This window comes from Haliotis rufescens, unplaced genomic scaffold (genome assembly GCF_023055435.1).
Source record: "Haliotis rufescens isolate VD_foot unplaced genomic scaffold, xgHalRufe1.0.p SCAF_16, whole genome shotgun sequence".
Taxonomy (NCBI): domain Eukaryota; kingdom Metazoa; phylum Mollusca; class Gastropoda; order Lepetellida; family Haliotidae; genus Haliotis; species Haliotis rufescens.
In genome coordinates, this window is record NW_025963846.1 from 25,358,633 (window position 1) to 25,430,721 (window position 72,089).

Consider the following 72,089-nt stretch of genomic DNA (forward strand, 5'->3'; position numbering starts at 1 on the left):
CAACTCATCCAGTGGATTGAGTTGCTCAATAGAGCTTACTGATACTGTGTCTGCAAGTCCTGCTGAGTCCTTATTCTGTTTCATTAAGTCCCTAATTTCCGCCAAAAGATAGAGAACCCTTCCCTGGAATCCTGTGAAAAATAAATAAATACATAACAATAAAAGATAGTTTGTTGTAGACATAGATTGTAACAGGTAAAGATTCCTTTCGTGTAACTCAGAAAGTAACACGACCCGTGAGGATTCCGGGGTAGAATAGGTCTTCAGCAACCCATGCTTGCCGGAAAAGGCGACCATGCTTGTCGTTAAAGGCGACTAACGGGATCGGGTGGTCAGGCTCGCTGACTTGGTTGATACATGTCATCGATCCCAATTGCATGGATCGATGTTCATGCTGTTAATCACTGGATTGTCTGGTACAGACTCGATTATTTACACACCGCCGTCATATAGCTGGAATATTGCTGAGTGCGGCGTTAAACAACAAGCAAACAAAACAAACAGAAAGTAGCACAATATTTGAAGCAAATTGCAAAGCCCTAAACACCCTAATTAGTATACGTTAATCTGAGCGAGTATGTCTGTAGGCGCATGGTGTTAACATCAAAGATGCCTTGACAACAGTTCTGAAAATGTATGATTAAACAATCAATCAACTTAAACATAAACACATCCCATTTAGGGTGCTAACAGAACAAACTGGAAATGATAATACCTATGGGTAAATTAAATCTTACTTTCTTCGGACATGGGAAAAATTGCTTTTGGTTTTCTCCTTTCTCCACCTCTTCTCGGGGATGGTTTCAGCTTGGGAGAGGGCGATCTTCTCACCACATGTGGTGAGGGAGGACGTCTCCCTGAGATGTGGTGTGGTGGTGAGGGAGAACGTCTCCTCGGGATGTGGTGTGGTGGTGAGGGAGAACGTCTCCCTGAGATGTGGTGTGGTGGTGAGGGAGAATGTCTCCTCGAGATGTGGTGTGGTGGTGAGGGAGGACGTCTCCTCGGGATGTGGTGGTGAGGGAGAATGTCTCCTCGAGATGTGGCGTGGTGGTAAGAGAGAATGTCTCCTCGAGATGTGGCGTGATGGTGAGGAAGAATGTCTCCCTGAGATGTGGCGTGATGGTGAGGGAGAATGTCTCCCCGAGATGTGGTGTGGTGGTGAGGGAGAATGTCTCCTCGAGATGTGGTGTGGTGGTGAGGGAGAATGTCTCCTCGAGATGTGGCGTGATGGTGAGGGAGGACGTCTCCTCGAGATGTGGCTTGATGGTGAGGGAGAATGTCTCCCAGAGATGTGGTGTGGTGGTGAGGGAGAACGTCTCCTCGAGATGTGGTGTGGTGGTGAGGGACGACATCTCCTCGAGATGTGGCGTGATGGTGAGGGAGAATGTCTCCTAGAGATGTGGTGTGGTGGTGAGGGAAAACGTCTCCTCGGGATGTGGTGTGGTGGTGAGGGAGAATGTCTCCTCGAGATGTGGCGTGGTGGTAAGAGAGAATGTCTCCTCGAGATGTGGCGTGATGGTGAGGAAGAATGTCTCCCTGAGATGTGGCGTGATGGTGAGGGAGAATGTCTCCCCGAGATGTGGTGTGGTGGTGAGGGAGAATGTCTCCTCGAGATGTGGTGTGGTGGTGAGGGAGAATGTCTCCTCGAGATGTGGCGTGATGGTGAGGGAGGACGTCTCCTCGAGATGTGGCGTGATGGTGAGGGAGAATGTCTCCTCGAGATGTGTGGTGGTGAGGGAGGACATCTCCTCGAGATGTGGCGTGATGGTGAGGGAGAATGTCTCCCTGGGATGTGGTGTGGTGGTGAGGGAGAATGTCTCCCCGAGATGTGGTGTGGTGGTGAGGGAGAACGTCTCCTTGAGATGTGGTGTGATGGTGAGGGAGAATGTCTCCTCGAGATGTGGTGTGGTGGTGAGGGAGAATGTCTCCTCGAGATGTGGTGTGGTGGTGAGAGAGAACGTCTCCTCGAGATGTGGTGTGGTGGTGAGGGAGAATGTCTCCTCGAGATGTGGTGTGGTGGTGAGGGAGAACGTCTCCTTGAGATGTGGTGTGGTGGTGAGGGAGAATGTCTCCTCGAGATGTGGTGAGGGAGAATGTCTCCTTGAGATGTGGCGTGATGGTGAGGGAGGAAGAATGTCTCCTTGAGTTGTGGCGTGATGGTGAGGGAGAATGTCTCCCTGAGCTGTGGTGTGGTGGTGATGGGGAAAGTGGAAGGCTTGACAAACATTCCCAACGATATGTACTGGGTGGCCTTTCTTCATCAGAACTTCTGGGTGATGGTTGATCAGTGAAAGGGGGTATATTTCCTGTAAACAAAATTAAAATTCTTTATCAGATCATTACTGATGTCAATGGTGGAAATACATAATCTTGTAAATTTGCAAAATACAAATGTTTAGTATATAAAACCCACAAAGTAAACTTATGTTAAATACCATACATGACATGCTAGTTTGAAATACGCAAGCACAATAAGGCATTTTTGCAGACACGTGTTCATATACGAGCTTCGTCCTATAAATACTACTTAGAAACAAACATTTTAAGTCCACTATACCTTATGATACTCTAACTGTTGAGCAATTTGGCAAGGACTATAGGACTCATGCCAATTTCTAATGCTGAAGTACTAATCTAATCCATACTGCAAACCAAATCCTGTCTGCAAATTATTATATGTTCATAATTTGATTACAGATAAAAAAACTGCTTCAATAAAATATATATTTCTTAGCCCTACCTGAACTACAACTTGGCTTTGCGTGTTTTGACACCGTCGATTTGTTGACAGCCACAGCTGCTGCTCCAGCGTTGAAACAGGAGTCTTCATCTGGATCTACTTCCAAATAAATAAAAGGAATTCCACTAAAATTTCATTGTAATCCCTAAATAAACCAAGTATGTGAATCAAGATATGCGTAATATGGCAGCAGCATTATAAATTTAGTTTTTGTTTTTTGTTTGTTGTTTAACGCCGCACTCAGCAATATTTCAGCTAAATGACGGCGGTCTGTAAAATAATCGAGTCTGGACCAGACAATCCAGTGATTGACATCATGAGCATCGATCTAAGCAATTGGGATCGATGACATGTACCAACCGAATCAGCGAGCCTGACCACCCGATCCCGTTAGTTGCCTTTTACGACAAGCATAGTCGCCTTTTCCGGCAAGCATGGGTTGCTGAAGACCTATTCTACCCCGGAGTTATTTAAAGCAATATTTGTACTATAAGCAGGCAAAAGATGAAAAAGTTCTGTTTGTGTACAGAAGCAACATTATTATTAAACTGCAAATGTTAAGTAATTTCAATTGATAGTAAAAAATATTATGCATTTCATACTTCTTTAATGTCGACTTAAACTGAAGATCAATAATAAAAACAAATACCTTAAAAATGCTAAAATTTATAATGAGTGTAAAGATGCAAATCAACAAATAATTAGTCTCTTCACTGAGATCTGTATATGCATACATGTACCTGTGACAAAATCCAACATCACTTTTTTCTTGGGCAATCTTTTTACAGGTGGTAGACCTAGCTGCTCATCGTCTGAAGAGGTCTCCACTGTAGTTGTGAAATCAAAGTCTTGGCATTCCCTCTTTGAGTCTATGTAAAAAGCACACATCCAATACTTCAAAAACAAAAATAACAATAACATATAACAGCTGCAATGTATGATGTGTGATACATTGATTCATGAAGATGGAAGATATAATGTTTGATTACATTATACGTATTGACATACTTCAGCCAGTCACTTGACTGCAGGGCGATATGTATCATACCATTGCCTTCCTGTATAGTGCATCCCTAATGATTTATCAATAATTACACATATATATGCTTACCAGATGAACATTTGACCTTCACTAGGTTGAATGTAAGCCATTTCCCTGTCGGACATCGCATCTCCTTCACAGTGTTGGGCCAGCGCACATCCTTCTCCTGTATCCACACAGACGGCATAGTCTCCTCCATCTCCTCGTCTGCCTCCATCCATACTGCTCTTGCCCATGCCTTCATCTAGAATAATCTAGTAATAAAAACAAAATATTTACCTTAGTCCCGTGTTGTCACACACAGTGTACATGGTCCTACCACTAGGGAATAGAAAAGATCCAGTTTATAAATGGCACTGCTACTATAAGGATTCCATGTGCAAATACCTGAGTATTTAAACAAAAAGAATAAATATATAATACTAACTTGGGAAATCACATCTATACTGTCAATATCTTGTAATAGAATATTAATATGTGACATATAAATGTATTCAGTTTTGCTTCATCATCTGTTACTGCTACATATTTACTGTTGACATGGTTAATACTATGAACATTTTCATTATGTTCGACATACAAATACATAATTATGTTCATGCAATTAATATGATTAATTAATTAACTGTTAGTATATTAAATGATGAAATACCATTTATGATCTCTCAACTCCATGCAAAGAAGGTGACTTCTGTTGTCTAATGGCAAACAGACCACTTTCCTCTCAATGTCCTCTCTTGTGACAAGTCTTTCATGGCCGTATCTTCCATTGTACAGGTCCTTTAAGACACCGATATTCAGAAGTTTGGAATCACACGGTCTCCCAAAATAGCTTTCTATTCTGCGGTTACTCAATATTTTGCAAACATATACACCGTTTTCTCTCTTCTCCTTGACAAATGCGTATGACTGGTCTTTCAAGAGCAAACAACCATTCTTCTTCTAGGTAGTTATGTATGATGACAAGGATCTCTTGTAGGGCTGGCAGTTGGACTTTTCAAATTCAGTGAGTCTCCTGGCTATTTGAACGACTGGGTTTTGAGCTTTCTTGGCCATCTTTTTAAGCTTTTGCAAATAATTTTCAAACTGGAATGCATTGAGTTCATTGAGTGATACTCCATAATGCTCGACATTATCTGGCATATACATCAATGCAAAAACAATGTACGATGTGAAGGTTACACCATAGATCTCCTTTCCCGACTGAACAAAATGGACCATCAATTCTCTTGCATACTGCAAGTAGACTTTCCTGGTGTCACCTTTCGAATCCAAAGACCCGTGAAGATCGGGGGTAGAATAGGTCTTCAGCAACCCATGCTTGCCGTAAAAGGTGACTATGTTTGTCGTAAAAGGCGACTAACGGGATCGGGTGGTCAGGCTCGTTGACTTGGTTGATGCATCTCATCGAACCCAATTGCGTGGATCGATGCTCATGATATTAATCACTGGATTGCCTGGTCCAGACTCGATTATTTACAGACCGACGTCATATAGCTGGAATTTGTGCGGCGTAAAACAACCAACCAACCGACTTTCGAATCCAAAAGAATTGACATGGCAGTAGTTAATGTTAGGAAGTGATGATACATTCTGTTGGTCAACACGTTGCGTAAAACAACTGGTCCAGTATACAGTAAGAATTGTCGTAACTCTGTTGCCTTCCATCAGTCCAGCATTTCAAGAGGTCGTGGTTGTCTTCCAAATTCTCTTGGCATCTTTCCATTTAGTGACATTAAATTATCTGAGATGATATCTATTTGCTGATAAGACAACTTGCACTCTCTGGGGCCTTGTTTCAAGAACATCAAAATCCTCTTCACAACACCAAGACACACAAGATGCATGTAGTCCAAGGGGAAGGAACTGATGCATGGTATGCCTAGGTCAATCAAAGGAGACCTTCCAACTTGATGATCGTTGTACAGCATATTACTGAATCCTTCTTCTGTCCTCAGCTCAAGCATGTTGCCTTCTTGAACATCAAAGACTACACGGCGTTCCCATGTTCCTCTTACAACACACCGCTCACAACCATAGTATGCATTATGTCCCTTAATACATATCAAAAAGACCTTAGCTGGAGCATCACATATGAAAGAATTTACCTTTACTGAAAAATGACATCCGTCCACATCAATGCCATTGTCTCTTATCCCTCGAAGTTCAACTAAAAAGTTCACAAATATTCACTCACAGGATTTAGTTTTGCTTTTCCACAAAATGCTGCAACAATAAATGGATCAAAGTTGTTCACACTGCATATAATTGGCCACAACTGCACATTTGATGACTTGAACAGAGGAACTCCGTCAATGTTGAAATTGAGTAAGATTTCATTGGTTCTTTCAAAGACATGTTGATGTTGCACTATGACCTTTAAAATACCTGAATCCATCCCAAAATAGAGGTAGTCACCTCTACATTTATCTGTGATTTCAACATTCCTGGGTGTTTTTAAAAGAGTGCGTGCGTCTTTAGGGAGACGTAGACCTTGCTTCCTGACCCGTGAAGATCCGGGATAGAATAGGTCTTCAGCAACCCACGCTTGCCGTAAAAGGCGACTATGCTTGTCGTAAAAGGCGACTAACGGGATCAGGTGGTCAGGCTCGCTGACTTGGTTGACGCATGTCATCAATCCCAGTTGCGGTGGATCGATGCTCATGATATTAATCACTGGATCGTCTGGTCCAGACTCGATTATTTACAGACCGCTGTCATATAGCTGGAATATTGCTGAGTGCGGCGTAAACTGACGTCCAAAAGAAACTTTACCAGAGTTTGAGATCACTCTTGCTCAAAAACAACAAAACATACATGCATGAAGTAAAGTGTATTGAGAGGATCAATATTTCAACATAATCAACACTGAAAATGACAATCATACCGCGACCGAGAATGACGTCAGAGCCCCCCAAAGTTGGGTTTGGTACAAAACTCGAGCTTTCAGAATCATGGACAATAGGCAGAGTACATAAACAATCGCTCACGTTCAATAACAAGTCATTAGTAGCGTGTGTGACCACCAAATGCCTCAATACACGCAAAAACTCTTCGACGCACAGAAAAAGTCAGCCGTCTGATGAGGTCACGTGGGACTGGACGCCATTCTTCTTGGAGGGCCAAGATCAGTTCTTGCCGGTTGGCTGGAGAGTGTGGTCGGTGTGGAAGAAGACGATCCATCAAGTCCCAGAGGTGTTCTATTGGGGAAATGTCGGGTGAGCGTGCAGGCCACGGCAGGCCGTTGACATTGTTGGCTGCGAGGAAGTTAGTGACAATTCTGGCTGTATGGGCTCTAGCGTTGTCATGCTGATAAATGATTTGGTTTGGTTTGGTTTGTTGTTTAAAGCCGCACTCAGCAATATTCCAGCTATATGACGGCGGTCTGGAGCACACAATCCAGTGATTAATATCATGAGCATCGATCCACGCAGTTGGGATGACATGTATTAACCAAGTCAGCGAGCCTGACCACCAGATCCCGTTAGTCGCCTTTTACGACAAGCATAGTCGCCTTTTATGAAGACCTATTCTACCCCGGAATCTTCACGGGTCGCTGATAAATGACACCACGTGGCTGCTGTTGGAGAAATGGTAGGACAACTGGACGAAGAATGTTATCCATGTAACGCTGAGCTGTCAAGTTTCCGTCAACGATGACCAGCGGTGTCCTCTCCTGCCCACAGATCCTTCCCCACACCATGACACTCCCTCCACCATATGGTACGGCCTCCTGTCATCATGGGGCGTGGTCACCCTGGGTCTGCCTGTTCTTGGCATGTCAGCGGTCCGCCCTGTCTGTCTGTAACGTTGAATCAAGTTGGTAACAGCAACACGGGAGCAACCGAAGGTTTGTGCAATATGGGCGTGGGTAGCTCCCGACTGTACCATACCCAAGGCTCGTTCACGTTGTTCGACTGTGAGTCGTGGCATTTCTTTTGTGTTTTTTTTATCGCTGTGGATGTCTGACTTGCCGTTGCAATCGTTTTATACCCTTACCCGGACGTGCATTTGCAGTTGTCCGTGGTGCACGTGTTTTTGCACTTTTTCGCGTGTTATCTCGCAAACATGTAACAGACGATTAACATTTTCTGCATACACTATTGTTGTATTTAGGTTATGTGTTTTAGATAGACTTCATCGAAAAAAAATTTATACTTTGTACTTTTATACTTTTATATTTTCAGTTTGTAAAGTTTCTTTTGGACGTCAGTTTATATCCAGAAGTTCATTTAGTGATGAATGTGTGCATTTATTATAATCAGCCCAACCAGCAAGCTGTCCCGCAAAGTTATTTTCTACTCCATCTCCCGATTCATTCTTGCACTCAACAGATGTGTCACTATCCCGGCACAAAATGTTGCATGTTTTCTTTCTCAAACTGACACTGTCAGCATTCTCTGAGTCATTCAGAATGGGATCAGCTTGAACCTCATGATGTTCATCTACTTCCTCACTACTACCAGTAGGTAAAGCAAGGGCATCCACCTCTGCATTCGCAAACGCCTCAGAAATACCATCTGTTTGGAAAAAGTATTCAACAATTTGACAATGCAAAAAACTGGAAGTGTATCAATCAATGTTAACTGCATGCAACACAATATATAATATATTAACATTGAAATGAACAGAAATGTTATGAAAATTACAAAAGTTAGTGTACATTTCAAGGCATTTCAATGGTTAAATAGCTTTAGTTGATAATGATGGAGCATAGTAGTAAGTACATATGGCATACAGTATGTTTCAGGGATTGACTTAGGCCGCGATTCCGCATAGTCGTCATAGATATCGCATCAACATTTAGTCAGCGCGATTGAAAATCTTGTACATCTTTCAATAGTTTTATCTGCATTGACACTCATTTTACACCTACAAACATAAAAAATGTACTGCTTGAATAAAATTATCTACCAGGGATAATGGGCGTTCTTTTTTCAATTGATCTTACCTTCACTAACCCCGCTAGGTGCGCTGACCTAGACGGTCCAACCTCAAATTGAGGGTGCAAGTGGTATGCGCGATACGATACGATACGATACATTTTTAGTCCACTAGTCCTTATAATGATAACATGTAGCAAAACCCTTTAAAATGTCAAATTTCTACTAGTCCTTATGATACCTTAACTATTGGCCAGTTTGGCAAGGACTGCGGGACTAGTGCCAATTTCTAACGCTGCTTCTGCGGGAAGTAAATGAATTAATTGTTGCTAATTGGACAAAATGGTGAGCAATAATTATTGTATATATATTGATAATATGGACTTTTCAATTAATTAGAAGTGACAATTAATTATACAATAACTATTGAGATTTTATTTGATACGGTAAGAGACACAGTCTGTGATACAGTACACTCAACAGACGGAAATAAGAGTGAAATTGACGAACGCATTGGACAGGCCTCAAAGTTTAAATTTTCGCCAAGTAGCCGTATGTATTTTTTTCCAGGTAGCCAGTGGTAAAATCAAGAAGTCAAGCCAATATTGTAGATAGCCAAAAGCATTTGAAATTATCTTTAATCAAATAACTATTATAATAACACTAGTGTTGGAATTGTATATCAGTGGAAACTACTTGATTTTTGTTATTTGTGACTAAAACAATGATGCAATTTATGTTACTTGATTATTTAGGTATACTTTGCTTATCCAATAAGTGCTTATCCAATTAGCACTATCAACTAAAATAAAATAATAATTACATTAATATTTATGTTTTTCCCTAATTGTCGACTATAGGAGGTTAATACGCGAGTACAACTATTAGCAGACATGTTTTCCACAATCAACTGTTATTTATTTTTGTGTATTCAAGTGTGAAGCAATAGAATTTAGTCGCCACAAGATATTTTTCAAGGTAGTCAATTGGCTTGCTCTGAAATTTAGAAGTGGACAAATTGATATTTAGGTCGAATTGGCAGAGCTCCAAATAAGCTTTTGGTGTTGTGGGTATTTTACCCATGCATTTTAAAATCATTGGGTATCAATAATTCTATCCGGGTATTCAAATTTCTGTTACCCACTAGTTTTTACACATGTGGTATTTAAGTTAACTATTTAAAAACACTATTCATCTAGGCCCTGCAAACTGGTTTCGTGTGGGTTCGAGAGCTTTATAGGACTAAAAAATACCACGATACTTCCATAAGAAAGTGTGATGGCAAATGATCATGATGTAACTGTCATCGTGGAGTTTGGCAAGGTTGACGGAATGCCCGTTTATAATTTCAAAATAAGTTGCTGATTTGCTAATCGAATATGCAGGGTTACTTCACAATATTTTGATGATACGCACAAGTTTTATTTTTGTAGCTTATCTGTAATGTTCGTTGCGTATTTGATACGCATGGATTTTATTTTACTGCATATTTCTGCATTTCTGATGCGTATTTTACGCAGATACGCAGCTTATCTGGAGCTCTGTGACCATTTTGGTCGCAACTTTGAGGCCTGTTGGAACGTAAAAATAAAAACTTTTTTTTCCAACAAACTGAAACAGTCGCAATTTCATGTCTTATAACTTTGAATATTTTATATTACGACTTAATTCTTTCAACACCAGACAACCAGAAGTATTTACTCCTGGACACCGAGTTCCCAGAGACTCTTGTGTGATAGATGAAGCCAACATTTATCAAAGAAAATATCTGCTTGTAAAATATATTTGCTACTACATGTTATACACCATTTGAAAGGTCTGATCCTATGGTTAATAAATATGAAAGTTGTGTTTTTCACATTATTTAAAATAATGCATTTACAACTTAATTAAGTTCGTTGTAAATATAAAAAGTAAGCTAACACGTTGTTAACATCCAGATTAAGGAAGCGAAAACTTGACGATTTTCAGCAAATATTAGATTTAATAACATCCACTTACCTATTTCTGTTTTATTTTCATTGTTTACGTAATTGGAAAATCATTTTAAAAAGAATTATAAATAGTATCTGTCACCACCCATTTCCCCATAACAGCGGCTGTCCGCTCAGTAATATGAAGAAATACACCCGTTTTCGAGACTTCGTATGAATAACAGGTTCGTCGAAGAATGGCATATGACACATCGCTGGAAAGCTTACTCGGTCATCTACACGCTGGGATCGCGGACCGTCTATATACACGATATCGTGCAAATAGTGGACCAATGCCGTGCAATATACACGACTGGAAAACTCCCTTCTCCGCCGTGAGACGCGAACGCTGATTGGTCTGTTAATTTCCTACACACAAACCTGGTTCTCGGTCTCAGTTGTGCTACGCTACATTGTACATTACTCCCCAAAACTTTAACTCTACACCATAGTGCGGGTATCGTTTCTAAAAAGATATATCAAAGATAATAAAAATTCTTTACTTGTTGATAAAACTGTAATTTCATCTAAACATCTGTGAAGATATAAAGGTTTGCTAAGGTAGATAAACCAGGTATCACAGTTAGTTAAATGTTTTGCAGTCGTACAGACATGTTGTGAATCGAACATAGAGATCATAAATATTTTGAGTAAACATACTTTACCTTATGAGATACTAGTTTTACGAACCAGAATATTTATTGTTTAGTTTTGTTGAACCAATTAAAATCAAAACATAATTTCCCCTCTTAAAATACTACGAACCTTCTGGTAAAACAAAATTTACGAACTTTCTGTAAAAGAGCAAGCAATCTGAAGCAAGCATTTATTTTCCGCGTTTATATTGTTAAGGTTGTGGCTATTTATACTGAAAAGATCAGGGAGTTAACTCCCTTGGAAAGTGTTTACGTGCGCTTCAGTCGTGTACCTGACTGATGCAATCGGGTTGTCAAAGCAACCTGAAACATTTTGTATTGCATACTGTCTGTCTGAAAGTATCATGTCAATTTGCTGCATGACTTGCCAATCCATTCAATAATTGGAATCCATTTTTAAAAATTAGTAATTTTCCAAACCCATGCACAACGTTCAAACGCGTATATAGAGGATATAATGAAATTCCCACAAGCGAAAAGATATGTATATATGCTTCTGCTGTGTTCGTAACTTACAATGTATTGATAAATAATGAACGTATCGTCGAAGTATTACATGGCATAAGTGTTCTTTATGTTTTTTGAATTAATTGTTTTCATATATATTAAAAATGTCGCACAAGCATTACTTAATTTGGAAGATAGAAGTTTCAATGTTAGAGTTCGTTTCATAATTGGCAGAAATTTCCGTTCTAAATTTGATAGTCGAACGCATATTCGGTTTGGTTGTTATACGCAATGATGTGATCTTTGTTTCATATGTTAACGATCGAAAGGTGCTGAAGATGACCGCACTTCTGTTGCGTAAAACCCTTTTTTCGTTGACCCAAACGTCCAAAATCCCTTAGATTACATTTTGCTAATCTTGACAAGGTATGACTTGTTGAAAATAGCGTGCACGTTTCTAAGCATGTGCGCTACTAGATATTTTGCTCACGTATAATGTCACTGCGAGTATATTACGCATACCTTCCTCAATGGTATATACTGTTCACAATAAAGTGGGAGCACGGGTGGCCCAGTCGTCTAAGGCGCCGCGATTCGCTGTGCAGAGTTGCGGCCCTTGAGCACGCCAGAAACCTATGATTGTGGGTTCGAATCCCGCTTCGCCCCGATTATGTTTCTAGGTTTGTCAGCACCATACCCGTGCTCGTGGGTTTCACCGAAGTGGTAAACGTCTGAGACCTGCATCACTTCGGGCTTTCCTCCCACATTAAGCTGACACGCCGCGATATAACTGGAATACTGTTAAAAGCGGCGTTAAACCCAACTCACTCACTCACTCACAATGAAGTAGATCATTATTGTTATAGGGAGGATCAAGATGGAGAAAGTCGACAAGTACGTATTATGAGGTACCGAGTTGCATCATAATGTAAACAGAGTATAAATTGATTCAAGCTAACTAAACTGAAATAAATACTTAACGTGCCATCGTACATTTAATATAAGTCTATTGTTCCGCTTAAACCCATGAAACACACTATAAAGTAACCTGTGAATACGTATAGTGTGTAAAAAAACCATTTGAGTTTTGAAATCCACACAAATTCAGAGTTTTTGGATCAACAGGCCAAATTTTGATACGATAATGTAAATCAAGAATTCAGCATGAATTCAAATGTTGAAACTAAATACTTCAAACAATCAAACTAGTGTAAGCGATTCTTGGATTTGATATACATGTATGTATCTACGTATGAAATAAAACTATAAATGCATTGAATATGTGTGACTGTGTATCATATGTCAAACTTGAAATCTTGGAGGCCAAGATCAGTTCTTGCCGGTTGGCTGGAGAGTGTGGTCGGTGTGGAAGAAGACGATCCATCAAGTCCCAGAGATGTTCTATTTGGGGAAATGTCGGGTGAGCGTGCAGGCCACGGCAGGCCGCTGACGTTGTTGGCTGCGAGGAAGTTAGTGACAATTCTGGCTGTATGGGCTCTAGCGTTGTCATGCTGATAATGTGTCAAACTTGAAATCTTACTTAACCTAACATTTGGGAGGGAATCCTGCGTTTTCTCATATCGGTTGCAGGATTAACATCTTTAAACCTTGTTCTAAAACTTATGCTTTGACGACAGTTAATACTTTGAATTGTTTTGATATTTTGCCAATAAATGTAATTGTTGGCATTTTAGATCTGATTTTAATGAGATTGTAAAACATTCTAGATAAATCCTTTTGCTAAACTGTTTTTACACGGTATGTAAACAAAGAAATTATTTTAAAATATAACAGTGTCTGATATTAAGCTTGAATGTCAAGGGATCTATGTCCTTGTTAAAAATGATAACTAGGGGGTCCCAGGATTTTGGTACATGGCAGTAAACCTCAGAGATTCCCCTCAATTTCAAACACTGTGTAATGTTCACAGGTTAGCCAAATCATCTAAAAGGTGCCTCAGTTCACAGTGCTGAGTTGCATCCCTTATGCATGCCAGGATCTTAGGCTGGGACGGGTAATATGGGTACTCGGGTCGGGTGGGTCCTGACTAGGACCCGGTTGCCCATAGGACTACCCGGACCCGTGGTTAGTCACGTGATATATTGTTTAATGACAAAAATTATCAAAAAATCTATGGTTACACTATAAGTCACTAATGTTCCCATTTCTTTCTGACAATGCACCCATTTCTTCTGACTTTTATATGTTTGATACGATAAAACTTCAGTGTATGCATGACCCTATCGCTTTAAACGTGTAACTAAATACATTTTGCCAGGGCTAAGGTAAAACTTTCCCATATCGGACAGTTTGTACCTATCTCTACATATCTAGAGCGGGTACCCGGGTAGGGTCGGGTAATGTGGTGGGTACCCGGGTAGTAAATTTGGACTTGTCCCAGCCCTACCAGGATCCTATAGTTGTTGGTTTGAATCCGAGATTCCTCCTGCCGTATTCGACGTAATAAGCGCCCGGGGCGCTCTCAAAATTAGAAATAAGGGCTTTTATTTTAATATAATTTTGATGAGAAAAAAAAACAGAGTTGAAAGATTGTAAATTTCGTAGTTTATGCTGACAGCCTGAACTGATACAAAAGAAAAGAATGTGCGTATCATACACGACAGATATATTTTTCATAATTTAATCGCCCATAATTAAGGGTGCATATGACACACGAGTGCGTATTATACACGAATAAATAAGTGTACATTGATCAATCAGAGGTGCTAATTTGAATTGTTCACTAGCCAATATATCAGCAAATATCGCCGTGGGCGCTTATTACGTCGAATACGGTAATTATGATCCTTAGGTTATCAGCACATAGCATTCCTGTGAGTGGTAAATGTCAAAATCTAAACCACTTTGGACTATACTCCCACATGACTCTTACCAGACGTGATATGACTGAAATATTGTTCAAAGTATTAAACCAAACTCACGAATTAATAACATGCTGTTTCATTCGCCCAAAGGCTGATACGGGGGTGGGGTTTCAGAGTGAAAGCATTACTCCATGTCATCATGGTAAGATATAGAATTCATGAAGCCTGGTCATTAATATTGTGACTTCAGAATGTACCTTATATTTTAGGTGAATAGAGTTGAAATGGGGCTTAACATTGCATCCAAGAAACATTTTACTGCCTCAGACAGCCATTCCTTGCTTTATATCGTTAACCCGAGCGCAGGGCGGGATAACCGCTAGTAACATCTTTTACGACTCGGCTACAGGGTCAAACCACCGACCATACACTCTCCAGGCAGACAGATGCTGTATCTACACCACAGAGGTGATCTTACAGAGTCATTTGAACATTATGCTATACAGATCTTGACCTAAATACTGACGAAAGACAACTGAGATGGATTGTACAGATTTATTATTAATATCATATGGACATATTTATGCAAGTTTTCTTACAATTGCATATTATTCAATATTTACAAAATTCACATATGTACATATTACAAAGTATAATACCATTAAAAATATCTTTGCTAAAAGAACATTAATAAGCACATCCAAAACAACTAAAATAAACAGTAGCATGAAATAACCAAACTTCTTTACAAAAATAATGCAGCAGTATTCTTGGTCATTTTGCAAAATGACTCAGTTCTCACAAAAATATAATTGTCATCATAATCTGAAAAAACAAACAAAGATAACATGTACTTATATATAATGTTCGTAATCGCTGCTGATAGATCGAATAATATAGCCGTGATACCATAACGTGTGCGTATCGTGTGCTGTTATTCCCACGATATCGTGCATATTATGGTAATTGTTTCATTACTTACACGATTTATCGTGCATATTATGGTTAAAGTTCTGTTATTTACACGATGTCGTGCATATTGTGATCAATTGTCTGTTATTTACACGATGTCGTGCATATTGTGATCAGTTGTCTGTTATTTACACGATATCGGGCATATTGTGATCAATTGTCTGTTATTTACACGATATCGTGCATATTGTGACAAATTGTCTGTTATTTACACAATATCGTGCATATGGTGATCAATTGTCTGTTATTTACACGAAGTCGTGCATATTGTGATCAATTGTCTGTTATTTACACAATATCGTGCATATTGTGATCAATTGTCTGTTATTTACACGATGTCGTGCATATTGTGATCAATTGTCTGTTATTTACACAATATCGTGCATATTGTGATAAATTGTCTGTTATTTACACGATGTCGTGCATATTGTGATCAATTGTCTGTAATTTACACGATGTCGTGCATATTGTGATCAATTGTCTGTTATTTACACGATATGGTGCATATTGTGATCAATTGTCTGTTATTTACACGATATCGTGTACATTGGGGACTGGGTTTATTTCTTTGTTATAACAATCGATTTCATTGGATTACAATTGGTTTCTAATGACGCTTTCTTGTCGAAATATGCTACAAGGTTCGTTATTGGTCAAATTTGAGCACGTGACCTAAGGCAGCCAGTCAAATTACAGCTGTGATACCAAGTTTGTGTTTGATAATTTTCAGAAGTTGACGAACGATTTTTGTTAAATCGTGTTATTCTGAACTTTTTAAGCAGGAAATCACGATATATATTACAAATATGGAACTTCGTGAATGTATCGTGCTAGGTTACGCGCTGTGACAAAGATTTCTCATGCATATATTTTTGCATTAAACATCGTGTCCGAGCCGAGAATTCAAGGCGACGACAGCCGAGATGTCATTTGACTTACATTACACGCGATCACACGAAAATATGGAAATAATAACTTAGATGTAAGTTTGATTATTTTTAGAAATATTTTTGTTGATTTTATTTATTACTTTGTATAATATATTTAAAGATCTGTTTAAAAAGTCTTTATTTTGCTCTTTGGCATGTTCGATGTGGACCCGTTGTCGAAAATTTATTTTCAATAAAATCGCGGGAAATAGTGAATTATTTTTTAATTTATCGATAAAAAATGATAAATTGAAATGGAATACGTATTTCAGACATTGTGAAATGTGATAGATTTACTAATGGATGATATTACAGGTAGGTCCACAAAAATATATACTATTTTGACGTGGCTACGGCTTGGCCGATATATCGGCCTACGGTGTCTGGGGGACTCAATGCTTCTTGTCCGGTATACCGGCCTACGGTGTCTGGGGACTCAATGCTTCTTGTCCGGTATACCGGCCTACGGTGTCTGGGGACTCAATGCTTCTTGTCCGGTATACCGGCCTACGGTGTCTGGGGACTCAATGCTTCTTGTCCGGTATATCGGCCTACGGTGTCTGGGGACTCAATGCTTCTTGTCCGGTATACCGGCCTACGGTGTCTGGGGACTCAATGCTTCTTGGCCGGTATACCGGCCTACGGTGTCTGGGGACTCAATGCTTCTTGGCCGGTATACCGGCCTACGGTGTCTGGGGACTCAATGCTTCTTGGCCGGTATACCGGCCTACGGTGTCTGGGGACTCAATGCTTCTTGGCCGGTATACCGGCCTACGGTGTCTGGGGGACTCAATGCTTCTTGGCCGGTATACCGGCCTACGGTGTCTGGGGACTCAATGCTTCTTGGCCGGTATACCGGCCTACGGTGTCTGGGGACTCAATGCTTCTTGTCCGGTATACCGGCCTACGGTGTCTGGGGACTCAATGCATCTTGTCCTTTATACCGGCCTACGGTGTCTGGGGACTCAATGCTTCTTGTCCGGTATACCGGCCTACGGTGTCTGGGGACTCAATGCTTCTTGTCCGGTATACCGGCCTACGGTGTCTGGGGACTCAATGCTTCTTGTCCGGTATACCGGCCTACGGTGTCTGGGGACTCAATGCTTCTTGTCCGGTATACCGGCCTACGGTGTCTGGGGACTCAATGCTTCTTGTCCGGTATACCGGCCTACGGTGTCTGGGGGACTCAATGCTTCTTGTCCGGTATACCGGCCTACGGTGTCTGGGGACTCAATGCTTCTTGTCCGGTATACCGGCCTACGGTGTCTGGGGACTCAATGCTTCTTGTCCGGTATATCGGCCTACGGTGTCTGGGGACTCAATGCTTCTTGTCCGGTATACCGGCCTACGGTGTCTGGGGACTCAATGTTTCTTGGCCGGTATACCGGCCTACGGTGTCTGGGGACTCAATGCTTCTTGGCCGGTATACCGGCCTACGGTGTCTGGGGACTCAATGCTTCTTGTCCGGTATACCGGCCTACGGTGTCTGGGGACTCAATGCTTCTTGGCTGGTATACCGGCCTACGGTGTCTGGGGGACTCAATGCTTCTTGGCCGGTATACCGGCCTACGGTGTCTGGGGGACTCAATGCTTCTTGGCTGGTATACCGGCCTACGGTGTCTGGGGGACTCAATGCTTCTTGGCCGGTATACCGGCCTACGGTGTCTGGGGACTAAATGCTTCTTGTCCGGTATACCAGCCTACGGTGTCTGGGGACTAAATGCTTCTTGTCCGGTATACCGGCCTACGGTGTCTGGGGACTCAATGCTTCTTGTCCGGTATACCGGCCTACGGTGTCTGGGGACTCAATGCTTCTTGGCCGGTATACCGGCCTACGGTGTCTGGGGACTCAATGCTTCTTGTCCGGTATACCGGCCTACGGTGTCTGGGGACTCAATGCTTCTTGTCCGGTATACCGGCCTACGGTGTCTGGGGACTCAATGCTTCTTGGCCGGTATACCGGCCTACGGTGTCTGGGGACTCAATGCTTCTTGTCCGGTATACCGGCCTACGGTGTCTGGGGACTCAATGCTTCTTGGCTGGTATACCGGCCTACGGTGTCTGGGGGACTCAATGCTTCTTGTCCGGTATACCGGCCTACGGTGTCTGGGGACTCAATGCTTCTTGGCCGGTATACCGGCCTACGGTGTCTGGGGGACTCAATGCTTCTTGTCCGGTATACCGGCCTACGGTGTCTGGGGACTCAATGCTTCTTGTCCGGTATACCGGCCTACGGTGTCTGGGGACTAAATGCTTCTTGTCCGGTATACCGGCCTACGGTGTCTGGGGACTCAATGCTTCTTGGCCGGTATACCGGCCTACGGTGTCTGGGGACTAAATGCTTCTTGTCCGGTATACCGGCCTACGGTGTCTGGGGACTCAATGCTTCTTGTCCGGTATACCGGCCTACGGTGTCTGGGGACTCAATGCTTCTTGTCCTTTATACCGGCCTACGGTGTCTGGGGACTCAATGCTTCTTGGCCGGTATACCGGCCTACGGTGTCTGGGGACTCAATGCTTCTTGTCCGGTATACCGGCCTACGGTGTCTGGGGACACAATGCTTCTTGTCCGGTATACCGGCCTACGGTGTCTGGGGACTAAATGCTTCTTGTCCGGTTTACCGGCCTACGGTGTCTGGGGACTCAATGCTTCTTGGCCGGTATACCGGCCTACGGTGTCTGGGGGACTCAATGCTTCTTGGCCGGTATACCGGCCTACGGTGTTGAAAGAGTTAAACTAACATTGTTGAGGAACTTCGAAATTTGATAACTGTAGATTCTTGCCTCCTGTATGCCAATGATAATGGTAGACATGCATCCTAAACGACCTATAATATACCTTGCGAATATTTGTCCTAAAGTCAACAATGAACACATATATAAATAGAAATCTACTAATGCATTATTTTTTGACACTATTGCTAATATTCATAGTGGAATAATAATGTTCAAAACTATCGGATGATAGAAAATCTATATAATCTAGTAACATTAATTGCAACAAAATTTGAGTCACAAATATCGAATATCAAATACAGTTCCACATTGACAGCCAATCAACCAAATCTGACAACCCACCCAATTTATTAAAACCTATGTATTGGCACTGTACTCATTCATAATGTCTAATGGAACAGTTTCATAATTTCTTCTTGTAGAGATGCCGAGTTATTAATTTGACGTTACACATGCATTACACCCGGAACACCTATCCGCCATGTTTGTTCGATGCTATTAATGAAGCGGCACGTTACAGCATCATTACTTGAAAAAATATGGCGATAGAGGTCAAAATAAGCAGAAAGAATTACCCCGCTTGCATTTCTATGGTTTAATATGATTTAACTTTGAAATTGAATATCAAAGCGATCCATGACGTCGAAATTTGGAAAAAGTACTCAAAAATAGAAGGTAAATAATGGCGTGCACCAACCTCCTTAATGACATCCGTCGGAGTGACATTTCAACAGACACGTTGTATTTTGTATGTACATTGGTAATTAAACATTTACTTACGAAAGAAGTTAATTCAAGCCGTTGTGTTTTGGGGCCCCCTGTTAATTTAGCAAGGCGAAATAAATGGCGTCTAACGAACTTAGAAACCGTCACTAAGGAATGAGCTCCTGCACAAATGGCGCGAAACCCATGTCATTTTAGCGAGGCCACAAAAAATGGCACGTATATATAATATATACATATATATACATATTTAATATACCTACCTTATTCAAATTTGAATTGGCAGGCTAACTGATCATGCTTGGGTTTCAACGCAGTGTTAAAACAGGTAAACGGAGTGGAAAAGTAGGGTGATTTGTCGATTTTCCAATAGGCGTACGTCAAATGGAAATGATGTACGAACGTCTTAAATTCAACGTTGTTGTGACGTCAGTATTACAATCATGGCGCAACGTTTCAGATTTAACGTTGATACAACGTTGCATTTTGGTTGATCAACGTCACAACCTTAACGCAACCAATTTTAAACGTTGATCCAACGTTGCGTGCCTGCTGGGTAATGGGATCGGGTGGTCAGGTTTGATGACTTGGATGATGCATATCATCGTATCTCAATTGCATGGATCGATGCTCATGATATCAATCACTTGATTGTATGGTCCAGACTCGATTATTTACAGACCGCCGTCACACAGCTGGATGTCTACTATGGTGATTTGCCTCATCGCCTGAGAGATTCAATTCAAGAAAAGTGGCAAGGCTGGAGTTTTTACCCCTTCATGACAATGCCTCTTCCAACACGGGGCGATGGGGTAGCCTAGTGGTTAAAGCGTTCATTCATCTCGCTGAAAACCCGGGTTCGATTCCCCACATAGGAACAATGTGTGAGACCCATTTCTTGTTTCCCCTGCCGCGATACTGTTGGAATATTGCTACAAGCGGCGTAAAATCAGACTCACTCACTCACACACTCTTCCCACACCTCTCGACTTGCAAAGGCTGCTGTGCGACAATGTGGGTTCGAAGTGATTTCCACTTGTTTCCTAAAGTGAAACAACACTTTCGTGGAACCCTCTATGACGACAACGGGGCGGTCGGGTAGCCTAGTGGTTAAAGCGTCCCGCCGAAGAGCCGGGTTCGATTCCCGACATGGGTACAATGTGTGAAGCCCATTTCTGGTGTCCCCCGCCGTGATATTGCTGGAATATTGCTAAAAGCGGCGTAAAACCATACTCACTCACTATGACGATAACGATGACATTAAAGCTGCCGTGAATGAGTATTTACGGCGGTTTGAGAAAACTTCACTACCGATATGACAGGTGTATTAAAAATAAAATAAAAAAACCCAACTTTTCACAATTGTTGGTTTTGTTTATTGGGCATACAACATTTTGACCAGCCCCCGTGTGTAGATTTTTATTTCGAAATTATATTGCATCAAATTTAAGAATAACGTCAAATATATTGGTTATGATGAAAGATGAGCGTCCTATGATATCGAAACTTCAAATTCAATGGATTTGGTCTTGGTGATTTAAATGGATGTTGTCCAAACATGAGAGACCCGTGAAGATTCAGGGGTGGAATAGGTCTTCATCAACCCATGCTTGCCGTAAAAGGCGACTATGCTTGTCGTGAAAGGCGACTAACGGGATCGGGTGGTCAGGTTCGCTGACTTGGTTCATGCATGTCATCGTATCTCAATTGCGCGGATCGATGCTCATGATATCAATCACTGGATTCGATTCCAGACTCGATTAATTACAGACCGCCGTCATATAGCTGCAATATTGCTGAGTGCGGCGTTAAACAACAAACCAACCAACCAAACATGAGAATAACTCAATAACACAACTTTATATTTTGTCATTTTTTATTCTTATTGAAAACAGCAACACTCGTGGGTGAGGTCGGTCCCACATTGGTCGTTGTGCATTCAGCAGATGTTGCAGAATCTCGGGCAGGCCACGGGGATATTGGAGAAGTCTTTGCACCACGACTTGATCCTGACAAAGGCACACCACCATACCTCAGCTCCACATTTCTCTGGGGTGAAAAAAAAATAAATTATTACTGACAAATCATAGCCAAATCCTTTGGCATGTTAATGCTAAGACCAACTATTACGACTACTACTACTACCACTACTACTACTACTACTGCTATTACTACTACTACTAGTCCAACTACTACTACTACTACTACTACTGATACTACTACTGATACTACTGCTACTCTACAGTACTACTGCTAGTCCTAATATTACGACTGCTACTAACACTACTACTACTACTACTACTACTACTTATACTACTACTTATACTACTACTGATACTACTGATACTCTACGGTACTACTGCTGGTCCTACTATAACGACTGCTACTCACACTACAACAACAACTACTACTACTACTACTACTACTACTACTAGTCCAACTACTACTACTACTACTTACACTACTACTTATACTACTACTGATACTACTGCTACTCTACAGTACTACTGCTAGTCCTACTATTACGACTGCTACTAACACTACAACTACTACTACTACTACTACTAGTCCAACTACTACTACTACTACTTATACTACTACTTATACTACTACTGATACTACTGATACTCTACAGTACTACTGCTAGTCCTACTATTACGACTGCTACTAACACTACAACTACTACTACTACTACTAGTCCAACTACTACTACTACTTATACTACTACTTATACTACTACTGATACTACTGCTATTCTACAGTACTGCTGCTAGTCCTACTATTACGACTGCTACTAACACTACAACTACTACTACTACTACTAGTCCAACTACTACTACTACTTATACTACTACTGCTACTACTGCTACTCTACAGTACTACTGCTAGTCCTACTATTACGACTGCTACTAACACTACAACTACTACTACTACTACTACTACTACTAGTCCAACTACTACTACTACTTATACTACTTGTGATACTACTACTACTACTACTTATACTATTACTTATATTAATACTGATACTACTGCTACTCTACAGTACTACTGCTAGTCCTACTATTACGACTGCTACTAACACTACTACTAATACTATTACTACGACTAGTCCAACTACTACTACTTGTGATACTACTGCTACTCTACAGTACTATTGCTAGTCCTGCTATTACGACTGCTACTAACACTACAACAACTACTACTACTACTACTACTATTTCTACTACTATTACGACTACGACTACTTCTACTAGTCCAACTACTACTACTACTTATACTACTTGTGATACTACTGCTACTCTACAGTACTACTGCTAGTCCTACTATTACGACTGCTACTAACACTACAACTACTACTACTACTACTACTACTACTAGTCCAACTACTACTACTACTTATACTACTACTTATACTACTGCTGATACTACTGCTACTCTACAGTACTACTGCTAGTCCTACTATTACGACTGCTACTAACACTACAACTACTACTACTACTACTACTACTACTACTACTATACTAGCCACATAAAGAAACTGTGCACGGAGAAAATATATTCTGGATTGAAATACAACACAGCAAGAACAAAATGATGCAGACGCTGTAGCAGCTGAATGATCGGTCCATAAGAAAATGTCAACGGGATCTGAACAACATCTGTTACGATGACGTCAGAAGATCAAAATGGAGTTGGGGTCAAACGACAAAGTCACAAAGTCAATAACGGGTATGACCACCCTGTGCGTGAATCACAGCAGTGCATCGACGACGCATGGAGTCCACCAAATGCGCATGGAAGGCCTGGGGAATGGCCTGCCATATCCTCCTCAAATCCTGTGCCACGTCACGGACGTTATCTGGAGGATGTGGAAGACGACGCAGACGGCGCTCCATTTCATCCCACACATGCTCTATTGGGGAGAGATCAGGAGAATGTGCAGGCCATGGCAGTAACATGGCATTGTTATGGTGAAGGAAATCCATCGCGACCTAGCCGTGTGAGGACGAGCGTTGTCCTGTTGAAATGTCAATCCCGGGCCATGACGTTGCAGGAAAGGAATGACCACAGGCCTCAGAATCTGATCTCTGTAGCCAATACCGGTGAGATTGCCCTGAACAACCACCAAAGGGGTTCGGTGCCGTGCTGTTATCCCACCCCAAATCATCACAGAGCTACCTCCAAAACGATTCCTTTCCACAATACAGTTGCGTGCATAACGTTCTCCCAAACGCCGGTAGACACGTTGGCCCCCGTCACTGTGGGAAATGTTGAACCTCGATTAATCTGTAAAGACAACATTTCTTCACCATATTCGAGGTTGGCGAACATGATTTCGACACCATCTTAGACGGTTGACTCGATGACGGTGTGTCAGGATGGGACGTATGGCAGGGCGTCGTGGTCGAATCCCGTACTGACGTAAACGATTCCTGACAGTGTTGGGATGGATACGGCGCAGTCCAGGAATTGTCTGGGACGTCGTTACTGCCGTTTGGAACCTGTGTCGGAGATGTGTAACTCGAATCCATCTGTCCTGTCTTGGCGTCGTTACTCGGGGACGTCCTGAACGTGGGTGGTCGGCAACGTCATTTGTGTTCTGATAACGCCTCACCAATGCCGATATCGTGTTACGATGGCATTGGAAATGTGTTGCCACCTGTTGTTGCCTCATTCCCGCTCGGATGATTCCAATGGCTTCATGACGCTGTGCAGCTGTCAATCTTGGCATGATTTGCTTGTGATATGCTTGTGTCTGCGCCTGAGAAGTTTTGAATTTTTGAATGACCACAGATCATGCTTTCCAAAGTGACAGCGAATTTTGAGTTGCATATGCTGTGTACAGCTGCACAGGATGCACGTGCAGTAACACATTGCACGTCAATAGGCCCCCATCAATGACGTCATATCGCATGGCAGGTGCATGAGCGTTTGAATGTCTCCAATAATTGCTGTGTTCAAACCTATATTTCATATATGGTTGGTGTGCCCTTATATCTATATTTTCTCCGAGCACAGTTTCTTTATGTGGCTAGTATACTACTAGTCCAACTACTACTACAACTTATACTACTCCAGTACTACTGCTAGTCCTACTATTACGACTGCTACCAACACTACAACTACTACTACTACTACTACTACTACTACTACTACTACTACTACTACTACTATTACTCCCCCTCCTCCTTCTCCCCCTCCTCCTCCACGAAACTTTATATTTTTCAGACATTACTGGGATACAAATTGGCACTTGCCAGCAAGTCCGGGAACGAATGCTGGTAGAATTTCAGGCTGTTTATTTGGCGTTACTGATATGGCTAACAAGCATTACACTTGATGTGCACCAGTACCTTACATGGATGCTGGCGATCCTTCCCGTTACCTAGGCCTACTAGTATACGACCCTCTGTGTGATTCGCTGTGCAGAGTTGCGTCCCTTGGGCACGCCAGAAACCTGTGATTGTTGGTTCGAATCCCGGTTCGGCCCGATTAAGGTTTTTTTTAATGTTTGTCAGCAGCATTACTGTGCTCCTGGGTTTCAAGTAAGTGATAAACGTCAGAGACCTGCATCACTTGGGGCTTTCCTCCAAGATCAAGTTGACATGTCGTGATAAAAAATGGAATACTGTCAAAAGGGGTGTTAAACAGATGTTATACCCGACGATTTCACTTGGAATTTTACATAACCAATAATTATAATAATAATATTTTTATTCAAACACTGTATTTGATACATGTCATCGTCCCGAAGCAAGGTAGTTAACTGATAATAAAAGTTCAGTTTCCACCCTTGCCGAACTGGGCTGGAATTCCGGAGTCTATGTATAGTCCAATCAAAATCCCGTAACGAACTAGACATACGGATCGTTAACAACATGGGGTCCAATGTGCAGATTTCAGTCGACTGCAGGATTTGCAAAACATGTGTACCGTCAACTGGGCGTTGGCGGATATTTTCCAAATCTTTTCATGTTTTTAATCATGGTGCTCACATGATCTGATGCGCTTCGCGAGGTAAGACCCGTTTTAAAATAGATCCTGATTATCGATCAGATCGTCGTGACAGGGTGCCGCCATTTCTTTGTAGCAAATGGTAGAAATTGGACTTTTATAATCCCTTGCCTTGCGAAGATGGATGCATGTAAGACAAAACTTTAGCGAAAGGCCTTGATTAAGTACATAATTAATTATTTGAGAAATCTATACTTTTAGATCTGTATTTTATAAAATACAGCAAAATAAATCACATGAAAATAACTTTACGCGAGACAGCTGAATTGTACGTGAGTTAGTTTAGCGCCGCTTTTGACAGTAATTCAGCTTGTCAGTTTAATGAGGAATGTAAGCCAGAAGTGAAACTGGTTTCAGATGTTTACCACTTTGGTGAAACCCACGAGCACAGGCCTGGGATCATAATCGGGGCGAACCAGGATTCCAACCAACGATCATAGGTTTCTGGCACTATAAATGGATTCAACTATGTTTCCGACAACAAGGTCCCTCCTGCTATCATATAACAGGTAGGTAGTCAAATACTCATAAGTCCAGCCTTATGTTCTGATAGCGTGAAACTACCCGTACTTTCTGTGCAGGTGTCTCCTGTCCATATTCCCTTGCACGTGCACGAGCATGTGCTGGTGTCCAGAGAGCCGCCATTCAGACACAGCTTGCGCCCGCAATCTGAAAATGGAAATGAAATAAACAACTACCATTTTTTACTTGTGAGTGAGAGAGTATGGTTTTACGCCGCTTTTAGCAATATCCCAGCAATATCACGGCGGGGAACACCAGAAATGGGCTTCACACATTGTGGGAATCGAACCCGGGTCTTCGGCGTGACGAGCGAACGCTTTAACCACTAGGCTACCCGACCGCCCTGTTTTACTTGTGCTTTCTGCTAATATTCCCGGAAAACATACAAAGAGAACCTGTTCAAGAACCGGTAATACTTATAGTGAACATCCATACGGCCGCTGTCAGATAGAACGTTATCCTTCTATTTGTGCGGTTGCCCTCGATGTAGCAGGCAAAAATCAATCCCTTAACAATTCACTCTGAAATAATTTGAGCCTGTTATTATGTTAACCCAGATGTTGTTATTGACCAACACTTATGTCACAAACAACCATTGTTGTAGAAACACAAAACATATATGCTAGAGAACAACCAGTCTCGATTTTCCAAGAATTGTAGTTTATTTGGTATTATGTAAAACCAGATGTTGTTATTAACCAATATGGTCAATTTTTAAACATTTGCCTGTGTTTAAAAGGAACATGCAATTGTATTGACGACTATTAAAAATAGGAAAGGTGACACGTGTCATAAAATCATTTTGAAATGAATGAATAAGATTTAGATAAAACAATCTATAAACAAATACAAATACACTGGTTTAACAAGAATCTTGTACAGTTTGCTAAAAATAAACGACAAAACTTTTTCCACGCGAAATCTGTGCTAAATGCTGAGTCCATTGTTCAATTGCAACTGTATAGTAGGCATGTGTCTGCTGATCACTATCAAATGAGTCAAAATTGAGATATTTCTAATGTAAAATTATTCGTTTTTGCCGAAAGTTTGAAAAGAGTGAACAAATAGAATCGTAGTGACACCGATCCTGTAAGATGTGATCACATTTACAGGACTGTTGAGGATGCATTTGTCTGAGATAGCGACGCAACAACATGGGGGTGGGGGGTCGGCACACCCCACAACCACATACGCCTCCATGGACATATATCATGGCCATAGATCCACACAAGTTAGCGAGGCTGACCACCCGATCCCGTTAGTTGCTTCTGACGACAAGCATATTCGCCTATTGCTACAATGTTGCTGAAGACCTATTCCGAACCTGGTCTTTACAGGTGGAACCGGATCTTAACAGGTGGAACCGGATCTTTACAGGTGGAACCGGATCTTAACAGGTGGAACCGGATCTTAACGGGTGGAACCGGATCTTAACGGGTGGAACCGGATCTTTACAGGTGGAACCGGATCTTAACGGGTGGAACCGGATCTTAACAGGTGGAACCGGATCTTTACAGGTGGAATCGGATCGTTACAGATGGAACCGGATCTTAACATGTGGAACCGGATCTTAACATTTGGAACTGGATCTTAACAGGTGGAACCGGATCTTTACAGGTGGAACCGGATCTTAATAGGTGGAACCGGATCTTAACAGGTGGAACCGGGGATTTAGTTTGGCCTCCGACACCGGCTGTTGGAAAAGTCCAACTGATCTATTTCCGGGCCCACTGGCTCAGCCGCTGGAGGCTCCAGCATCATGCGTGGGACGTACCCATACACTACTGCTCTTTGCAAGCCTATGTTCACACGCAGCCATATGACTGGAATACCGTTAAATTCGACATAACACCCAACTCCAAATACACAAATATTGCAATGGGGGTTCCAAAATCAGCTTAAAATATATATTCTTGGAAATGAACTCAAGCCACAAAAAAGGTAAAAGGTCAATCAAGAAACAGCTGAGCGATCTATCATTTGCTATTTCACATACATCAATCAAAAATACTTTATATGATTATTACATGATGACATTAAAACGATAACTGTACACCATTTTGTAATCCCAAAATGTATGGCTCTATCTTAAAAACAATGAGAAAATGTATATAAACTGAGGAGCAATAGAAATCACTCCAATTGTTTTTTTTTATGTAATTAAAAATAGAAAGAATTGTTAAATGTTATTATGTCTATATATTTGACCATCAGTCAATCCTGGAACAGTTTGTGAAAAGGAATTGGTGTCTGGGTAGTTTTTTGTAAAAATAAATTGGTTCAATGAAGACTGGAGTAAGAAACAAATTCGCAATCACATGTCCCCACCCATGTTTGTGCTGAAAGTCTCCAATTTATTGATTTCCGAAGATATGATGTACATCAACCGTTGTGTATTATGCGAAATTATGATTTTGAATTTATCAAAATTATTTCTTCAAATTTTGTCTAAAGAAACAATGTGGAAGTGTTGTCTGAGTGATTGTTTGGGTATATCATCGCCAACGGAAGATATATTCGAATGAAAATCATACATATGATAATATCCACTGAGAGGTATAGTTTCTTTTGCTCACTCAGGTTATTTTGAAATTTTATACTACGCACGCACCACACAGGTTGTCGAAGCACTTGTCGGCGGGACATTCACTGCAGGACGTCCCGTTCTGGTATGGGAACTTGAGGTCTCGGGTTCTTTGCCTGCACGGACGAAGAACGATTAAGACTGGACGGCTCACTATGAGCTTTTATTCTTCCGAATCGGGCTTGAAACAAAGCATTAAAGCGGATCTGTCCAGTGTATTTATTATAATAGATTGTCGACTTTAATAAATTGGATGGTATAGGTGTATGGTATAGTACCTTGAAGCCAATCTGGGAAATAACTATTGAACGTCAAAACCTTCAGGGCTTGGCATGTTTGGTAAAGAAACATGGAAGCCAATGTGCTGCAGTTAAGACATCCGTCACGATTTAGATATTAATAATTAATCTGACAACAATTTTAGGGGAAATCACTTACCCGATCGCGTAGTTGCACACTTGATAACGACTATATTTGTTGTTTGAACAGGTGGCTTGTCCGCATCCAATTCGGATGGCTCTGTACCCAACAACCTTACAATGATAAAATATTCGTACATGTCATTTTAGTTTGGAGTTGGTGATGAGTACTACCCACGAGACGTTTCGACCTACATCAGTCTGCTCTACCGATCGGGTAGCCTAGTGGTTAAAGCGTTCGCTCGTCACGCCGAAGACCCGAGTTCGATTCCCGACATGGGTACAATGTGTGAAGCCCATTTCTGGTGTCCTCCGCCGTGATATTGCTGGAATATTGCTGAAAGCGGCGTAAAACCATACTCACTCACTCTACCGGTAGGACCGGACATGCTTTCCCGTTTTGCGAACAGATAGGAACACGCCGTCAAAATACAACCGTGTCCTTAGAGTTTGGATCGTATGACAGATTTTTAAAGAAAAAACCAACTATAGTTTTCGATGTGATTTGAATAAAATAACAGCAACACCAACCTGACCATCATGTTACTTTTCTTGTGGCACTACTGCATCGATGATTTGAAAGATATCAACATATAATAAATTATATGAATGTCCTTTCAGGTGAGTGAGTGAGTGAGTTGGGTTTAACGCCGCTTTTAACAGTATTCCAGTTATATCGCGGCGTGTCAGCTTAATGTGGGAGGAAAGCTCGTAGTGATGCAGGTCTCAGACGTTTACCACTTCGGTGAAACCCACGAGCACGGGTATGGTCCTGACAAACCTAGAAACATAATCGGGGCGAACCGGGATTCGAACCCACAATCATAGGTTTCTGGCGTGCCCAAGGGACGCAACTCTGCACAGCGAATCGCGGCGCCTTAGACGACTGGGCCACCCGTGCCCCCCCTTTCAGGTGGGGTGAAATCGGGTATAACGTTGTGTTCAAGGTTATTGCACTAACGTATCGACGTGCATACACGTGTGTGTGTGTGTGTGTGCGTGCGTGCGTGCGTGCGTGCGTGCGTGCGTGCGTGCGTGCGTGCGTGCGTGCGTGCGTGTGTGTGTGTATGTACTAGCCCGGACTAATGCCCGTTTTATATTGGAAGACAACTGCCACAGTTTAACATCTGTCTGATCTCTGATACACTGTTTATTTAGAGCCGACCAGTCCTTGTTGTATCCCCTTAAGGCCGAGCGCCAGGCAGGGTAACAACAAGTGCTATCGTTTAACGTCTCCTCACCTGGGTGTAGTGGCCGATTGTTTTTTCCACGTCAGTTTGGCCGATCCCATATTCGAAGAAGTCAACTTCAGAATGCCATGCATCTACCGCCTCCACGAGCGAGATGTGGTTGGCAGCTACATTCTGGCCGATGCTCACTCCAGGCATGCCTAGTAAGCACAGTGCGACCCTCTTTAAATATGAATGGGGGGCGAGACACATGTCCGTGAATTGTGATCAATGCAACCACGTTTTCGGAATTTGTGAAACGTTCTATGATTGGACTTTTGACTTGTGCGATATTCCACTCATATGTTAGTACAGACTTTGTTTTAGGCTAGTGGACACGCTCGCCTCGGGAAGCTGGAGAGGGAGAGAAATATTGATTTTGTCGTTGGGACAGGATAAGTTTACGGTCACTGCTTCAAAATACGCATTTTTCGTTTGTTAAAGGGGGAACTGAACAATTATTTTTTCACAATATATTTTTCACGTCATCCTACACGCACAGCTAAATATTTCTGTGCGTGTAACACTAGATGACAAATTATTTTGTCCCATTTTTTTAGTACAAACATGTTTTGTCAACAGCCAAAACATAAAAATCGAGTTTGTATGAAGGCGTGGTCGTTCACAAGAATGTTGAGCAGTGGTATTGAACTTCAACAAATTTCTGAACTACAATATGACAAACGTTGCAAAAAGGAGAATGACCCATGTACTCACTGAATCATATTTTGATCAGTAGATGTGTTATATATAATCATTAACTCACTTGGAAGGGATCTTGCCGCATATTCGTCATGGCCAGCGTAGCACTGTCGAGCCCATTTGGCTGCATATTCTGCTATGTCGTCATCCCACACCTGCAACACGAGTGTTCTTTAGAATCGTTACAGGAATTACATATATCAACATCCTTCATCCCTTTCACGTGGCACCATTGTATGAATGATTTGAGTGAGTGAGTGAGTTGGGTTTAACGCCGCTTTGAACAATATTCCAGTTATATCACGGCGTGTCAGCTTAATGTGGGAGGAAAGCTCGAAGTGATGCAGGTCTCCGACATTTACCACTTCGGCGAAACCCATGAGCACGGGTCTGGTGCTGACAAACCTAGAAACATAACTGGGGCCAACCGGGATTCGAACCCACAATCATAGGTTTCTGGCATGCCCAAGGGACGCAACTCTGCACAGCGAATCGCGGCGCCTTAGACGACTGGGCCACCCGTGCCCCCATGAATGATATGAAAGAATCCCAAATATTATTGGTGAACGAGTGGGTGTGTGTGCGTGTGTGTGCGTGTGTGCGTGCGTGCGTGTGTGTTATTCAATTCTAGAGATAGTGAAACATTCCCAAAGGACAACCATAGCATGGCGTCACTGGAGGTGTATTATAGATGACATAATGACATGGAATCAATATCTTCAAACGGAAACTCAGCTTTCTCTCTCTACTCATTAAGCATTACTTATGGAATAGTTAGTTCAGTTTTTACATTTATGAAGAACGGTAAGCGACTGAATGAGACAATGATTGATATACTTACAGAAAAAAGTATAAACCGGTATCGGACTCGAAGTGAGGATTAACGTTGCGTAGAAGATAATCGCACATATATAGCGACTTGCATGCACGTGTGTTTGTGTGTGTGTGTTTGTGTGTGTGTGTGTGTGTGTTTGTGTGTGGTGTGCGCGCGCGTGTGTGTGTGTTTGTGTGTATGTGGCTGCTAGTACTCGTCTGGACTAATGTTGGTTTTATAGTGCTAGCCCACTGAGATACCATGCTGCAGTTTAACATGGATGCCCCACTCAGACAGTATACTGACACCCAGCCGATCAGTCCTTGTTTTGTCCCCTTAATGCCGAGCACAATGAAGGATAACAAAAAGTAATATCTTTTACATCTTGCAGAATGATGCTCCCCGGCAACGCTTTAGACCAATGAGGCCGGGACAGCACCAGCATGGTAGGTATGTTATCACTCAATCACATGTAACTTCACACTTGTTCCACCAAGAACCGGGTTAGAATTGGCCTTCAGCAACCAATGCTTGTCGTAAGAGGCGACCATGCTTGTCGCGAGTGGCGACAAACTGGATCAAATGGTCGGGCTCGATACAAATACTTGACATTACCTAGTTTGCTGCTCAGGACAAGTCACTTCCTACTCGAAACCGTCAATGTGAGATTTTGCATTAAAATGTAATAATGAAATGAAGATTATGCAAAGAATTCGATGAGACTGCCAAGCACATTGGCAGTGGATGCCCAGCTTTGGCACAAACACAGTATATTAAGCTGGAGTGGCTCGGTCCTTTTATTGCCGTCTTCGCCATGCTTGTGGTTTTGACACAGAGGTCCACCCATGGTAGGACTCAGATTATGTTGAGGGCGTCATCGAAAATGATTAATGCAAAATTCTTTGGAACAGGCAAGTACAAAGCCTCAGAACTATCCAGGCCAAAAAACCTGATCTGGTACTTTTTGATAAATCCAATGAAATCATTTTTATCATTGAATTCTATGTCCCGTTTGACACTTATGTGATTGACAACATTCAGGAAAAACATGGCAAACATGCGAACCTCGCAAGTACCAAGTTGTCCGCCTGGCCATTGTTCTCGGTGCCTTAGGTTTGGTACCTCCCAATCTGTTGACTGGCATTGGGAGAGTACCCGGGTTTGCTACCAGTAGCCTAACCAGCCTAAACCTCTGTGCTGCATTTATTTATTGTAATCTCTTTAATAATAATAATAATTTTAAAAAGTTAAGGAGGACAATAATAACCATTATTAGGTTTCTGCATTCGAGTAAGTGGGCGAATGTTGCCATACCACGGCAGCCTGATGACCTTACACGACCTTACAAAGAGTGTTCTAACTACTCACCAGTTTGACCATATTGGTGGCAGTAGGTGACACGTTACTTCTGTATGTGTTGTGCTCGTCCACAATGGCTTGTTTGTCCTCGGCTGACAGTGGGGCATCCGTCCCTCTGTCCACCAGACATAGAGTGTAGTTAACGTGAATGGCGAGGTAGGCCGGGTCGCAGTCCTGTGGTGTGCGAAAATACATATTAAAGAATTTAAGAGATTCCGCAGAACTGCGGGGAATGGTGGCCTAATTTGAGAAGTATAGATGATGTGGGTACTTGACCACCCCCACCTCGACAGGGTCAAGTTCTTGAAAATGCTTACATTGGGGTCTAAAGTTTCTTTAATTATTTGATAACGATCCAATGATTCACCTTATATTGAGGAAACCTTTAAACTACATAATAATGAAAGTATTCTCTGTTATTGTTACTCATACACAATTGATGACTGTTTTTGGATGGTTTTGCATTCGTGATAACATATACGCCTTGCAGTAATTCTCGCCAATTGCTAGATTTGGTGTGGCACATAAATGCCGCAGCAGCTTTCCCAAGTTCTTTGTTGGCTTGCAATTGTTCATTGTTATACATCTGTGTGAACATTTATCTAAATGGAAATATTTCATTGTAGTAAAAGAAAATCAATATTAATTAATAATAAATACAATTTACTATATCCCATTGAGGGTTTTGGAAAGGTAAAGGGGCAATACAAACTAGCTGCAGTGGCTAAGGTATCTAAAGATGTTGCTAAGAATTGCATAAAAAAACAAGCAATTTATACTTACCAGCCCCACCGTACATACCAAGGAAAACGTTTGATATGTCTAACTAATGAAGTTCATCAGGTTGACCTCTTGTTTATTTATAATTAATTAATAAAACTTAAGACCCCCATGTAAGCATTTTCAGGAGCTGGACCCTGTCCAGATGGGGTGGTCCAGTACCCCCATAATTTATACTACTATTTGCAGTCTTTGTTATAAATTTCATGTAATTTATAATAGGTTGGCTCAGTACATATGTCAACAGGAATGATTTGTATGAGGTTTTGGTGAATAAATGAAGTTATAGAGGATATTTCACGAGTGGCATAGCCACGAGTAACAATATCTCCTTTTCCTCCTCACGAGAAGAAAGAAACATGATATTTCACTTGACACATGGAATATCCTATTTATTATATACTTTTTGTGTAGTTGTCTACCAGAAAATTAAATTATTTCGTTACAAATGTAAAACGTAAATTCTCCCTACCTAACACACAGGGGCGGTTCACCACTCCTTGTATTTGTGTCCTAAAAAGTAGTTTCGTGTTTGCAAAGTTGGGAGCGAAAGAATACACGCTGGTCAAGTAACCAAAATGCCGTTTTACAAAAACGAACTGTCTCGATTGACGAGTTAAATGAGAAAAAATACAGTTTTATTACATACTTCAGTGGGAAAGACTGAGTTTAACGAAGTTGAGAAAAAGTGTTATGTTCACTGCAGTAAAATATCAAGTGTTATGTTCACTGCAGTAAAATATCAAGTGTTGTGTTCACTGCAGTAAAATATCAAGTGTTATGTTTACTACAGTAAAATATCAAGTGTTATGTTTACTGCAGTAAAATATCAAGTGTTGTGTTCACTGCAGTAAAATATCAAGTGTTATGTTCACTGCAGTAAAATATCAAGTGTTATGTTTACTGCAGTAAAATATCAAGTGTTATGTTTACTGCAGTAAAATATCAAGTGTTATGTTTACTGCAGTAAAATATCAAGTGTTATGTTTACTGCAGTAAAATATCAAGTGTTATGTTTACTGCAGTAAAATATCAAGTGTTATGTTCACTGCAGTGAAATGTCAAGTGTTATGTTCACTGCAGTAAAATATCAAGTGTTATGTTCACTGCAGTAAAATATCAAGTGTTATGTTCACTGCAGTGAAATATCAAGTGTTATGTTTACTGCAGTGAAATATCAAGTGTTATGTTCACTGCAGTAAAATATCAAGTGTTATGTTTACTGCAGTAAAATATCAAGTGTTATGTTCACTGCAGTAAAATATCAAGTGTTATGTTCACTGCAGTGAAATATCAAGTGTTATGTTCACTGCAGTAAAATATCAAGTGTTATGTTCACTGCAGTAAAATATCAGGTGTTATGTTCACTGCAGTGAAATATCAAGTGTTATTTTCACTGCAGTAAAATATCAAGTGTTATGTTCACTGCAGTAAAATATCAAGTGTTATGTTCACTGCAGTGAAATATCAAGTGTGATGTTTACTGCAGTAAAATATCAAGTGTTATTTTCACTGCAGTAAAATATCAAGTGTTATGTTCACTGCAGTAAAATATCAAGTGTTATGTTCACTGCAGTGAAATATCAAGTGTTATGTTCACTGCAGTAAAATATCAAGTGTTATGTTCACTGCAGTAAAATATCAAGTGTTATGTTCACTGCAGTAAAATATCAAGTGTTATGTTCACTGCAGTAAAATATCAAGTGTTATGTTCACTGCAGTAAAATACCAAGTGTTATGTTCACTGCAGTAAAATATCAAGTGTTATGTTCACTGCAGTGAAATATCAAGTGTTATGTTCACTGCAGTGAAATATCAAGTGTTATGTTCACTGCAGTAAAATATCAAGTGTTATGTTTACTGCAGTGAAATATCAAGTGTTTTGTTCACTGAAATGAAAATATCACTTTTTCTCAACTTCGAAAAAATCAGTCTTTCCCACTGAAGTATGTAATAAAACCTTTTAACATCACAGGAACCTAGTATCAATGTGTTGTACAATCCAGCTCGTCACGGTCCCCACTCATCTCTGTACAGCGGTTTGCTTCATTGCTTCATTGCTTCATTTCTGTGACTTTGTGTTCATTAGCTTTCACTAGAGTGAGTGAGTGAGTATGGTTTTACGCCACTTTTAGCAATATTCCAGCAATATCACGGCGGGGGACACCAGAGATGGGCTTCACACATTGTACCCATGTCGGGAATCGAACCCGGGTCTTCGGCGTGACGATCGAACGCTTTAACCACTAGGCTACCCGACCGCCCAGCTTTCACTAGAGAATTTGTTGTCTATAATACCATTCTTATGCAGTTTCATCTTACGCTCTCATCATGTGTTAATTTGATATATCGTATCTCTCATGTTTTACAAGCATATTCACATGTCCAAAGCGTTTTAGTAACTTTTGTTGTCACGCCGAAGCGGAATTATCTAATGTTCCTCATGTATTTACATCCATTTTTGCCACCTTTCTAATTGTACATACTAGTATTTGGTTGTATATATTTAATGATACCATTGGGTGGCTTATATTCAGTTCTCTATTTTCATACACATACTCAACAACAAAAGTTGACACCACTATTTTAGAGTATTTTTCAAACAATACAGTTTGGTTTTCAATATTGAAGAACATGTATGGAATTAAGTCACAAAAACGCAACTGCTACAGAAAAGCATGCATTCCATGCAAAAGTTGACTTTTATGCAAGCCCCATGCATTTCACTAACCAAGAATGGGTATAAAAGGTGTGCGTTAACGGGATTCCATATGTATTGTTTAGCATCGTGCTGAAAACAACCACTCAGAAAAATAACAAAATTACGCAATTATTCAACATTACGAAATGCCACGCCTGTCCGAAGATGAGCGTCTGCGAGCCATTGGTATGCTTGAAGCAGGATCGAGTCAACGTGATGTTGCAAGACAATTTAACGTCCACAGAAACACCATTTTGTGTTTATGGCAACGTTGGCAACAGACGAATGCAGTCAGAGACCATCCTCGGAGTGGCAGGCCACGCGTAACCAATAATCGACAAGACAACTGGATTCGAACAACACACCTACGAAATCGATTCCAGCCAGCAACAGTGACTGCAAGAAACAGCCCTGGACTTCGACGAATATCTTCACAAACCGTACATCGTCGCCTCAGATGTGCAGGGATTGTCGCCAGAAGACCCGCCAGACGTCCCATATTGACAGGAAACCAAAGTCAAGCACGTCTACAGTGTTGCAGACAGCGTCTACGCTGGACGGCCATGCAGTGGGGACAAGTTCTATTCACTGACAAATCTCGTTTTCACCTCAGCCACAGCGATGGACGGATTCGACACAATCATTGTGTCATGGAAGAAGATCGGTTTGGGGACGGCAGCGTTATGGTATGGGGTGGGATTACAGCAAGACAGAGGACCCGTTTGATAGTGGTAGAGGGAAATCTCAATGGACAGCGCTACCGCGACGAGATCATCGGCCCTGTTGTTCTACCGTTTTTGCGTCGTCATGGCCCAAGCATTACTTTTCAACATGACAACGCCCGGCCTCATATTGCTCGACTTGTTCAGGAATCTCTTCAACAAAGCAACGTAAATGTCATCCCCTGGCCGGCTCGCTCCCCTCATCTCTCACCAATCGAGCACATGTGGGATGAGAGACACTCCAGAAACTTCGAAACATACTCCAGCATGGACAGATATCCCACAGGACTTTGTGCGACGCCTGGTGCATCCATGAGACGAAAATGTGTTGCTTGCATAGCAACCAGAGGTGGACACAGACGCTATTGTTTCAGATTTGGTAAAAAACATAACTTTGCAATAAATCTTATACAATGTCACAGGAACTTTTGTTGTTCAGTATATATCTCCCAGATTTGTTCAGTAGTTAGTTTCCTATTTTAGTGTTTTCCCTTTTTTAGAAAGCACACCTCTGTTCGCTCAAGAGGCTTTATAATGATCAGGAACAACAAGAGCTCATTGCTTTCTCCGAAGTCCGCACATCACACTCAGCGCTACCGTGTGTGGTAACCAACTGGAATCGTTGGACCGTGACGAGTCGCACTGCTACTGTATGATCAATCGAACGTTTCGCAAGTAGGTAATTGTGGGCAGTTTGATACTGACTTACTTTAGGTGTTACTGTGCTGAGCACATCGGTTAGGGTATCATATTTTGATAGTATTTCCTCTTTTTCTTGTAATGCGTGACTAACTACTTTTCTCAGTATTATCTAACTTAGATCAAGTACCTTTGTATTGATAGGAGGAAATAAATCCGTAGGTCAAGTACCTGTATACTGAGGAATTGAAGTATTTTTTATTGTCCACGAGACATATCTTATAGGAACAGGTCCTCACTCCCCGCGTTAACCAACAACAAACATAACCAGAATAGATAGACATACATCTCTCATCTTGGAAACAAAATCATTGGTGTAAAATTAATTATTTAATTTGAAATAAATACTTGTAGATGTATGGTTAATTATTAATCCCTCGACACTTACCGATTTCACCACGAAGGTATGGTCCGTGGACGACGAGGCTGCAAAGAAGAAAAGAAATATCTGAAACACTTGAATATGATTTTCTTTTAATTATATTCTTATTGTTCTACATAGAGTATTTCTTTAATTAAACACAATTCCCAAACTAAAAGATGAAAACATGGTGTCCACAGTCCGAATCTGCCTAGAGTATCTCGATGTTCACAATATCAATCTACCCAAAGAGCCTGTGTGTCCACACTATCAATGTACCCGGAGTGCCAAGGTGTCCACAATATCAATGTACCCGGAGTGCCAAGGTGTCCACAATACAAATGTAGCCGGAGTGCCAAGATGTCCACAATACCAATGTACCCGGAGTGCCAAGATGTCTACAATACCAATGTACCCGTAGTCCCAAGATGTCCACTACCAATGCACCCGGAGTGCCAAGGTGTCCACAATACCAATGTACACGGAGTGCCAATATGTCCACAATACCAATGTACCCGGAGTGCCAAGATGTCCACAATACCAATGTACCCGGAGTGTCAAGATGTCCACAATACCAATGTACCCGGAGTGCCAATGTGTCCACAATATCAATGTACCCGGAGTGTCAAGATGTCCACACTATCAATGTACCCGTAGTGCCAAGATGTCCACAATACCAATGTACCCGGAGTGCCAATGTGTCCACACTATCAATGTACCCAGAGTGCCAAGGTGTCCACAATACCAATGTACCCGGAGTGCCAATGTGTCCACACTATCAATGTACCCGGAGCGCCAAGGTGTCCACAATATCAATGTACCCGGAGTGCCAATGTGTCCACACTATCAATGTAGCCGGAGTGCCAAGGTGTCCACAATACCAATGTACCCGGAGTGCCAAGGTGTCCACAATACCAATGTACCCGGAGTGCCAAGATGTCCACAATATCAATGTACCCTTAGTGCCCATGTGTCCACAATACCAATGTACCCTGAGTGCCAATGTGTCCACACTATCAATGTACCCGGAGTGCCAAGATGTCCACAATATCAATGTCCCAAAATGCCAAGGTATCAATTATTCAAACTATTATACAAATATGTAAACATTGTCATGTAAACAAAACCAAATGTGCCCTCAGTCTAAATGCACATACAGTCGAAATTTCCCCCAAATCGTAGAGAATTTGTGTTGCTACAGTACCACAGTACCAATGTGCCTACAGTACCAATGTGCCCACAGTACCAGTGTGCCTACAGTACCAGTGTGCTCACAGTACCAATGTGTTAACAGTACCAATGTCCCTACAGTACCAGTGTGCCCACCGTACCAATGTGCCTACAGTACCATTGTAACCACAGTACCAATGTACCCACAGTTTCAGTGTGCACACAGTACCAGTGTGCCCACACTACCAATCTACCCACAGTACCAGTGTGCCCACAGTACCAATGTGCATACACTACCAGTGTGCCCACAGTATCAATGTGCCTACAGTTCCAATATGCCTAAAGTACCAGTGTGCCCACAGTACCAGTGTGCCCACAGTACCAATATGCCTAAAGTACCAGTGAGCCCACAGTACCAATATGCCTAAAGTACCAGTGTGCCCACAGTACCAGTGTACCCACAGTACCAGTGTACCCACAGTACCAGTGTACCCACAGTACCAGTGTGCCCACAGTACCAGTGTACCCACAGTACCAGTGTGCCCACAGTTCCAGTGTGCCTACAGTACCAGGGTGCCCATAGTACAAGTGTGCCCACAGTACCAATGTGGCCACAGTACCAATGTGCCCACAGTACAAGTGTACCCACAGTACCAGTGTGCCTACAGTACCAGTGTGCCTACAGTTCCAGTGTGCCTACAGTACCAGTGTGTCCACAGTACCAATGTGCCCACAGTACCAGTGTGCCTACAGTACCACTGTGCCTACAGTACCAGTGTGCCTACAGTTCCAGTGTGCCTACAGTACCAGTGTGTCCACAGTACCAATGTGCCCACAGTACCAGTGTGCCTACAGTACCAGTGTGCCCACAGCACCAGTGTGCCTACAGTAACAGAGTGCCCACAGTACCACTGTGACTACAGTACACATGTGCCCACAGTACCAATGTGCCTACAGTACCAATGTGCCCACATTACCAATGTGCCCACAATAGCAGTGTGCCCACAGTACCAATGTGCCTACAGTACCAGTGTGCCCACAGTGCCAGTATGCCTACAATACCAGTGTGCCCACAGTATCAATCTGCATACACTACCAGTGTGCCCACAGTATCAATGTGCCTACAGTACCAATATGCCTAAAGTACCAGTGTGCCCACAGTACCAGTGTGCCCACAGTACCAATATGCCTAAAGTACCAGTGTGCCCACAGTACCAATATGCCTAAAGTACCAGTGTGCCCACAGTACCAGTGTGCCCACAGTACCAATATGCCTAAAGTACCAGTGTGCCCACAGTACCAGTGTGCCCACAGTACCAGTTTGTCCACAGTTCCAGTGTGCCCACAGTGCCAGTGTGCCTACAGTTCCAGTGTGCCCACAGTACCAATGTGCCTACAGTACCAGTGTCCCCACTGTACCAGTGTGCCCACAGTACCAGTGTGCCCACAGTACCAGTGTGCCTACAGTACCAGTGTCCCCACTGTACCAGTGTGCCTACAGTACCAGTGTGCCCACAGTACCAGTGTGCCTACAGTACCAGTGTGTCCACAGCACCAGTGTGCCCACAGTACCAGTGTGCCTACAGTACCAGTGTGCCTACAGTACCAGTGTGCCTACAGTACCAGTGTGCCTACAGCACCAGTGTGCCCACAGCACCAGTGTACCCACAGTACCAGTGTGCCTACAGTACCAGTGTGCCCACAGTACCAGTGTGCCTACAGTACCATTGTGCCCACAGTACCAGTTTGCCCACAGTTCCAATGTGCCTACAGTATCAGTGTGCCCACAGTACCAGTGTGCCTACAGTATCAGTGTGCCTACAGTACCAGTGTGCCTACAGTACCGGTGTGCCCACAGTACCAGTTTGCCTACAGTACCAGTGTGCCTACAGTATCATTGGGATCTCGGTAAATTACTACACCAGCATATCTGCTGTGTCAATTTGTCTTCATTTCAGGCATCAGTAAACCAACACAACTAATGTACATACACTACAACGCCTTTCACTTTATTTCGCCAAATTTCCGCAGAATGTCTATAAACGTTTGCGCAGCTACGCGGGGACTACGCAGAATATTTGTAAAACTTCTGAGTAGTTACAAGACAAGTTATACATGTACATCCTATATGTTCATAATACCACACCCTTACAGTACCCCTTGAAACTTTACAACGACTTCCAATGTTATGTACAATAGATTGAACGAGAATAAATCATAGAGCATTGTACAAAGAAGGATTACGTCTGTCATCTTGCAGAGTTACATTTCGTAATCTAACTTTATATATCCTTCGACCTTTGCGAGCGAGTTGAATGGTCCACGTGTTGGAACGAAATGAAGAACGGGTGTATAAGTTTTTGCATTAGGCAAACTACACGTAGGTTTGTTAAATATGATAATGAAACGAATTTCATTTTAATTCCCGTTATTCAAATGTAGGCTCTTTGTTCAAGCAGAAATGTACAGGAAATAGTATGTAACAATTCTCTGTGTACTAATTACATGTTTTGATGATATCCGTTCTGTGGTCTGAGACACAGTGAAGTAAGTATCGTAAAATGTATGACTAGACGAATCCTCTGTTCATATCCGATACAAAAAAAACCAGCCATATTTTAGTATCAGTGTAATCCCCATTAATCTATCGATGAACCGAAAATCATATCTATCGGAGACACCACAAGTAACGTTGAGTAAACCAACTATATTTACTACAATTCTAAATACTTTAGTGTTACATTTTTCAGAGGAAAGGGCATACACACAAGACTTATATTGCTTCCGTGTGTGAATGCAGGTACTATTTGTCATCTCAGTATACAGCTTCATGCTACTACACACAGGTGGTGTACCTGAATTTGTAATGTTTATATGGAAACATACACAAAGCATGAAAAACACTTGCTATTCGCAAGTTTGTGTTATTCTGGGGAACCGCTTGTTGTTGAGTACAATATTGTTTTATTACATTCTCTAGACCCGTTTATACGTGTTTATGTTGCTTAATCATATTAGTCATGTCAGTGTTCCCAAATCTCGTGTATCATTAACACTTAAATGTTTCGCCTTCGTAATCTAACGTTATAACATTTCAGATCATAACCATCAACAGATGATACCAAGACTTCCAAGGTCTTCCAATTGATTATTTTTTTCTTGAAATATTATGTCAATTGCATATGTTCACAAACAGGACCGTCAGCTTATATTAGGAATGTAACATCATGTGGATAGTTCAATTGTCTTACTTACTTACTGTTTTTTTTATGAAATAAGAGGACTGTCTAACGAAGTTGTTTACAATTAATATTCTTCAAAAAAAAGGAACTTGACACTGACTTTCAAAATGTAATATAATGCGATTGTTTCAAAATAGGACACAGAAACCATAACTGAAACACTGTTTGAAGATCAATGTACACAATGTTCAAAACATTAATCGTGTCTCCTAGACAGACACAAGTACACGATACAGTTAATGTCACAGGGGTACAGACAATGTCAGTATCAGTTGTGCCCACCACGTGCATCAATCACCGCTTGACACCGACGACCCATAGATGCAATCAAGTTGTCAGTAACACGCTGTTTGATGTGCTGCCTTTCAGGCTGAAGTGCATCAAGAAGCGACGGAAGTGTTTGGGGCGGTGGATTCCTTCTGCGAACGCGGCGATCAAACTCGTCCCACAGATGCTCAATCGGGGACAAATCTGGTGACCGGGCTGGCTAAGGTAATGTCTGGATTTTGTTGTGCTGTAAGAAGTCCTGACAAACACGTGCAATATGCGGTCGAGCGTTATCCTGCTGGAAATGTCCGCCATGAACGTTGACGTGAGGAAGAACGTAAAGCTGTAGGATCAAGTCTCTGTAACGCACACCTGTCAATGCACCTGCCACATGCACGAGAGGCGTCCTACCACCGTGATAAATTCCGGCCCATACCATGACGCTCCCGCCGCCAAATGGGACAACCTGCTGCACACAGTTGGGGGCGTAACGTTTACCCCTACGTCTGTAGACACGTGCGCGCCCATCAGCACGTGTGAGGAAGGAATGGGACTCGTCAGTAAACAATACATTTCTCCACCTTGCACGTGCTCATCTAACCTTCTGTTGGCACCAAAGCAGACGGTCCGCCAGATGATGTGGGGTCAATACATGACGTCGAACAGATCTTCGTGCAAAAAGTCCAGCCTCCCTCAGTCTGTTGCGTACCGTTTCATATGATATTCTGCGTACCCCAGGGATCTGTGTGGTTGTAGACGTGGCTTTGGTATTGCGGTCTCAGGGGTGTCGCAGCCGGATGTATCAGTCTTGTGCTTGGGTTGTCACCCTTGGTCTTCCTGACCTTGGTCTGTCGTCAACTCTGTTGGTGTTGTTGTATCGGGTCCACAGTGCGGAGATTGTCTCTCTGGATACGCCAAAGTGCATGGCCACTTCTTACTGAGTTGCTCCAGCTTGTAATCTCCGAATGGCGTTGTTCCGTTGAGCTGCATTCAGTCTTGGCATTCTGTCACCGCCTCTACTGCCGTTATAAGGACTGTTTCGACAGACGTTGATGTGGAGTTTTATACCCATTCAGCAGGGGGGGCCTGTTTACCTTAATGCAGCTGCCTGTGCTGCACGTATTTTAAGGGCGGTTGCGTTTGGATAAAGCTGTAAAATTGATCCCCAAACGCTACGTGTATGTGCTTTGCATGTGTTTTCGCGAATTATAGACACATAATCTTTCTGCTTGACTTATTTGGTTCTCATTTAACGTAATTATTTTAGATATTTGGCACAAAGTGGTTTTACATCTATGTCAAGTTTCTTTTTTTAAGAGTATATATTCTGATAAACTAACAATATTTACACACACATATAACTTTAGTTGGTTGGTTGGTTTGTTGTTTAACGCCGCACTCAGCAATATTCCAGCTATATGACGGCGGTCTGTAAATAATCGAGTCTGGACCCGACAATCCAGTGATTGACATGATGAGCATCGATCCACGATATTGGGATACGCTGGGATACATCAACCAAGTCACTGAGCCTGACCACCCGATCCCGTTAGTCGCCTTTTACGACAAGCATGGGTTGCTGAAGACCTATTCTACCCCGGATATTTACGGGCTGTAACGCGAAAGCCAAGTACCAATGTCTAGAAATAAATACAGAATCACATCAACGTTTTCGTTCCTGATACATTATAACTGATAACACTGCTAAAAGCGGCGTTAAAACCAACTCACTCACTCATTCACTATCATATTGAGTCGTGTCTTACGACAAGCATTACATATTCTGACCTGGTGTTCACCTAAAACAACATGGGAACATATGGTACAAGTTAAAATAAGGAATTGCATCGGACATCATTTTTGTCAATGATGCGACAAATTTGGAAATATCCTCCACATTTCTACCATAAAACTTTTTGAAAGATTTACTGAGATCTTGAATGTTGAACCTTGATCCAAACAACTTCTGAGAAGGTGTCGTATGACTCTCTTTACAATCTTGGTAGAAAGAGCATGTTCGATTGCTTCTCAAAAGTTGCGAAATGTAAACACCAAAGGATGAAGCTGCTGGAACATTGCTCGACGTGAAGGGAAAGTCATCCCTTTGGTCACACATTCTTGTGGAGAGTCTTTTGGCAAAGCAAAAGGAAGTCAAGTGTTCATCTGCACAAACATAAGTGTCCGCAGAATCTTATTGACATATACATTATTCTACTTCCTCTCTCTTTAGATGTGTCATGCACGATAAGACAATTACACAATCAAGACACAAGTAATTGTTTAACACTCACATGAACCCCCACCGTCGACCATAACAACGGTAAGCAGCAGCAGCAACAGCACAGTTAACTTCATCACTGTATTCCACGACATCGTCGACACTATTACTTATGTCCTTTTATAGAACACGCGTGTAGATATGAACAGGTGACATGTGCTTGTTATTGGAAAATTAAAGTGTAGTTGTATGATTCAGCGATAAAACAAACCCCTCAGCAAATGTAATATTTTATCTTGTTACAAACATAAGCCTAATGATGATGAAACAAGAATGCACTTGATATGACATTTGATAAGATACAACACTAACACAAAGGCAATTAAAAGGAACAATAAAGTCATATATCACATTTTGACTGTAAATCTGTATGTTGATTTTTGTTTTTTTCCTGCTGAATTGCAGATAGAACCGGAAAATATCGTTTAACAATTTTTTAATTTGTACAGGTAAAGTCGAACATTAATGTCTGAATATAAAATTTTAATATCTAAATAAGGGATTTTTAAATGCTTTTAAATAGACTGCACGTTTTCTGTTTAATGAGTATGCTAAGTTAAATTTCAAAAGGATGTTCGTATGTCACACATCAAATTCTAAATGGTCTGAGATGCTTCAGTGAACGCACGGCAGTAACTGATGACAGTCGATGTATTGATGCCTTGCAAACAGAATCGCCTACATGTACAATGTAGGTTGTCAAATAATTAACATGCTAACTCAACTCATTATTAGTAAAACATCCATATTGCAGCAACACAGCGGCGGGATAAAAGTAGTGAGTGGTCGAGTGGTCGAGTGTTTGAGTGTTTGAGTGGTCGAGTGTTTGTTTGAGTGGTCGAGTGTTTGACTGTGGTTATGAGTGGTCAAGCATCCGCCCGGAGAGAGGAAGGTCGGGGACTGTTTAAGTGTTTGAGTGGTCGAGTGTTTGAGTGGTCGAGTGTTCGACTGTTCGACTGTTTGACTGTTTGAGTGGTCGAGTGTTAGACTGTTTGAGTGGTCGAGTGTTTGTGTGAGTGGTCGAGTGTTTGACTGTTTGAGTGTTTGACTGTTTGAGTGGTCGAGTGTTTGAGTGGCCAAGCATCCGCCCGGAGAGAGGAAGGTCGGGGGCTAAAATGGGCTTAAACTAGGACTGGTGGCTCGGAGTCAGTATACTGTGTCTGAGTGGGGAATTCATGTTAAACTGCGGCATGGTATCTCAGTGGGCTAGCACTAAAAATCGACATCAGTCCGGACTTGTACAAGCAGCACACACACACACACACACACACACACACACACACACACACACACACACACACACACACACACATCTAAACCATAAAAAAAATGATAGTATCACTAAGGAAGCGTTATCCAAAATATAACATTTGTTATATTTGACCACTTTCTAAATGTCATTGTGTCTTCATCTAGATCTAATCACATAATCCCAAAGTTTCGTAGCTTGATCGGCACAGCAGCAATAATACCAAGATTGGAAAACATGTATCCTCGAAACAACTGGAAACGTTTTCCATGGGGTGACAAACCAACCACTCATCCTGTTAGTCACAAAGACGAAACGCTGACACAACAATATTTGCGTGTTGACAGTAGCTTATTTAAAACTAGAAATCTCGAAAGATCATCTTGTCTTGTAACGCAAGTGTTTAATTCAAATTGTGAAGGATGAAATGTCAAAAGCTCAAGATCGAATGTTACGCTCTCGAGCTTTTGATTGTGGATAAGGAAAGATCAAATGGTAATCGAAACACGGGTCCAGCATGCTTGACACACTGAGAATTAAAAGTGTTTATCGTGAGCTGCAAACGATACCCAGCACACACCCATGTTTGATGGTGGCTAAAAGTGGAACAAACAAGAACTGATAATTGGATGACTATGTATTTGATACGGGGTCATAGTTGTGTTTTGAATCTTAAGCTTGTAGCATTTATCCTAATATATGCTAAGTTCAAGATTAAATTGTCTAAATGGTTAGAAACAACGCTTCTGTATTTATTCGTGCAAGGAAATTCCTTGGGGTTGCCCCAGGAATGTCGGAGTAGTCCGTCAGAGTTTACGCCATGTATGAACGTCAAAATGTGTCGTTTCGCGGTCATGTGACGGAGCTCTTGTCCAGTAGAAAAGCCGTATATTATTTAAACTTCACATTAAAAAATGATCAACATTTTACAAACATAGTACCGATTGTAAAAGTACTTTTGGGGAAATTATGTTTCTAGTTTTGTCAGCACCAAACCCGTGCTCGTGGGTTTCACCGAAGTGGTAAACGTCTGAGACCTGCATCACTTCGGGCTTTCCTCCCACATTAAGCTGACACGCCGCGATATAAATTGAATACTGTTAAAAGCGGCGTTAAACCCAACTCACTCACTCACATTTTGGGAAAAAGTTCAAAACAGCCAAATATGAATTATTAGTCATGGTACATATACATATTAAATGCATAACAGTTGGAATAGTAATACGGGTCTTATTAATAACAGTAAATTATCATTGGTGATATGATCCTGTGAGGTTACTAGAGATGATGTCCTATCACGCCTCGATCAACACATAGGAATTTGCATAAAATCATTTAGGTATATTGTTGAATACAAAGCACTTGTACATGTAAATGGTGTGCATGACGTTTGCAGGCATGACGGTAGATATCACCAATGCACTTGCATTGTTCCCATGTTAGAAAACAGATAGGCAACCATGAGCCTCATCCCCCACACTGATGTGACGTGCGCCAACCATCTGCAACCATCTACAGCCATCTGCTACCTGTTGCAGAATATAGTTTGGATATATCGGCTTTAAGCTCTCAAATCAATCGTGCGGGACAATCAGCCTTCTGTGAAACACTGACTCCAGTGAGAAGAATAATCAATCAAAAGGGGCGTTTGGAGTGGGCTGGTTTTAACGCCGCTGTGGGCTGCGTTTCAGTTATGTGAAGCGTGTCAGTGCAGTTGTGGAGGGGAAATTTCCAAACGTGTTGCAGATGTTCACCAATTTGGTGAAATTCACGGAAAGAAGGTAGTATCTAACGCCCAAGAATCTTAATCAGGGCGGATCTAAATTCAAACCTACAATCGATTGTTTCTGGCAAGCCAAAGGGAAGTAACTCTGCACAGGGTCTTGCTGGTCTCCGACGAGTGGGCCAGTCGTATCAACATGGAAGTTCAAATACTATTATTACTCGTCAATTTTCATATCATATCCCTTTTGTGATGCGCCGTTTTCACAGTTTAGTCCCTACTTCATTTCATCAGGGGACACATGTGGCCAAGTCGTCAAAGGCGCCGCGATTCGCTGTGCAGAGTTGCGTCCAGTGGGCATGCCAGAAACCTATGATTGTGGGTTCGAATCCCGGTTCGCCCCGATTATGTTTCGAGGTTTGTCAGCACCATACCCGTGCTCGTGGGTTTCACCGAATGGTAAACGTCTGAGACCTGCATCACTTCGGGCTTTCCTCCCACATTAAGCTAACACACCGTGATATAACTGGAATATTGTTAAAAGCGGCGTTAAACCTAACTCACTCATTTCATCAGATTATAAAAGCCTCTGCCAAGGAGGTTAAAGTACCGTAAAATTATTGTCCCCCTGGTGACACGTAATTCCTATCATAATAAATGTAACTATCATTAAGTAGCATTTTACGCCAACTCATTACTGAACATTTTAAAATTGGCTGGTATTGATGTGATTGGGGCAGTTGCTGATATGGTCCGAGATGGCTGATTTACTGTCTGCTTTGATGGTTGAAGTTTTGAGTTCTTTGATTCTGGTGTTGATGGGGCGGGATGTTTCACCTATGCAGGATTGGCCACAGTAACAGTCAATGTTATAAACTAATCTTACTTCACTAAAAGAAAACTAACAGAAGCAGTCCACATTCGCCGCCACAAGCCATCATTCAATAGACTAACGGTAACATGTGTCTGATAACGGCTACACAGTCTTGTAATGGTGTATGGTGCTACATGGAAACAAATCTGGCTACAGCTGGAGATGATTCTCCTGTTTGCAGTCGGCCGACGGCGTTGTTGCGTTGGGCTTCAATCAATCATGGCATATTGTCGCAGTTCGCTTGCTGTGAGATTGTGATGTCTTGCAAACGAAACTCAACGTTTTTTATAGCCCAACAAGTGATGTTGCACTTGCATGTCATGTTGGTTTGTGTCGGCGCCAGGATTTGATGGGGTTGTGGTCTTGCGATTTTTCCACCTTTCACCAAATTCCTGCAGTACCCCATTCTTTCCACACAAATCAATCCCAATCCATGCAGAAATGACCAATTCATTTTGGGTATTATTTTTGGATTGATGTCGGCAACTCTTTGTCCGATATATACGATTTTACTGCTTTTGCAGAGTATATATTGTGCGTGTTTGGTGTGGATTTCACCACTTTGGTGAAACCAACGAGCACGAGCACAGGACAAACCTAGAAACATAACCAGGGCGAATCGTACTCAAAATCGTTGGTTACTGGCACGCCAAAGGGACGCAACTCTGATCAGCGAATTGCTGCACTTCAGACAACTAGGCCATCCTCTTTAAAAGCAATTTGCAGGGAACACAGTTAAACATGCGATTCCCATACCAACACCATGAACATCAAACATAACAACTGAAATATTACAGCTATCGGGCAGAAACGCTCTTCATCACAAAGAACAGAAGATGACGCCATATATATAATATACAATCCCGATTTACATGACATTCACGTGTCATCTCATTGGGAGGTTTGTTGGGAGATGTCTTTATCAAATTCTGGCCTCGGAAACAGTGGGGGGTGAAGTGTCAGTCTTGCCGCCAGGGGACCTGGATTCTCGCCTCGGGGTCTTTGTGCAGGATCTGTAGAAGCATGATGACATTATTAGTTATTCTGGAAGAAGAGTGAGTGAGTGAGTGAGTTGGGTTTATCGCCGCTTTTAACAGTATTCCAGTTATATCACGGCGTGTCTGCTTAATGTGGAAGGAAAGCCCGAAGTGATGCAGGTCTCAGACGTTTACCACTTCGGTGAAACCCACGAGCACGGGTATGGTGCTGACAAACCTAGAAACATAATCGGGGCGAACCGGGATTCGAACTCACAATCATAGGTTTCTGGCGTGCCCAAGGGACGCAACTCTGCACAGCGAATCGCGGCGCCTTAGACGACTGGGCCACCCGTGTTCCCTTCTGGAAGAAGACGTCTGATGAACCACCATATAATGTTGTTGGGAGCGGTGACTGATTTTTGGGTTAAACTAGGGTAGTTGGTGTTCACTGCTTCAATGCATCTATTGATGTTTTTATGTGAAAGGTGAGTGAGTGAGGGAGTGAGGCACAACGCCGATTTGAACAGTATTCCTGTTATATCACGGCATGTTAGCTTAATGTGGGAGGAAAGCCTTAAGTGATGCAGGTCTCAGACGTTCACCACAAGCACGGATATGGTGCTGACAAACCTTGAAACATGATCGGGGCGAACCGGGATTCGAAACCCCGAGCATAGGTTTCTGGCGTGCCCAAGGGACGTAACTCTGCACAGCGAATTGCGGCGCACTAGACGACTGGGCCACCCGTGCCCCCTGTGACAGAGGGAGTCGAACAATTTAAAACTATCTCACAAAACTCTCTCCAGAACATCCAGCTTAAGGACCATGTGTATATTGGGGTAAAACCTGAAGACAAATTATATTTTTCCACTTTGTTATATGTATGAATTAATGTCGTAATTTTCATATTTCATAAAAGAGGTAAGACAGATCGCTATCTTTCTGAAAAATGTCCGAAGCTGATGGTGGTAAAGATACCTCTCCATATCAACGTCAGACCCGTCAAGATCCGGGGTAGAATATGTCTTCAGCAGCCCATGCTGGCCGTAAAAGGCGACTATGCTTGTCGTAAGAGGCGACTAACGGGATCGGGTGGTCAGGCGCGCTGACTTGTCATCGTATTCCCAATTGCGTGGAACGATGCTAATGATGTAAATCACTGGATTGTCCAGTCCAGACGCGAATATTTTTCAGACCACCGTCATATAGCTGGAATATTGCTGATTGCGGCGTTAAACAACAAACAAACAAACAAACAAACAACGTAACAAGAGTACTTAACTTTAGTCGAGCGTGTTCTGTCACGGCGCCGTGTGTTGTCGGGTACTGGGCCTACTGTCCTTTGATTCCGATTCTGATATTTCACGACTGCCAGGATGATGGCGAAAATGATGCAGATGAAGACGACGCAACCAAATGCAATCGCAGCGATTGCGACACCACTGTGAAATATGAGTAAAGTAAGTCAAATGTCAATATACAGCTATGTAAATGATTGTGTCATGACTTCACAGTGGAATGTGTGTGAAATGTGTATATGGAGTGCTGGGTAAAAGAAAGTATACACCCATGTTTCGATGGCTAAACATGAAACACACAAGAAATGGTTCTTCGATGGTGATGTATTTGACACAGATATTATAGTTGTGCCTTGGACCTAAAGTTTGTCGTCTTTCAGTGACTTTTATCAACTTAGACAAACAAAGAGACAGACAGACAGACAGACAGCACAGTTAAGTTCTAACTCTCTGGCACAATATAGTAATAATTAAATACGTGGAGTAAGATTGAACACAGTTTTAACTGGCTAAATATATATTGTTATAACTGCGACCTGGTGAGTATCATCTGCTGCCATACATGGAAACTAAACTTGTTTTACATTGAGCAGGTAAACCCCCAGATACCCCCAAGCAAAAGAGTTAAAAATAGGCCATCTTCATCTTCTCATGTTTTTACAATACGTTAACATCAAGTAAATCACAAATTCTATTTACAGGGTGAGGTTGATTTGACATGACATAAAAATATGTTTAACAACATCATTAGCAAATGTTCCACATTGACTTTCTTCAGACCGTACAGAGGAAGACCCTATGCCTGCAAGCCTAGCAATGTCAGAAACATTATCTTAGTGTAATTTAGCAAGTTTCCATAATCTTTGTGTACTATCGGATCTGATGTATCTGGACAGTGTTAATTTGGTCTGAAGTTATCATTCTATTGCTTATTTATCATAGTAACGTACACGTTGCTAAACCAATTTGGTCCAAGCCTTTTTCTGAATAAAAAATTATATACATAGTTGTTTTGATAACGTTTGTAAATGTTGTTCACAAACCGCCATAATGAAGCTCGAGTATTGCTCTGAGTGCGGCGTTAAACAACAATCAACCAAACAAGTAGTATGTGTATTGTCCATTGTATACCTGACTAGATGTTAAGGAACCGATGCACCGGTTAGTATGCTAATATGTACATTTTACCGATATATCGATTTGGAATATTGGTAAGGGACAGAACTGTCGTCGCCTATAGGACAGATATGTAAACCGATGCCAATTTGATATTAGCAAGGAAACAGTGTTAATATAAATAATTCCAACTACATGTTCGTATGGAAACGCTAGTGAGATGGTTTCCATTTAGTAGTCACACAAACAATTTCAACATTAAGGGGCTAAAACAAGGACGAGTGGCTCGGAGTGCACCGTGTCCTGGTGTAGTATTCATGTAAAACTGCCTCATGATATATTGTAAATCAGTGGGCTAGCAATATAAAACCGGCATTAGTCCGGACTTAGTACAGCAGCCACACGCACCCACGCACCCACGCACGCACGCACACACGCATCCACGCACGCACGCACGCACACACGCACGCACGCACGCACGCACGCGTAAATGCACGTCTCTATACAAATGCAATAACGTTGAAAAGGAAGTTATACCCCCATTTCACATCACCTCAAAGGATTTTAAACAGGGACACCTCGTTAATCCGAACCCCTTTAATCCGTACACCCAACTTTCCGGCGGATGTACATAAATTCCAAGGATACTACTCTGTAACGTCATCCTTTAATCCGGAGATGTGTTCTAGCAAATGATTTCACGAGTGACGGCATCTGGATTAACGGGTTTTCACGATTAACCAATTTCAATATTAGCAATTAACTCTTATTATTCATATCAGTGAACTGACACCATGTTTGTTTGTTTGTTGTTTAACGCCGCACCCAGCTATATGACGGCGGTGACACCATCGTTTACATGCTGAAGTGAGTGAGTGAGTGACTGAGTGAGTGTGGTTTTATGCCACTTTTAGCAATATTCCAGCAACATCAAGGCGGGGGACACCACTTATGGGCTTCACACATTGTACCCTGGTGGGGAATCGAACCTGGGTTTTCGGCGTAACGAGCGAACGCTTGAACCACTAGGATACCCGAACGCCCCATCATATCAGGGCGAATAACGAAACTCTGCAGGGTGGAATATCAAGATTGAAACAGGTCATCACCATCATCATCATCATCATCTACATCGGATCATGGCTTTTAGAATTGGAGACACGTGTAGCTTATTGTTCCACAAAAAGATCTCAGCACTATAACTGTACCAAAACTTTACTTTAACAATTACGACAATCGGTGCGCTGAGACCACTTTGTGGAACCGGCCATAGTGACCTTGACGCAGCAATGGGCACATGGGGCCACAAACCATACTGTGCCATAAACCGGTGATCGTTGGTTAGAATCCCAGATAAGTCACGATTGCGACTCCAAAATTCCCGTTCGAATGGATTTTACCTTTTGAAGCCCAAGACCTGTTTCGTTTTTGGTATTCCACCCTGCAGAGTTTCGCCCTGAATATGATACCCGGTTTGACATCCTCGTAACGTGCTGTGCGCCGTCTGCCCACATGCATCTGACACGGCTTGATGTATGTGTATAACTGTTCAAAGCGGTGTCCAAACCACCTCACTCACTTTGCAGTGTGTGTGTGTGTGTGTGTGCGTGTGTGTGTGCGTGCGTGCGTGCGTGCGTGCGTGCGTGCGTGTGTGTGTGTGTGTGTGTGTGTGTGTGGCTGCTTGTACTAGTCCGGACTCGTGACGGTTGTATAGTGCAAGGCCGCTGAGATACCATGCCGCAGTTTACCTCATACAGCAGTCCGCATCTTCCCCTTCTCCGCAGCACCCGGTGTCGCAGTCAAAGTGCCTCGCATGGCCGGCGGAGTTCGAGGCAACACACGTCTCACACCGAATACCTGTAAGACGATAACTGATATTGAATCCCAATAGTGAGCGTGTGATATCCGGTCGCTGCCCTCTGTCAGTATTAGTTTCTTGCAACTGAGTCAATAAAAATGATATTGCCCTCATGAATGGTCAATATTTGATGAATAAAACAAAACTAATAAACAAAATAAACAAAAAGTGTTTTCTAACCAAATACGCTCTTGATTTGACGATGTAAAGTAGTCTTAAGATGTGAAGGGGCCTTAAAAATCATGCTGAGTGAGTGAGTGAGTTGAGTTTAACACTGCTTTGAACAATATTCCGGTTATATCACGACATGTCAGTTAAATTGTGGAGGAAAGCCTGAAGTGATGCAGGTCCCACACGTTTAACAGTTTGGTAAAACCCACGAGCACGGGTTTGGTCCTGACAAGCCTGGAAACATAATCGGGGTGTACCGTGATTCGAACCCAGAATCATAGGTTTTTGATACACCCAAGGGACGCAACTCGGCACAGCAAATTACAACGCATGGAACGACTGGGTCACTTGAATTCCAATAACTCAAAACACTGACACGTACAATCTCACGAACCAGAGTCACAACGACCGGATACTGACTTATCGTACAGCGAAATGACCGCCAAAGCTGTTGAAAATGTGTATACTTGGCGACTGAAAATATTCCTACAGATCAGACATAACATGCGAAATCTTCTCAGGTGTCAGGTATCAAATACTCAAAACGTTAATGAATAGAAGATATTAACTTATCTTTTCAAATAAAATATTTATCTCATGTGACCTGATCAAGTTGACATTTTCTTTAATTCACAGACGACCTTTCGAGGTCATGAGATAATGTTATTTGAAAAGTAACGTTAGCTGTTGTATTATTTAATGTGCATTTTCTTACTGATCATAATCTGAAATAAATATTGACATTGAAAGAGATTGAACGTAGTGCTGGTATTTGTCATATGCAACTGTTACATATCATTTCCTTATTTCATATCTCACATGTTCAGATAAATATATTTTTAAAAGGTCATGGATCATGAATGAGTGAGTGAGTTGGGTTTAACGCCGCTTTTAACAGTACTCCAGTTATATTGCGGCGTGTCAGCTTAATGTGGGAGGAAAGCCCGAAGTGATGCAGGTCTCAGACGTTTACCAGTTCGGTGAAACCCACGAGCACGGGTATGGTGCTGACAAACCTAGAAACATAATCGGGGCGAATCGGGATGCGAACCCACAATCATAGGTTTCTGGCGTGACCAAGGGACGCAACTCTGCACAGCGGATCATGACTATTTTGAGGAGTACTATGTTGCAGGGAACACTGAGCACACAATTTCATAAAATACCCCCCCCCAAAAAAAAAAATAAAAAAAATAAATAAATAAATAAAAAAAAAGTAAAAAAAAATAAATAAAATAAAGTAAAAAATATTCACGATCCCTAACTTCTTTGTTATTGTAATATGACATGATAAATATGCATGCACGTATTTGTGTGCACGTTAAATACACATACTAAGCTACAATGTAGTAAATATTGAAATGTAATCATCAGATAGATGATTGATGTGAGGAGAGGTAATAGTACGTGGAAAGCTTTCTGACAAAGTAGTTGTAAGCTTGGACTTACCCTGTACGTTCAGTAAAACAACAATTACGAAATACGCCCTCCCTGTCATATTCTATCGGCGGCGTTGTCTTGTGGCATCATCTACGACCTGGACACCAGCTACTATTCAGATGAACAAGTTACATGTGTCGATGTACGTCAAGGCGAGATACAAGAATAATCTGCTGAATGCACGCTAACCGAGCCGTGTACAACCTTAAACCGATACGTGTGTGGGAATGGGTGGACGTCAACAGTCGAGTTATGTGATACACTGTATGTCGATCTCTCTTATCTTTGTCGATTAGGTTAAGGTTTTGATTTATGTAAGTTCACTATTTAACTTTCCAGATAGTGACGGCTGGGCGAGAGGTTATCAAACGCTTTATACCCCGCACTTCGGGTGAAATTAAAATGGGGTGTATCCGTATTTCATTTTGTCTTTGTTTATTTAGGTATTTATCTAGGTCTTATTTTTATCTATACTTTAGCTATTTTACATATATTTATTTACATACTTTTTTCTCCATATTTTTGCAACACAAGAAGCTGCCTTTGCCCAACACTTGACATAGTATTACATGTACTGATATGCGATAAAGGCTAAAGTCAATATAGCACTGAATGGAATAGAGTCTGATCATAGATTTGTTAGATGCAGCTGTAATCTTGAGAGAGAGTTGATGGTGCTCTGAATGGTCTGCGCTACCGAGACTAGATCCTGCAGCGCCACGTTGTCCCCTTCATCAACGTCAATGGCGGCATCTTTCAGCAGGACAACGCCAGACCCCGCGCCACACGTGTTTGGAAAGAGTGTCTGGGTCAGAACAACGTGCCTACGCTTATTTACCCATACATTCGACTATTTATAATATTTATGTAATCTAATATAAACCAAGTTGCAATCCTGATGTATAGTTTCTTTACATATACATATACATATACATATATATATATATATTCAGTGTATTCAATTAATCATTCGTTCGTTTGTTGTTTAACGCCGCACTCAGCAGTATTCCAGCTATATGACGGCGGTCTGTAAAGACAATCCAGTGACGGACATCATGAGCATCGATCCACGCAATTGGGATACGGTGACATGCATCAACTAAATCAGCGAGCGAGTCACCCGATCCCGTTAGTCGCCTCTTACGACAAGCATGGTTTGCTGAAGACCTATTCTACCCCGGATCTTCCCTGGTCTTCAGTGAATCAAAGACACAAGACAGGTATATATAAATAAAAACATGTCAACCATGTATATAATATATACACGCCAACCCTGCATATACACAAATGGTGAGATGAGTTGAAATGGTGTTCAACGTCGCGTCCAAGATTATTGCACTTATAGAGCGACGTGCATGCACGTATGTGTGTGTGTGTGTGTGTGTGTGTGTGTGTGTGTGTGTGTGACTGCTTGTACTAGTCCGGACTAATGTGACTTTATTGTGCTAGCCCACTGAGATACCATGCCGCAGTTCAACATGAATACCCCACTCAGACACAATAAACTGACTCCGAGCTGACCAGTCCTTTTTTTAGCCCTTTAATGCAGAGCGCCAGGCATCTCTTGTCATGACGCAGCCGGGAGCCGAAGCCCGAGGACGCTCTTCCACTAGAAAACGGAGGCGGTCTCCTAAATACAGAAGGTCCCACTGAGCACAGAGACCTCGCAGCAAACATGTCAGACATTGTTGACCTTTTCCGTCATTGTGATCCTGAATCACTGTAACATTATGTTGATTAAAGTTCATGTGGCTCAAATACTATGTAACAATGTATTGGTTGAACTAATGGTTGTGTTTGTATCACAGAGTGTCAGTTTCTGGTTTCTTTTTTCACAAATACAGTGGGTGAGTTGGCTTCAACACTGTAAATGAAACGCAAGAAGTAGTGTCAGTTTCTGGTTTCTTTTTTCACAAATACAGTGGGTGAGTTGGCTTCAACACTGTAAATGAAACGCAAGAAGTAGATTTCTAATGTTTCAGTTCTTTGCTGAAACCCAGCAGCAAAAGAAAGGATCTGACATTTACGTTGTAACGTGTGGCCCATTTGGCCATTTCAGCACGAAAACTGGGTAGCTGCTGACCATACTTCATTCAGATTCATAAAGATAAATGGTGTGGTTTTATCATTCCTGGCTGACTGCAAGTACCACGTAGGTTCCTTGGTGAATCCCATAATTGGTGTCCACCGACGTGAAATACTCACAATACAAGAGTAACACTTGAAGGCCTTGCATTCATTCTCCATTTACACGACCCTTAATAACCTACTCTTACCCTGTACACTACTGCTTTTAGCTACTTATATCTGTGGCGATCCTTTCCTGTTGAAAGTAACAGGTTACAGATGTAACCCTATAGAACAATATAAGTTCAAGTGTGCGCTGTTTCCTGTGTGTTTCAAGGTGTAATGTTGGGGTTTTCGCCAGTAACGTGACTTTGGTCACGAACAAAAACATAGGCAGTATTGTCAAACTGACCCAGTATACAACAGACTTGAATAATGCTGCATGTCTGCTGTTCGAGCAAAGGTTTCATAATTGTCAGTTAGAATAACTTCCCTTACTTTCGTCCTTGACTTTTTACGTAACGGCGCATTCGCGAGAAGACCATTTCAAGCAAGAATAGTAAAGTATCTTTTCTCCCATTATTTTAATTCTAATAGCTATAGTGTAGTAACACTATATTTAACATTTTTTCTTCTGGAAAAATGTCTTTACATGACACACATATGCTACAAAGAAGCATCAATGACGAGAGTGAGTGTGTATGGTTTTACGCCGCTTTTAGCAATATTCCAACAATATCACGGCTGGGGACAGTAGAAATGGGCTTCACACATTGTACTCATGTGGAGATTCAAACCCAGGTCTTCGTCGTGACGGGCGAACGCTTTATCCACTAGCTACCCCACCGCCCCATCAACGACTAGAATCCAGCTAGACTTGCAATAAATTATTATTCTCACCGGCATTCGTGATACGTAGACTTCCACAGATGTCATAAATGTGACTGTAGCATGTAAACATTCAGAAAGTTGTGATAAATGTAGCTAACATGCATTAGTGCGCAGTGCCAAATAAGTAATCTTTTTTGTGCAGAGGTTGGTGTGTACGGCTGTCCATGTGAACGAGTTGACTACAAATGAATTACATACAGTTGTTATGGTAATATTGTGTTTGCCGCAATACATTTATAGACAACTACGTATTGACGACACGTCTAATAAATGCACAGAGTTGCACGTTTCTGATCTATTCTGTTGCATTGTCTTACCCGAATATTCGCCAACGAATTGTTGTATACAAACATGCCAAGCCTATACAATCGGTCAGCTTTGCAAATGGACATATTGAATGGTATTTTGGGAGCAAATAAACATTTTATGTCATCGGGAAGAACGGAAATAGGTGCGTGCAGAACCATGTGACCAGTTGACGACCATCAGCCGATCATTTATTCCGAGTTATTTCACCGTGTTATTGTTTGCGGCTGAGAAATCCCCGTGCTGTCATTGGTAAACACCACGCCTTTTCAGTCTCCAATACAAATGAGTTCTCTCTCAAAGTTACGATAAATATCGTACCTTTGTACGATGTAAGATATAGTTTCGAAGCTGTATTTTACCGTAAACTTAAGATATCTTATCTTTGATAGTAAGATGTTAAGATTAATCTTAACTAAGATCGTTTCGAAAATCTAGGCCCAGCATCATAAACAAAATGACAATCTGCAATGTCGTTTCGTCTCTATCGCTATGTCAAATGCCATGACACAGAGTCTATACAAATATGCAGCCCGACACTAGAGTGAGTGAGTATGTATGGTTTTACGCCGCTTTTGAGCAATATTCCAGCAATATCACGGCGGGGTACACAAGGCATGAGCTTCACACATTGTACCCATGTGGGGAATCGAACCCGGGATGTTCGGCGTGGTGAGCGAAAGCTTGAACCACTACGCTACCCCGCCGCCCCGTACGACACCAGAGATTGGGAATATGGTTATAATGCTCTGCACACTTGGTGTTTGACATCTAAGGTACCAAGAGGGCTGTTTAACTCACACAATGGATATGTCGTGGGACGCAAATCCTGATCCCGTAGGTACAAAAGATGAATATTTAGAAGGTAAAAATTATGCGTTTTTGAGTAGTCGATGCCCAGAAATCTTAAAACACAAAATGTTTTTCGACATTGTAGAATAGAAACATTATCTGTCCGGACTTTTCCCCTGTTGTAAACACACGCGCTTATTCTGAAATCTGCATGATCTGAGCAGGACCGGCTAATGGAAGGCTGTGTATACAAACGTAAACAAAACCCAAGTTCCACTTTCTAGAATATTTTCTGAAATGACCTATTTTTTCTCTAAATGTGTCTACAGACTCTCTAGTCTGTGGCAGAAGTACAGAGATGACCGCAAAACACGCTGGGAAGGAGAGAGTGAACCTGCCTTTTCGAATGTGAAAAACTAAATCAAAGTTGTTCTGACAAAGTAGACACAATTTATGGATAACAACTTCTTTAAATACTGTAAAGGCGATGTTTCGATATATATTCTTATACCGTTGTCAATCAAGGCTGCTCTGATATTAATAAAACCTAATATTTAATTAACGCGATAACACATCTCGCCAAGCTTAATAACGTTTTGCTTCATAACTTGCTTCTACACTATCGTCCTCGCCACTTGATATAGAATCACAAAATATCGCAATTATTTATCAACGAAGACAGCTACATGTGTGCTTAAACTTATAAATGGAAAACAAAACATTCCGGCTATAGGCAATATTACTTTCAGTAATGACAATAATTTGCAAATAGCGTTTTTCAAGAAATACCCGGGGGACACGGGTGGCCCAGTCGTCTATGGCGACGCGATTCGCTGTGCAGAGTTGCGTCCCTTGGGCACGCCAGAAACCTATGATTGTGGGTTCGAATCCCGGTTCGCCCCGATTATGTTTCTAGGTTTGTCAGCACCATACCCGTGCTCGTGGGTTTCACCGAAGTGGTAAACGTCTGAGACCTGCATCACTTCGGGCTTTCCTCCCACATTAAGCTGACACGCCGCGATATAACTGGAATACTGTTAAAAGCGGCGTTAAACCCAACTCACACTCACTGCCTTACGTTTCAAAGATACAGTATTAATTTATTATTCACTTGACATACTGAAAAAGTGTGCTTTGGATACCCCCGAAAGTGGCTGTCTGAATGTAGTGACCTCAAAAATGACCGTTTTCTGAAACAGGGTAGGATGTTTGTTACACTCAAATGACGGGATTTCTTCCCTCATGAAGTTGACACGCCGTGATATAACTGGAACACTGTTAAAAGTGGCGTTAAATCCAAATCACTCACTCACTCACTGAAGAAATATTCATTTTGCTGTCGTGGTTACTAACCGGATGACTGCTGAAAGCGCTCGTCTGTAAATGGATTAATTCACTCTCAAGGTTTTAAAAATATATCTTAATACTGTCTGAGAGCTGAATTTAACAAACTTTGTGTGTAGATACAGCTGATGATCGACCGACAGAAGCATATGATGCTCCTTATGTGTCAATATATAATAGCGTTACAAGTTAACCTATATGTTGTAAGAGTGAGTATGGTTTTACGCCGCTTTTAGTAATATTCCAGCAATATCCAGAGGACACCAGAGATGTGGTTCACACACTGTATGTGTGGGGAATCGAACCATGACGAGCGAACGCTTTAACCATTAGGCTAACGCACCGCCCTCAGAACGTTTAGACCAGTGGATGTATGACAACCCAGTTATGGTGCAGACTGTCATCTTCAGTTATACGGGGACTTTAACGTCCGAGTCGGCTGTGGAAATCAGCCTCCTGTTTCTGTACATAATGAAGGGGTAAAAATATTCTTTTCCAGATGAGCCTGTGCCTTTATCAATATACTTATTTAGTGGGGTCAATACATTCGGAAATTTACTTTCTATATTGATATAGATTGTAAATACTCAATGGGCGTGTTGTCGGAGACAGTGATGGTTCTTTTACTTTTATCAGTTAACAAGGATGTTAGTGTAGTGTGATCGATTATTTCATTTCCGGTTGAACTTTTCTGTTACAAAAACAAAATATCAGTAGTCAACAGCGTTGAAACTAATAATATGCCTGTAATTTTATATCTCCTAGATGATGTAAAGGATACCGTACGATTATAAAATACACCTTGTACTGTCAATTATGAATGGAATAACTGGCATGTTGAAACTGTTATAGCCAACATGATTGCAGGTTACGGAGAGTGACGAGTTGTGACGAATGTCGTGTGACCTATAAAAAACGTACCGCTAAAAGCACATATGGTTACAGAAATACGAAATCAATAAAACAAATGTTTAGATTGGATCTAAATTCTAAACATTCTCATCCCGTGCATGCCTGCATTTACAGTTTCATAAATTTACTGAAGACATATTTGTTTTATTTTTTGTTTGCAATCTTCTCGTAGGGGTACCAAAATTGTTTCAAACCTCTCAAACCTAGAGACGGATACACACAAAGGTCTTTTGAGTCAGAAGGAAAACTTGGACCCGAAAAAATATTCGGCGTCCAGGTTCACACCCGATATTTGATCATTTAAGAGAGAGGATTGTGCAAGCTAAATAAAGAGTGTTCGCTCTCTTCACGGACTATTGTGCAACATTGGTAGGCCAACCGAAATTGCAGCTTCCTGATGTATCGCTATCTAAACACACGATCGAAATCATGCTTCCTGATGACAGCAGCTGACACCATACCTGCCTTTGTACAGTAACTGGGGTATCATGGGGGTACCAACCCCACTTTTGGTACACTGGATGTGGCAGTGCAGTAAGCACGAAATGTTTACCTGGTACGCGGATGCCGGTATGTCCATGTTGAAATTTTATTTCCGTAATATTGTTAATTATGCAAAGAATGACAAAAATATATAATACATATAGCCCTTAGCTTATAAGCTCGCATGGTCATGAATTCTATATGAAAATCTGATTAACTAGCACCAGCTGTGTACATTCATAACACTCAAAGAGTTCTTAAAATGGAGGTCAAAGCAAATTAAGTGGTATGCCGGATGCCTAGATGTGGCGGGTTGGTACCCTCTATCATTTTTAATACCTGCAACTCATTCTTTCACTTGACCATGAATACGGTAGGTAAAACCATTACAATGAGAAATGGCGCGTCTCAACTGGAACTGAAACATAAAAAGATTAACTCCTTATAAGAAGTAGCTTATCTCAACTGGAGATTAAACATTAGAGACCAACTCATCTGTGGCGTGGCTCAGCTGGAGCTAAATGACCAGCTTATCAGAGTAGGATATGGCGCGTCTCAACTGGAACTGAAACATTAAACTCATTATGGAAGTTGGCTGGACACAATTGGAGCTAAAACATTTTACACCAAATAGATCATTATAATAGGAAGTGGTGCTTCGAAGTTGGAGCTGAAACAAAAGGGAGCCAGCCATTAATTATGGGACGCGGCGCGTCACAAGGAGATTTGAAACATTAAAAGACCTACTCCTTATGGAAGTGGAGCGTCTCACCTGGAAATAAAACGTCACACACTAACTGATTTTATCAGAAAGTGGCGCATCTCAACGGGATCTGAAACAATTAAAGACCAACTCCTTATAGAAGTGGTGCGTCTCAACGGCATCTGAAACATTTAAAGACTAACTCCTTAAATAAGTGGCGCGTCTCAACGGGATCTGAAACATTTAAAGACCAACTCCTTATAGAAGTGTCGCGTCTGAAGGGGATCTAAAACATTTGAAGACTAACTCCTTATAGAAGTGGCGCATCTCAACCAGAAGCTGAGAGTTTTTTAATAATTCTCAATATAAGTGCAAAAGGGATCAAACTTCCAGACGACCTCAGCTGACACTACAACTGCCTTTCTACGGTAACTGGGGTATCATTGGGTGTGGACAGCACCCGCAACTCATTCTTACACTTCACCATGAATGCGGAAGGTTATACTTTCCCCACTACTCGGAACATTCTGACCAGCAAAATACACCCCTATATCTACTGACCACATTCTTCACAGAGAAAGTCCAGCATAGCATGGCTTTCTCAGAATGGAGCCCACGTGACCACGGACAGTTGTAGTGTGTAACCCATGTCCAGGCACCTTGGTCGTCTGGGTATAACCTACAATTGTAGAAGGACATGTTTACATTCAGTCAAAGTCACCGGGACTACAGAAAATATATGGAGTTAAAGTAGCGCCGAGTTTAAACCATAATATTGAAAAAAATATTCTATCGGGAAAAATAATCTGCTTCGTCCAAGTGACGCGTCTCAAACTGAATATGAATCATAAAAAAAATCATTATAGCGGGAAGTTGCGCATCTCTACTGGATCTGAAACATTAGAGAGCATCACATTAAACTAGGGGGTAGCGCATCTCAACTGGAGCTTAATGATTAGAGAACAACACATTGCGACTTGGGTTATCTAAACTAGAGCTAAAACATGAGAGAACATAATAATAACAGATGTCACAAATGGAGCTGAAACATCAGAGAGCAACTGATTATATGAAGCAGCGCATCACAACAGGAGCTGTAACGTTTGAGACCAAGTCGTTATATGAAGTGGCGTGTCACAACTGTAGCTACAACACCAGAGACCAATTCATTATGAAAAGTGACGCACCACAACTTGAGCTGAAACATCAGAGACCAACTCAGCATAGTAAGTGGCGCGTCACAACTGGTGATGAAAAATTAGAGACCAACTCATTATTATTGAACGTAATGCGTCTTAGCTGGAGCTAAAAAAGATAGACTCATTATGATAAGAAATGGGGCGCCTCAAGGGGTAAAAGATCAACCCAGGGCACGAAAAATTTCTAAAACATAACTTGTCCTGCAGGCAAGTGGATATTATTTTGTACTCGTCCTGCGATGTTTTCACTTGCCCTTATAATTTTTATAAAGTTTCATGTTATTATTACCATTTTTTTGCAATTAACCTTTATAAAGTAAACATTTACAAATATATTCAGCGGTTTTGCATAATATTGTGCTGACTGAAAATAATTCATAACTTGTTCATATTCACAGCATTGAAAATATTCCTACTTTTCCCTTGAAAGTTTATTTTTTTATTTCTGAACTTATTGTTCAACCCAATCACCAGTCAAGAATTTGGATCTGATAGTTGATGATATTTAAGACAGACTTACGAAATAATTCATAGTCCCCGGCATCCAGTCATCTTCATCAATTCGCTTACAACAGAAATAATGAATATAATGTTCTTCCCTTAAAAAGTTCTGTTTATTTCTTTAACAGAGAGTTGTCAAGTTTGCCGTCTATTAATGATATGAGTGACGTGTGCATCCTTATTATTTCTAAGAACGTGCGAGAGATAAAACATATATTAGATTAGAAATGACCTTGCATACTGTGCTTTCTTTCTAACCTGCACACTTTAAAAAAATACACAGCTGTCTAGAGTGGGGTGCGCAATATAAAATACACGCCATCATAATTTGTGATAGGATTTTTCCCAATGCAAATACATTGTACATTACCGTGAGCACGTAACACTGGAAATACCATGTCAAGAAATTCGTACTGAAGTACGCAAATTAAGTATGTAATTACACTGTCTGGTTATAAATTGTTTATTGTATATCTGGACTTTAATTATTTCATTAAATGTATTCCAAACTTAATTCACTTTTGTTTACATTAATTTCGACGAAATCAAATGTGAACCGACCATTATTAACAGGAACCATGGTCAGATTACCACTATTGACCCCTTGAAACAAACTTTGTTTGACAGAGAATGGATATCTATATATCATAAATATCAACTTTGACTCGTTCAAAGTCATATTTGTTGTAGTTTGACAATTATATGTCAACATAAGGTTTTCTCGATCAGAAGGGCGGAATGAGTGAGTGAGTATGGTTTTACGCCGCTGCAATATTCCAGCAATATCACGGCGGGGACACCAGAAATGGGATTCACACATTGTACCCATGTCGGGAATCGAATCCGGGTCTTCGGCGTAACGAGCGAACGCTTTAACCACTAGGCTACCCCGACCGCCCCTCAGAAGGGCGGACTGGTCAAATTATTCCAATAGCCGGCAATAGCGATCAACCTATGAAAGTGCTTCACTTATGATTATTATTTTAAATGTATATAGTAAAGCTGCAACTGAAATGAAACGATATTAGAATATATTATTCCTGATAAAATAAAAGTTTCAGATACCAAAGCGTACAGTTGATTGCACTGTCCGTTTTAGTTTACGAGAAAATATATGTAGTAATCTTAATCTTTGCATTTACAACAATCACTAGCAGAACAGAAAATACAATTTAAACGGTAAATAATATTGTCTAGTGATGACTTATCTAAAATTTCAAATTTGTATTGACCATGTTTGTTATTACCCGATCGTTAACCTCCATGGATTCGTTGAAGGGATATGCTGTTATATTCTTCTGTGCCTAATACTCGAATATTCTTTTCCAAAACACTGAATCACGAGAGGGGGTGCGCATAATGCTTGCGTGCGCACTACAGACAACAAAATACATTTTTATATTGAATTTGATTAGAGATGAATTGATATGACTGACATATGTACTCGCCCGACGAGCGTTTGTTCACTTCTTTCTCGCCCTGCACATGCTACCACTCGTCAATACGAGCGGACGAGTGGGATTTCCGAGCCCTGCCAACTCATTTCAATAACCATAAAATTGAAAACGATAATATCTGTATCTGCATCGTCTGAGAGATCTAGATGGATCCCAACTTGAGCTAAAGCATTAAAAGTACAACTCAGCTAAACAGCAGGTGGCGCGTCTGGTGGAATTATTACATTAAAAAACTAACTCGCTATTGTAGGAAGTGGGATCTTATGTCACAAGTGAAGAAAAAACATTTGAGATGAACTTATCATGATTTCACGCATCTGAGCTGGAGCTAAAACATTCAAAGGCGCACTCATTATCATTCATTCAGTCACATTATGCCATGGTATAATCGGCCGTAGCAAGTACTAGCAGTGACAGCAACATCCTTGCATCCACATTAGTACAACGTCCAACGACTCGCCAACAGCTTTAAACCTCCACCACTACAGTCTCCGACCCAACCACAATCCAACAAAGGTCTGCCCCCATTCTTCTTCCAATAAATAAAACACCCTTACCATATTCAATAGAAATTTTAGCAGAGTCGATTGTGCGATTGCGACTACATATGAATATGTGTTAATGAATCACTCCAGAAAAGTAGTGAGTGAGTGAGTGAGTTGGGTTTAACGATGCTTTTAACAGTATTACAGTTATATCGCGGCGTGTCAGCTTAATGTGGGAGGAAAGCCCGAAGTGATGCAGGTCTCAGACGTTTACCACTTCGGTGAAACCCACGAGCACGGGTATGGTGCTGACAAACCTAGAAACATAATCTGGGCGAATCGGGATTCGAACCCACAATCATAGGTTTCTGGCGTGCCCAAGGTACGCAACTCTGCACAGCGAATCGCGGCGCCTTAGACGACTGGGCCACCCGTGCCCCCTCCAGATTAGTAAAGATACCAGGTGTTCGCGAAAAGTTGAGCCTATTCTGCACCACCGTGGCTCCCGTCACAAACATGCAAAGGCAATTAAGTTAATTGTTAACCTGAAAACAAAACACGGGAACATCATCCATGCAGCCATGCAGAGATTAATATTAAATGGCATTAAATTTCTAAATTTCAAAATTTATATTCCAAATTGTTAATCTACATGGACATAAATCCCTTTACACTAAACGTATTACTAAATGGCACAATTTCTCTATCTCGATTCATTTAGACAAAATAAGTTCAAGAATTCACAAAGCCATTAACTAAACACCAAATGTTCAATGTACAAACTGCAAGACAACCGAGGAGTGAGTGAGTTAATATTTAACGTCACATCGGCAATATTCAACCGAGGACCTTGACAACTGATCTTTATCTTATGATCACGAACAAACTTCTGTTCGAGCTCTACATCAAAATATAAAAATAATCTAGCTGTACTCTTTAGACCATTTAATGCATCGGCAGTATTCTCGGCAATTTCAAACTTCATCAAATTATACAGCAAACATTTTAAATTAATATTTGACAGAACAAAACTCCAAAGAAACCAATTGCCATAACAATATTTCTCCATTTCGGATCGGGAACGAAATTATCTCTACATATTGTAATATTGGTTCATATGGAAGAAATAAAGAAGATCTTCTATCTTTGAAACGACAGGCCCCCGTAGTCTAGCGTTTGCCATGAGAGCAGAAAGTCGGGGGTTCGATCACCGGCCGCGTCATACCAAAATACGTTAAAAGATGGAACTTAAATTTATCCTGCCAGGCGCTCGGCATTAAGGGCCTTAAACAAGGCTCGGAATTAGTGTACTTTGGCTGAGTGGGGGTTTTCATGTTAAACTGCGGCATGGTATCTCAGTGGGCTAGCACTATAAAACACACACACGCACACGCACGCACCTCACCTATCTTTGAATCTATCCAACTCGATTATAGAACCAACTTATCTAGGTCATCACGCCCACACGGCCATCATCAGCCGCCTTACACCCCCCCCCCCCCCCAAATACTGATTATTTACAGACCGCCAATATAGTTGGAATATTGCTGAGTGCGGCGATAAACAACCAACCAACCAACCAACCAACCAACCACTCGTAGAGATTGTTATACTTACCATATATATACGGTACCATATTATTTGCAGGTGATAAAAGTTCATCTCAGAAGTCAGAGCAAAAAGGACATGAAATAGAAAAAAGTGCTTCTCATCTTCAACAGTGCGAACATTACATAAACTAAAACTATTTGTGCAAATTATATCATTTAAAAGATTTAGTTTGGTTGTTTGTTGTTTTACGCCGCACTCAGCAGTATTCCAGGTATATGACGGCGGTCTGTTAACAATCGAGTCTAGACCAGACAACCCGGTGATGGACATCATGAGCATCGATCCACGCAATTGGGATACGATGACATGCATCAACCAAGTCAGCGAGTCTGACCACCCGATCCCGTTAGTCGCCTCTTACGACAAGCTTACAGCGGACCAAACGATTACCCTCGTCGGAGGAAGACTGCTGAATCGGTGTAGCTAAACTCGTTTCTGTTGCAATTAATCCAAAGTTTTATTGACAGTAAACCAACAGTTTGCAGGTTTCACAAAGAAAACAGCGTGTATTGCTGTTATTAAACCTTTCAAAGCGGAACTGGACAAGATAGAGCTGCAGTGAATGGTTAAAACGGCCATCTATGTTCAACTTTATCAACAACATATATATTTATAAGTACATTTCAGCCACATTACGACAGGAAGACCAAGGATGGCTTTTGAACATTTGTTTGTTTTGTTTTTTGACGACGGTCTGCAAATAATCGAGACAATCCAGTGATTGACATCATGAACATCGATCCACGTAATTGGGATACGATGACACGCATCAACCAAGGCAGCAAGTCTGACCACCCGATGTCGTTAGTCGCCTCTTACGACAAGCATAGACGCCTTTTACGGCAAGCATGGCTGAAGACCTATTCTACCCCGGATTTTCACTTGTCATTTCACACATTTACCAATTTGGGGTACGGGACCCGTATTTTCGTTTCGTCACAAGAGCGAACGTTTTAACAAAATGGTTTCTCCATACAACACCAGTGATGTAAACAACAGGCTTCGTCATAACGGCTTCTTCAACACAATTATGCCTCCTATATCATTTATCTGTTTCTTTGAGGTAAAGTCAATATACTGAAAATCCTAGTTTCGGATACAGTTTATTTCGCATTTTGGATCATTAGGGAAAGCATGCCAAATATGGAACTACGATGTCAGTTGAACTTGTATTTCCATAAGATAAAACTAACAACTTTTTTCTCAAGGTATAAATAGCTAGGCCCGTTGGAGTAGTAACCCCCCCCCCCCCCCCCCCAACACACACACACACGCACACACACACACACACGCACACACACACACACACACACACACACACACACACATAGTTTCTATGTACATGCTGTATGCTTCCATTTCATAATATGCTTTAAATTCATTGACGACATGGGGCACCCCCCCCCCCCCCCCTCCCCGCACCCATTCCACATACACACACACAAAAAAACACAGTGACTGAGAAACGCTCCAATGGGCCTGGTCCCCATGACGTGCTGTTTTGTATCAGAATATAACATCACATCATCTGAGAATCGTTACAGCCACAGCGAGTATACTTTTACATAATTATACGATCACCAAGAGATTGTTTAATTACATATTGCTGCACTTACCTTGTCGTTTTGTTCAACGTCCTCTCCAGAGTGAAAACATACGGCAGGGCAGGAAAGTCTTCATAATGCACATGACATACCCCCAAAATGCAGCGTTCACCGTAGCGTGTGAATAATATAAACATAAGAAATTGCCCATTGTAATCTGGATTCTTAAATGAATTCTTAAATGAATTCTAAACAGCTTGTTGAAATTAATTTAACATGCACCGGTACACTTGATAAAGTTAGCGTCGTCCGCTTCGATCCACGGAGTCTCGTTTGCGCGCATGAAAAACTCGTGCAACGGAAGTGTTTCCCGATTGGCTAAACTCGTAACCATACCATCACGTGACTATTCTGGTGAACACCTGCTTGAAATATACAACTCTTCTAACCTGATTTGACATTTGTTTATATAACTAATCTTAACCGACAAAGCCATTGGCGGTGGGGTTTGTCTCGCGAGGTTAAAGCGTTGACTCGTCACACCAGTTCACCACATGGGTACACCATGTGGAGTGATTTTGACGCCCCTCTCCGTAATATGGCTTGGATTTTGTGAGTCCTAAATTTCGCACATGCTTTTTAAATAATAAATGGTAATTGCTAGCGGTATTTATCATAACAGAATGGAGATATAATACAGTGTACAGCCGAGCATGAGTTTCCAAGCGCCTTAACAATGTAATGCAGTTTAATCATTGTGACGATTATGAATAAAAAACATATTAAAGAATTATGAAAAATATGTGTAAAGTACCACACGAGCAAAAATAATATATTAACTGAAGGTCAAAAGAAAGAATACCGAGTTTGTTTTTTATGTAATGGGAAATTGAAACAGCTGTTGTTAAACTTGATCATGTCTATTTAACCATCACTCATTCCTGCAACAGTTTGTGAAATGTAATCTGTGGCTGGGTAATTTGTGTAAAAATATATTGGTTCAATGCAGTGAGTGAGTGAGTGAGTATGGTTTTACGCCGCTTTTAGCAATATTCCAGCAATATCACGGCGGGGGACACCAGAAATGGGCTTCACACAATGTACCCATGTCGGGAATCGAACCCGGGTCTTCGGCGTGACGAGCGAACGCTTTAACCACTAGGCTACCCGACCGCCCCTGGTTCAATGCAGACTGGGGTTGGCAATGAACTTGCAACCACATGACCCCAAACATGTTTGAAATGTTATAAATTTATGCCGAAAAGAGAAACTTTATTGATTTTCAAGATTAG

At 41.5% G+C, this 72,089-nt stretch overlaps 2 protein-coding genes across 2 annotated transcripts; both read right to left on the reverse strand.

Annotated features, from left to right (window-relative positions):
• Window positions 1-21,784: 21,784 nt before the first annotated feature.
• LOC124133776 (cysteine-rich venom protein Mr30-like) lies at window positions 21,785-45,936 on the reverse strand. Its single transcript, XM_046498305.2, has 9 exons — window positions 45,807-45,936; window positions 38,864-38,901; window positions 33,583-33,747; window positions 31,465-31,555; window positions 30,711-30,859; window positions 29,489-29,583; window positions 29,078-29,166; window positions 26,515-26,613; window positions 21,785-21,975 (listed from the first exon to the last, which is right to left on the reverse strand). The coding sequence occupies exons 1-9, from the start codon at window positions 45,886-45,888 to the stop codon at window positions 21,866-21,868; spliced, it is 918 nt and encodes a 305-aa protein (XP_046354261.2). The 5' UTR covers window positions 45,889-45,936; the 3' UTR covers window positions 21,785-21,865.
• Window positions 45,937-49,248: 3,312 nt separating this feature from the next.
• On the reverse strand, window positions 49,249-56,728 carry LOC125380930. Its single transcript, XM_048396690.1, has 4 exons — window positions 56,512-56,728; window positions 54,782-54,890; window positions 51,901-52,061; window positions 49,249-50,652 (listed from the first exon to the last, which is right to left on the reverse strand). The coding sequence occupies exons 1-4, from the start codon at window positions 56,558-56,560 to the stop codon at window positions 50,531-50,533; spliced, it is 441 nt and encodes a 146-aa protein (XP_048252647.1). The 5' UTR covers window positions 56,561-56,728; the 3' UTR covers window positions 49,249-50,530.
• Window positions 56,729-72,089: the final 15,361 nt, after the last annotated feature.

Bases quoted from the DNA above. Each gene is read 5' to 3' on its own strand.
- LOC124133776 (XM_046498305.2), bottom strand. From the start codon at position 45,888: ATGTCGTGGAATACAGTGATGAAGTTAACTGTGCTGTTGCTGCTGCTG. The intron at 31,556-33,582 runs GTGAGTAGTTAG...CTCGTGTTGCAG, and splicing joins CCACCAATATGGTCAAACTG to GTGTGGGATGACGACATAGC. The intron at 21,976-26,514 runs GTACGGGTAGTT...TTTTCACCCCAG, and splicing joins AGGAGACACCTGCACAGAAA to AGAAATGTGGAGCTGAGGTA.
- LOC125380930 (XM_048396690.1), bottom strand. From the start codon at position 56,560: ATGACAGGGAGGGCGTATTTCGTAATTGTTGTTTTACTGAACGTACAG. The intron at 54,891-56,511 runs GTAAGTCCAAGC...ATCGTCTTACAG, and splicing joins TGTTTTACTGAACGTACAGG to GTATTCGGTGTGAGACGTGT. The intron at 50,653-51,900 runs TTAAGTACTCTT...ATGCTTCTACAG, and splicing joins CAGAACACGCTCGACTAAAG to ATCCTGCACAAAGACCCCGA.